Source organism: Lepus europaeus, chromosome 4, assembly GCF_033115175.1.
Source record: "Lepus europaeus isolate LE1 chromosome 4, mLepTim1.pri, whole genome shotgun sequence".
NCBI classification, from domain to species: Eukaryota; Metazoa; Chordata; class Mammalia; order Lagomorpha; family Leporidae; genus Lepus; species Lepus europaeus.
Window position 1 is genome coordinate 68673415 of NC_084830.1, and position 72089 is coordinate 68745503.

The following is a 72089-nucleotide window of genomic DNA, read 5'->3' on the forward strand; positions in this document are numbered from 1 at the left end:
AATATAACCTCCATGACACAAAATGCCTTTTATAGAATCCCCTCAGAAGGACTAGACTGCCATGTCTTAATCCCAATTGTTTTGTTCCTTTTTCTAGTCTGTTTGAAACAAATGATTGTGAGTTATGTAATCAGTTTGCATCACCAATCATAACAAACAAAAGATTGGATATTTCCCCAAGAGTTTTCAAGATATTTCTCCCTGATCTTTCTCTGTATTATGCACTGATGTTGATGTTCTTTGTTATTGATAGGATAATTATTCAAAAGAAGAAAAAGATTATTTTATTTAATAATATAATAAAGAGCCAAATCTTAGTTTTAGCCTCCAGAGTAATGAGCCAGACTGAACCATGGCCTAGATACAATTGGTCCAAAATAAGCCAAGGGGGTGAACAACTCATTAGAAAAGGACTCAAAATAAGTGTTTGCTCGGAGAGCAGCAATACCAAGGAAGAAAGAGATATAAAGGCAGAAATGTATTTAACTGATTCAGGTGAATAATGCTAATCACTCAGTGAAAAGATCAAATATCTATAATGAGACATGGACTTCACCAGAAAAGGCTGACACAGTCAAATGTGGATTTTAAGACTAGAATATCATAAAGAGTACATTATCTATATACCAATTATATAGTATTATAGTTCACACTGCAACTTTTCCAAATGCCACCCAGAAGGAAAATAGGACTCACCTGGCTTAGCCCTTCGCAAAAAGCATTGTGCTAAGAAAAGAATACAATCATTTCTGCTGGGCATTTTTTGGTTTTTGTTTTGTTTTGCTGCACTTCCAATGCTCTAGGTGGCAGAGCTCATATCCAAACCCAGGCATCCAGATGCTGACACTCCATAGCTTGGTACCCTTTGTCTGTTTCTTCGATTGTTCCATGAAAATGATGATATCAGCCCCAGTAGGTATTATTATAAGGATTAACTTACTGGAAATACATAAAGCACTTAGAATGGTGTCAGATATACCATCAGTACTCAACATTAGCTGCTACCCTCTTGCCAGAATGAGGAGATGAAGAATGCTTTATTGTACTTGGGGCACTCTGTTTTACATTCCCATGATCTATACCAGTTCCAGGATGAATTCTGTTACCTGAATGGCTAAAACAAATATAGAATAAAAAGTCTTCTCTACTAACTTCCACCCCCAATGCCCAAATCTACCACTCCAATATAAGGAATGACCAGCGGCGCCATCAAAACAAAGATCAAAAGACAGTGTGTAATCACTAGGATGGGATTTGATTTTACACATCTCATTAGGGGCTGGCCTTAGACATGTAACTTTATAAATGATTTCAAATTTGACTGACCCATAGATATATTATTCTCCCTAGTGATGGAAGAGAATGATGCATGGGTAGGATTACCATTCACACATCATCTGAGCAAGAAATCAGATAATGAAAGCTTCAGGTCCTCACTTCCATTCCCACGTGCAACTAATAGTATTTCTCTGTCCACACTGCTACTATTGTAGTTCAAGCCTTTAGTAATGAACTTCTCACTGTTCTCCCTGAAAGCAATCCCTATATTCTACAATCCAGCTACCAAAGTCAAGGCACAGTTAATGTGTTTGATTGCAAAAAAAAAAAAAAAAAAAAGTGACAATACTTTCCAGTTCCATCTATCAAGAGACAGAGTCCATTTCCTCTGGAATACAGCCACGGTAATCTGAAACAGCTTAGTGAATTGCTATGATTGACAAAGAGCAATAGAAGTGACACTGTGTGAGTTCTAGGCCTGGGTCTTAGGAAGCCTGGCAACCTCTGCTCTTGCTGCTCTCAGCACACTGGGCCTGCCACTAGCCTGCTACATGATGAAGGATGCATGGCCTGGCAGCCCTGACACCCTGAGTTCCAGTTCTCTTAGATGCTTCAGTTTCCAACTCAACCTATAAGTTGGCTATAGACATGGGAGAGTACCAGACAAGAAGAACTGGCCAACTGACCTATAGAATGGGAAACAAAATTAATAATGTTTAAGTCACCAATTTTGAATTCATTTGCTACACAGCAAAAATGATTCCATGTTATACAGATCCCATTTAATACTTTAAACATTACATGTGAGAGGGTAAACATTTGGCCTAGCAGTTAAGACCCAATTAAAATGCCCACATGCCACGTTGGAGTACCTGGGTGGGAGACCTAGACTGAGTGCCTGATTATCTGTTTCAGGTCAGTCCAGTCACTGCTGTTGCAGGCATTTGGGAAGTGAACCAAACAATGTGAGCTCTGTATTCTCTCTCTCTCTCTCTCTCTCTCTCTCTCTGCCTCTCAAATAATATTTTTTTTAAAATTTCAGGTAATAATGTCAATTAACATAGAAACAATAATCATGAAGAAGAAAATATAGGAGGTGCAAAGATAAATAGAAATACAAACAAACACAAACAAGATATTTTAATTTCTTAATTCATGAAAGCTAAGTGGAAAAAAATAAGGACTTGAAATATCTACATGCATAATTGTAAGGTAAACGATTAATATTATTGAACTATCCATCATAAGAAAAGAAAGTATGCCTTTTTCAAATGTAATAATTTTGGAAATTAAATACAAAATAAAGTAGGAGGCTCCTCTGTCTAGAAAGTTAAAACTCATAAGCAGAATTTCCAGAAACCAATAGTAACGTAAGCACTGTATATCAAGTCTCTAAAATTCTGTTAAAACATTTAGAGAACATGTTTGGAATTAAAAACATGTCAGATCAACGCTGTGGCACAGTAGGCTAGGCCTCTGCCTATGACACCAGCATCCCATATGGGCACTGGTTTTAGTCCTGGCTGCTCCTCTTCCAATCCAATTCCCTGCTTACGGCCTGGTAAAGCACTGGAGGATGCCCCAAGTTCTTGGGCTCCTGAACCCATGTGGGAGACCCAGAAGAAGCTCCTGGCTCCTGGCTTCGGATCAGCCCAGCTCTGGCTGTTGCAGTCATTTGCGTAGTGAACCACAGATGGAAGACCTTTCTTTCTGTCTCTCCCTCTCTCTGTTTGTAGCTCTCTCAAATAAATAAATCAAATCTTTCTAAAACCATATCAATAAAAATAATTAAAAATAAATTGAAAATCTGATCCCAAAATTTAGAAAAATATCATGAAAATAAACTAAAAAGGAAGCTATTAGTAAAGACATTTTATTCTTAGAAAATAGAAAAACAAAAATAAATAAATAAAATATCTCTTAAATATAAATAAAATAAATCACAAGCAAAGCTAATTAGGAAAGATGAACAGAAAATATTTGTAAATGAAATTGTAAGGGCTGCCTCCCGCGATGCCAGCATCCCATATAGGCTCCAGTTTGTGTCCTAGCTGTTCTAATCCTCCCTACTAATGTGCCTGGAAAAGCAGCCGGAGATGGCCAAGATCCTTGGGCCCCTATCACCCATGTGGAAGACCCAGAGGAAGCTCCAGGCTCCTGGCTTTGGCCTTGACTTCTGTGGCCATTTGGAGAGTGAAACAGTAGATGGAAGATTTTGCTCGCTCTCTTTCTCTCTCCCCTTCTCTCTGTAACACTGCTTTCAAATAAATAAATGAAATCTTTAAAAAACAAAATTATAAAGAGTAAATACTCATAAAACAGAGGAAATTAAAAATCATAAGAAATTAATAACTACCAGTCAAAAATACTTGAAAACTAGATGCAATGACTACTTTTCTAAAAAAACGTAATTTCTCAAAACTGAAAAAAAACTAAAAGTAATATCAATGGAAAGAAAAAAAGATAACAGCTAACTCCTCTACTGCCACCAAAAAAGCTCCAGGCTGAAATGGTTTCACAGAGTAACAAGTCTTTAAAAATCAAGTAATTATAATGGCATATGTATTGTTTCAGAGCACTAAAAAGAGAGAAAATTCCTATGTTATGAAGTGAATATAACATTGATTCTAAAATCTGGAAGACATTTTAGAACTACAGGCAAATCTTCCTTGTGTATACAATAAAAATGCCTATGTATTATAATAGCAATATATTAAAAGAATGATCCACCAAAAATAAGTGGCGTTTAACCCACAGTTCAGTATAGAGAATCTGTTGAAATAAATCATCTAATAATATGCTTTATCATTTTAATATATCTGTGAATAAAAATATATATAATAGTAATCTGCTTATAAGCTAAAGACAAATTTAGAACCATTCTTGATTTTTAGTGGTTGATAATATGTATAGATGAGAAAAGACTTTTTATCTGAAACCAATATTATGCATAACTGAGGAATTCCCACAAAGACAAGAGCAAAAGAAAGATGATCAGTATCTCCACTATGATTTAGCATTGTGTTGGAATTAGCAGACAAATGCAATTGAGCATAAGAACAAAATTCTAGAACAACAACAACAAATACTAAAAAGGATAAAGTATTACATTATACATCTAGAGTCAGGACAAGAGCTGATCAGGTCATTGTTTCTTATAGTGTCCATTTCACTTCAACAGGTTTCCCCTTTGGTGCTCAGTTGTCACCGATCAGGGAAAACAAATGATATTTGTCTCTTTGGGACTGGCTTTTTTCACTCAGCATGATGTTTTCCAGATTCCTCCATCTCGTTGCAAATGACCAGGTTTCATTGTTTCTTACTGCTGTATAGTATTCTATGGAGTTCATGTCCCATAATTTCTTTATCCAGTCTACTGTTGATGGGCATTTGGGTTGGTTCCAGGTCTTAGCTATTGTGAATTGAGCTGCAATAAACATTAATGTGCAGATGGCTTTTTTATTTGCCAAATTAATTTCCTTTGGGTAAATTCCAAGGAGTGGGATGGCTGGGTTGTATGGTAGGGTTATGTTCAGGTTTCTGAGGAATCTCCAGACTGGCTTCCACAGTGGCTTCACCAGTTTGCATTCCCACCAACAGTGGGTTAGTGTCCCTTTTTCCCCACATCCTCTCCAGCATCTGTTGTTGGTAGATTTCTGAATGTGAGCCATTCTAACCAGGGTGAGGTGAAACCTCATTGCGGTTTTGATTTGCATTTCTCTGATTGCAAATGATCTTGAACATTTTTTCATGTATCTGTTGGCCATTTGGATTTCCTCTTTCGAAAAATGTCTGTTGAGGTCCTTGGCCCATCTCATAAGTGGGTTGTTTGTTTTGTTGTTGTGGATTTTCTTGATTTCTTTTCGTTGTTGTTGTTGTTATTGTTGTTGTTCTAGTACTAGTGGTTGAACTCTATAATTAACACACAATTATTCTTAGGTGTTTAAATTTTAACTGAAAAGTGATCCCTGTTAAATATAAAAGTGGAAAAAGAGAGGGAGGAGATGCACAATTTGGGACATGCTCAATCGGACTTGCCCCAAATGGTGGAGTTAGAAATGTGACAGGGGATTCCAATACAATCCCATCAAGATTGCATGTACCAATGCCATTTCACTAGTCCAAGTGATCAATTTCAGTTCACAATTGATCGCTCTGATAGGTCTAAGGATCAAAGGGATCACACAAACAAGACAAGTGTCTGCTAATATTAACTAATAGAATCAAAAAGGGAAAAAACGATCCAACATGGGAAGTGGGAGACACAGCAGACTCATAGAATGGCAGATGTCCTAAACAGCACTCTGGCCTCAGAATCAGCCCTTAAGGCATTCGGGTCTGGCTGAAGTGCCCATGAGAGCATTGTAGGCATGGAAAGCCAAGATACCATGGAAAAGAAAAAAAAAGAAGAAGACCTAAATGAAAGATCTCTGTGAGTGAGATTCCAGTAGAAAGAATGGGCCATCAAAGAAGGAGGTACCTTTCTCTGAAGGGAGGAGAGAACTTCCACTTTGACTATGACCCTATCAGAATAAGATCAAAGTCAGCGAACTCTAAAGGCTTCCTTAGCATTGGCAACTCATGACTAGAGCCTAGGGAGATTACTGACACCATGAACAAGAGTGTCAAATTGTTAAGTCAGCAACAGGAGTCACTGTGTACTTACACCCCATGTGGGATCTGTCCTTAATGTGTTGTCTAATGTGCAGTGATGCTATAACTAGTACTGAAACAGTATTTTTACACTTTGTGTTTCTGTGTGGGTACAAACTGATGAGATCTTTACTAATTATATACTGAATTGATCTTCTGTATATAAAGATAATTGGAAATGAAAAAAAAAAAAAACCTGGTGTTAAATTGGAAATGGCATAGAAAATTAATTAATTTAAAAAAAAATCATGTAGGATCTCTGTCCTTAATGTGCTGTACAATGTGATTTAATGCCATAACTAGTACTCCAACAATATTTTTTTCACTTTGTTTTGCTATATGGGGGCAAACTGTTGAAATCTTTACTTAATATATACTAAACTGATTTCTGTATATAAAGAGAATTGAAAATGAATCTTGATGTGAATGGAAAGGGAGAGGGAGCAGGAAAGCAGAGGGTTGCGGGTGAGAGGGATGTTATGGTGGGGGGAAGCCATTGTAACCCATAAGCTATACTTTGGAAATTTATATTCATTAAATAAAAGTTTAATAAATGAAAAAAAAGAACAAAATTCTGAGATATGAAATTTGTTTAAATGTGGCCAACTTTTACTTTTTGTAGATGATATGACTGTATACCTTGAACAACAAAGAATCAATTATAAAACTAATACAAAGGAGAAAATTTATTAGGGCATCAATATATAAGTTATTCTACAGGAAATGATCATTTTCCAATGTACAAAATCAGCTAAAATATAGGGGATAAAATACTCCACTCACATTAGCAAGTATGTTTACACACACACACACACACACACTACTTCTGGGGAGAAAAAATGAACAGATAGCTCTTAGCTCTTGAAAGGGAAGACTTGAATTCACAACGATGCTAATTTTGCTAATGATGCTTAATTTCTATATATTACACAAATATAATTAAAAGCACTAATAGTAATAAGTAGACAAAAAATAGTTCAAACATGGATCCAAATGCAAGCACTCATGCATATGTAATTTTAATATATGATAAAGATCCTATGTCAAATAAGTAGTGCTAGACTGTTCAATAAATAATCTTAAGACAATAAAGTAGGCATCTAGAAAAAATAAGGGTATGGGATTACATTGTAGCAGAGAGGTTAAGCCACCATTTGCAACACTGGCATCCCATATTAGAGCAATGGATGCTGAGTCCTGACAATGTCTGGGCCAGTTTAATGATCACCCCAATTCCCTGGTTTTACATTTTCTTGCCCTCCCTTCCCCTAACTACCGTGTTTAAAACCGTGATTCAGTCATTCACTCCATGGATATCCCCACCTGGCCGTTTCTCATAATCAAAGTCTCTCCATAATCTGTTTCCAGAACATGATAGTCCCTTTAGTGCCCTTACTCCAACCATCCTATTTGGTCATTTGATCAACTTGTATAAATATGCACTTTATTATTAATATCTTTTTTGTATATGTGAATAAAATATAAAAAGTTTTGATGAGTATAAGAATTATCAAGTTGGTTTACTATAATTGTGATGATAACCATTTTAATGTTGATGCTCTGATTTACTTGTTTGTTTAGCTACATATTTCTTATCCTTATTTCTATTAAATTAAATAATGTGTTGGCAAAAGAGAACTTAGCTTCATTAAAACTTTCCAGGGCCGGCACCATGGCTTACTAGGCTAATCCTCTGCCTGGGGCGCCAGCACCCCAGGGGTTCTAGTTTGGGGCACTGGATTCTGTCCTAGTTGCTCCTCTTCCAGTCCAGCTCTCTGCTGTGGCCCAGGAAGGCAGTGGAGGATGGCCCAAGTGTTTGGGCCCTGAACCCGCTTGGGAGACCAGGAAGAAGCACCTGGCTCCTGGATTCAGATCGGCGCAACGCCATAGCAGCCACTTTGGGGGTGAACCAACGGAAAAAAGGAAGAACTTTCTCTCTGTTTCTCCCTCTCTCACTGTCTAACTCTGCCTGTCAAAAAAAAAAAAAAAAAACTTTTCATAGTAGAATGTTTTTCCTTGAAGCAAAGATACTTTGGTCTGCTATGAGTACATCATGTAGCAGTTCTCTTCTAAAATACTCTTGGAGTCATGCTTACTGTATTATGTTGATTTTCAACCCACAATTGAGGATCAATCTTAAGAATGTTACTTATTCATTTGCCACAATCGCTTGACTTTGTTATATAGCTCTTGTGATTACTAGCTATCTACCCTAAAGCTTTCACATATTGTTCTGTGTTTCCTTTTGTCAGTTTCTCAGAACACATCAGTAGTTATTGATTTTTCTCTTTGCACTTGATCTTTGATTCATTCAGAAGAGTTCAAATGCTTAAATCTATAACATTCTGTAATTTGTCTTGATTTGCACGTATGATAGTATTGGCATTGTATCACTGAAATACTTGCTAATTTACAAGAATTCATGAAGGCTTGTTTTAGTGCTTATTGGCATATACTTTGAAATCATTCAAGTATAGAAGAAACTCTATAGTACTCATTCCCAGCTTTGTTTTGCTATCATTTTTCCTTAATAATTCTGTGTCAAATAGAAGAAGGATTATGTTTCCATAAGTGATTCCTGATTTCTATTCCTTTCCTAAAGAATATGTTTGTAATTCCTTTATCTCTCAACATCTTAAAATATTGGTCATTGGGGCCAAGTGTGTGGCACAGTGGCTAGGTTGCTGCTTGACATGTACACATCCTATTTTCGAGTGCCAGGTTCAAGTACAAGTTCCTCTGATTCCAATGCAGATTCCTGCTAATACATATCTTGAGGGGCCGAAGATTATGACCCATTTACTTGAGTGCCTGTCACCCACATGGGTGACCCATATTGAATTCCTAGGCACGGCTATTTCAGGCATTGGGGAATGAACCAGCAAGCAGATGGAGGATCTTAGTATCTCTCATTCTCAAGCTCATTCTTGTTCTCACTCTCTGCCTTTCTAACAAAATGGAAATAATTTGTAATTGATTAATTTATATTTGGAAAATACCATTTCTTCCTATGGTGTATTCTTATAAAATTATTTGTTTCTGCCCAATATTCTGAGTTAGAGTGAACTACAATGAATGATTTTTACATTCTTCAACTCTACTTATCCCAAGACATGAAAGCAAGTTCTCTTCAGATGGAAACAACTCAGTCAATATTTATTGAATTAAGTCACTAGTCATATTAAAGGAAATTATTACAGGTGCAAGTCTCTTTCTTTCATAACTTTGCCCCTAAATTGATATTTCCCCAGTTTTCTGTTATAGCTCCATGAAGAACACATAATCAATTTAAAATGAATAGCCCAGCCCACCGGGAAATACTTGATGCTAGGCCAACAGAAAACTTAAGGAGTCAGAAAACATTGCTGAAATTGCCCAGCCTTTCTCTTAACTCTTCTAAATCACTGCATGTTAAAGTAATAAAGTACAATAAGATACTAACTGAAAGTTTTTCTTTTTCAATCTCATCTTCATTTTGCCTTAAAAGAAAACAATCAAGTTTTTATGTTTATTCTCAAACTTAGTGGTAATACGATTTCATATATTTTTATTGTTAATTTACTGGAATAAAGAGAGGAAAATTTTATTCTTTGAAATGGAATGATTTCTACTGGAACTGAATTATTTTTCTCATTCAAATCTTTTAGTGCTTTGTGAGATTTAAAAGCAATAAAATCTCCGCACCTGCATTTTTGTGGGACTGAAAAACACAATGAAACTGAACTGTATCCATGGAGGCCAAAGGGGCAAATCCATTTGTCAGCATTATCTTTGGGTCCCAAATGAGTACATAAAACACATCATGCTTCCCTATCTGAAAGTATAATCGGAAACTATCCATACAATTCCAAACACGTGGCATATGAATAGCCCAATCAATTTGTCACCTAACATTTTGTCTACATGATGCCAAACATCTGGATACTTGGAAATATCCAAATGAATGAGTGAATTTTTCACTTTTCTTCCCAAATTTTTTGGCAGCAAAAGGATATAGCAAAATGTGGGCATTTCTGATTGTGTTGTTACTTTTAGAGAGCAAGTTCCAAAATTGAAAGATCTAGTCCCACAAGAGCCAAAGAAATCCTACTTAGAGTACAGTCTTTTGTGATTCACCTTGACAAAGCATTTATATTAACAGTTATAATGGGGAAAAATCAGTTTCATTAAAGGAATTTCTGGGTTTGTTTAATAGATTTTATAGAGTAAAACACTAATGTTCTGCTTTCTCAGGAAAATATCTATGTTGATATCTCTGTTTCAAGCTTCCTACATGCCTAATTTTTACCCTGAATGTTACTGTGCCTTTCCTCCTGACTCCTTTGCAGGCCAGCTTCCATTCCTGTTATTTAGTTTTAGAGCTTACATTAAGCTAATGAAGTTTAAGCTCCAGGGCCCCTTCCTCAAAAGAACCCACTGGCCAAGGCCTTAGGAGTGTCCCAGGCAATGTGTTCACAAAGATGTAAATTTTGGTAAAATTTGCTGCATGATATGAAGACACATGGCCAGAGGTTGTATTGCGACATGGGGACCCAATGGAAATCAGATATGGAGGAGAATCAAGATTTGGCAAGTACAGAGTCAGAAATAGTCTGTAGAAATTTATAGATTGGCAGATGTCCTAAACAGCACTCTGGCCTCAGAATTAGCCCTTAAGGCATTCGGATCCAGCTGAAAAGCCCATGAGAGTATTTCAGGTATGGAAAGCCAAGACACTCTGGAGTATTTCAGGTATGGAAAGCCAAGACACTCTGGCAAAAAAAAAAAAAAAAAAAAACAAAACCTAAATGAAAGATCTCCCCAAGTGAGATCCCAGTGGAAAGAACGGGCAATCAAAGAAGGAGGTACCTTTCTCTGAAGGGAGGAGAGAACTTCCACTTTGACTATGACCTTGTCTAAATATGATCAGAGTCAGTGAACTCAAAAGGCTTCCATAGCATTGGCAACTCATGACAAGAGCCTAGGGTGATTACTGACACCATAAACAAGAGTGGCAATTTGTTAAGTCAACAACAGGAGTCACTGTGCACTTGCTCCTCATGTAGGATCTCTGTCCTTAATGTGCTGTACAATGTGAATTAATGCTATAACTAGTACTCAAGCAGTACTTTACAGTTTGTGTTTCGATGTGGGTGCAAACTGATGAAATTTTACTTAATATATACTAAACTGATCTTCTGTATATAAAGAGAATTGAAAATGAATCTTGATGTGAATGGAAGGAGAGAGGGAGCGGGAGAGGGGAGGGTTGCAGGTGGGAGGGAAGTTATGGTGGGGGGAAGCCATTGTCATCCATAAGCTGTACTTTGGAAATTTATATTCATTAAATGAAAGTTTAAAAAAAATTATAAATAGGAAATTCCATTTTCATTGGTACTCAGTCACAATCAGGGTTCTCTCTTAACAAAGAGTACTGGATTAATTTGATACATACAACTAAAAATGTACTTTTTTCCCTTGTTAATGGAGATCATAATGAAAATAATCAGAATTCTCCTTTGTTGGGCAGGCATCCATGGCACTGCTACAAATACTGATATATCTGTGTTTAAGTTACCATAGTTTATGCCTTCTAAATTATTAGATGATATCTTAGCCTGACATATCTTGTTCCTACAAGATACTAGATGTTCCACTCAAAACTGCCCACAGGGAAATTACCTGAAGAAATAAGTACTCCCATGACAAAACTATGATACCAATTCATCAGAAGTCATCCATGGCAGCAAAAGAATAACTATTCACAATTATGTGGCAATTTTAAGCATATTTGAATAGCTCCTGAGCATGCTTTAATTTCAGATTAATTTTGTTTGTTTCAAAATTATTGATACTACATAGATTTATATAAAATCTATGTTCTCAAGAAAAACCCAAGAAGCTAAACATTTAAAAGAAAAGTGGCAGAATCATCAAATGTCTTTAAATTTTGAGATAATAAGACAGTTTATCATGTATTTCTTTTCTCACTATAAATACATTTTCTAAATTTTTTTAGACTTATTTATTTATTTGAAAGTCAAAGTTACACAGAGAGAGTAGGAGAGGCAGACAGAGAGAGGTTTTCCCCAGTTGGCCACAACGGCCAGAGCTAAGAGGATCCAAAGTGAGAAGCCAGGAGCTTCTTCCGGGTCTCCCATGCAAGTGCAGGATCCCAAGGACTTAGGCCATCTTCTGCTTTCCCAGGCCATAGCAGAGAGCTGGGCTAGAAGTGGAGCAACCGGGACTTGAACCAGTGCCCATATAGGGTGCCAACACTGCAGGCGGCAGCTTTACCCACTATGCCACAGCACCAGCCCCTTTTTCTAATTTTATATTCCTAATTTGTATTATTTTTCTTAGACAAAGATGCTCAAATAGCTTTAGTTTCAGATGCCACAGACTCTGGATACACTCTTGACATTACCATTATAGCAACATTTCACAAGTTGAAGTCCAAGACACTTCTGCCTCAGAATCAGCCAGAATACTGGTCACAATGTATATTCCCAGACCCAACCTCGGCTCTACAGAACCATCCCCTACAGAGGTAGCAATGGGACTTGTTTTTTAAACAGTGTCTGTGTATGGTTCTTACACATCCTCAAGACTAAGAAATATTGCTCCTTCAGAAATGTGCTCTTGAAAGTGCCTCAAGTCTCAGATGCTGCCTGTCCCATTTCTCTAGTTCTTAACCTTCTCATTACATTTAACAGTGATGGAGTTCCCTTTTCTTGAAAAATAGAGATTATTTTCATTGTTTTTTGTACTTCCCTGGTTTTTTTTCCCCCTCTTACCTCTTTTCCACTCACCAAGTATTGGCACAGAACATAAGATTCTGATCTTAGCCCTTTATTGTTATCAATATTTGATTGCCCCATTTATGAATCAATTCATTATCAGACACAATTATCACTGAATGTTTTCCTAGCACTGCCACAATGAATTTCCACCAACTACACGCCTTTAAGCAATCAAAGTTTCTTCTTTCTTTTTTTTTAAGATTTTTATTTATTTATTTGACAGGTAGAATTACAGACAATGAGAGATAGAAACGGAGAGAAAAATCTTCCTTCCGTTGGTTCACTCCCAGAATGGCTGCTACAGCCAGCGCCATGCAGATCTGAAGCCAGGAGCCAGGTGCTTCTTCCTGGTCTCCCATGTAGGTGCAGGGGCCCACGCACTTGGACCATCCTCCACTGCCTTCCCGGGCCACAGCAGAGAGCTGGACTGGAAGAGGAGCAACTGGGACTAGAACCCAGCACCCATATGGGATACTGGCACCGCAGACGGAGGATTAACCCAGTGCGCCATGGCGCCAGCCCCAAAGTTTCTTCTTTCACATGTGAAATATCATTAGGGTGTCTGGATGCTCTGATGAAAAAGTTGCTACAAGTCTCTCTCCTAGCTTCTATGGTATCCAGCAATCGTTGGTGTTCCTCAGCTTGTGGAAGAACCCCCTCAAATCTCCACTTCTGTCTTCCCCTGTGAGTATATAAATTTCCCTCTTATAAGGACAGCAGTCTTGTTAGATTTATGACCACCCTAACCCAGTATGATCTCAGCTATACTTGATTACATCTGCAAAGACCCTATTTCCAAATCTGGAATTATGTAAAGTCCTATGGCTGAATTTTAGTTCAAAATTCAAAACAACCGATTTTGTGATGGAACTTCTCAAAGCACTCTATATCTAAGCAGTGATGTTCAAGGAGTTGCATGCCTTCATTGCTCACAGGATTAGAGGTGGAATATTTGTTTCAATAATTAAAATAAGTTGTTGGTTTGTCAAAGGATATCTTGAAATGGTCTCCAAAAAGGGCAGTTTTCTGTCACTCACTCAGTAGTTATTTCCTCAACTACCTCAGACACTAGGCAGTTGGTTTCTTTTTTTTTTTCATTTATTAAACTTTTATTTAATGAATATAAATTTCCAAAGTACAGCTTATGGATTACAATGGCTTCCCCCCTCCCATAACTTCCCTCCCACCCGCAACCCTCCCCTTTCCCGCTCCCTCTCCCCTTCCATTCACATCAAGATTCATTTTCAATTCTCTTTATATACAGAAGATCAGTTTAGTATATATTAGGTAAAGATTTCAACAGTTTGCCCCATATAGCAACACAAAGTTTGCAACAAGCAACACTTGGTTTCATTTTTAAGGAAGTTCAAGAGCCAGAAAGGGGTCTTGAATATAATTTTAAGATATAAAGAAGAATTACAGCAGAATTTTACAATGAACAAATTGTGGTTGGCTTCCAAATTGTGCTATTTGTAGTTTGAACACAGAAGCAGGGGGTAGCCATATGGCATGGGCTGCCCTTCTCCAATACAAAAAGTTATTAAATCTCCTGGAGTTGGCTAAAGGAAACTGTAATTATTTTCAAATGGAAAAAAGCCACAAATTTCCTTTCCCTCTCCTTACAGATCATTTTCTTATCCAAAGTTACATACTTTCAACTTCATCACACATCAGAATGTGAGTTCAAACCCCATCCTCAGCATATTAAAATTCTTTCCTACCCCTGAACCTGTGGCACAAACAAGATTGCTATTTCAGTATCATGATGGTTTTATAATTGCCTCGTGGCTTTCCTATCAGTTGTTTATCGAAGCTAACATGTATAATTGAAAGCATGTTTACTCCTTATTAGAACTGTCTTTAAGAGCAGCTAAGCCATGTCTCCTGTTTATTAACATTTCCACAAAGCATCATTGGTATTTCTCTGCTATTTCTAATGAAGTGTCAACATCATCAAAAGGAGATATTTAGCAGTGAAGGGGCCAAAGGGAGTTTTTTTTAGTAAGGGGACATGACCCAGTTTTTGTTTTTTTTTTCAACCTGGTTATTCACTTTTTACCCTGAACCTTATTGCTATTATCGATAGTAGGCAGTTGGAGAACACATAAATTAATAAAAAGTTGTTTTATGTTACTAGTAGAGAAATTGTCCTAATTTAATGAAACTTCTATATAATTATTTACTAGAGGATGGGCTTTTTGGATACAAGAGAAACTGGTTTTCACAACAAAATTCCTACATTTGCCTCTTTATAGACTAGCCCAACTCACTCAGTGACACAGCTACTTGGTTTCTTTGTTGTTTACAATGTCAAAAACTGAAATTATGCTAACCAGGGGATTTGAACATCAACTTAAGACCCACAAAAAGTCTGCCACTGGGATACTAATGACATAGTAAGAGAGATGTTTAAGACTTGGTGCTGAAGAAGAGGCTGAATTGTTTTCTAAATAATGTGTAAGTAATTTCAGCAATTCTCTTTGGGAAAGTCTTGAGATATTTAGTATGAGCAGAAACTTAAATTCATCATTCTTACTTTTGATCCCTAGAGCCCTTCTCACCCTTTATCTTTCAAAAAACCCTAACCTTAGGATTGTGTCTGACACCAAATAAGATACCCCACATCTTAAAAACTCAAAGCTATGTCTTAAGGTGCTTGTCCAGTCTGTTACGCATCCACGGAGCTATGACTGTCTGCGGCTGTAGAATAGTTTAAGTAGCTATAGCACTTGGCACAGCCAAACATAAGGTTATCAAGAGGGAAATGTCTAGAAATCACTTGGAAAACTTCAAAATCTGGGAGAAATACTGCACTGGGAAAAGAATGAAGAAGACAGGACATGATCTAATGTATCACTCAGAAACTTCAATGTCAGAACTCAAATACATTGTGGTGGTTATGGTAAGTATGTTAGAGGAATGAATATTCTTTAGTGAATCATATACCATATTTCATGGAGTCTTATGGTACATCTTTTCCCGTATTAACAGTTCTGACATCAGGATGCATCTTACTCTTGATGGCTTGGATAATTAATTGGTGATTCCTTTCTTAGATACACCTAAAATAATGGATTATCTTGCAATCAGTATAGACTTAGGTTTGAGGCATATTCCCATTTTGTTTTAAATATACCTCAGGCTGTTCTGAAGAAGTTGTACCTTACATTTGAATGCCATAGCTTTATTTTTTTAGTGGAGATATTTAAATAGGGCTGTTTATTAGCTTTCATTTTGCCCATAAGATGATTAAAAAATACATGTACCAATATTGTCTTTCCTTAAAAAAAGATTATTTTAAAAATTAAATATAGGAAGAAACTAAAGTCAGAAGTAGGGTTAATTTTTAAATAAAATTAGCTCTATGGAAAACTCATAATGTCCTTCTTTTTCTTCCATGTGGATCTGTATGAATCTACAGATCAAGGGCCAGTGCTGTGGCACAGTGAGCTAAGCTGCTGCCTGCAATAACAGCATCCAATGTCTGAATGCTGATTTCAGTCCTAGCTGCTCTTCTTTTGATACAGCTCCCACTAATGCACGTGGGAAGGCAGAGAAGGATAGATCAGTACTTGGGCCACTACCACTGAAGTAGGAGACATGAATGGGTCTTGGGCCCTTGGCTTCATCCTACACCAACCCCAGCCATTGTAGCCATGTGGGGAATGAGCCAGCAAAAATAAAACATCCATCCATTCTCTCTCTCTCTCTCTCTCTTTCTCTGTCTCTCTCTCTCTCAAATAAATAAGTCTTTCCAATTTTAGTATATAGGCTGCCGAAGCGAGCACATAAATCTTTCAAAACATCTGTAGACTGACATTATAGAACCACTATTGTGAGATATTGTGGCAAAAATATCTAATATTATCCACAACCCCAATCTTGTACACGACAAATACTAAGACCAAAATATAGCAACCATACTATCTAAAGAATGTAAAAACATTTCTTAGCTCCTCTAATAATGACTCTGTCCTTTGTTCTAGACCCTGTCTAGCGCACTTGGGCCTCATTCCTTCGAATCATAACCTCTACTCTACCACAATGGCTCTACTCCCAACCTGTGTGTACTGATGGTCCTCTTCCCCACTTAATGCTGTATAATTGTTCAAACCTGGTTAATGCCACTCTTAGGATCATTGGTTACTATCCTCTCTCTGTCTTTTATGACCTTGTCTAAATATGATCAGAGTCGGCGAACTTGGAAGGCTTCCATAGCCTTGGCAACTCATGACGACAGCCTAGGGTGGTTACTGGCGCCATAAACTAGAGTGTCAATTTGTTGGGTCAACAACAGGAGCCACTGTGCACTTGCTCCTCATGTGGGAACTCTGTCCTTAATGTGCTGTACATTGTGATTTAATGCTATAACTAGTACTCAAACAGTATGTTTCACTTTGTGTTTCTATGTGGGTGCAAACTGTTGAAATCTTTATACTAAATTGATCTTCTGTATATAAAGAGAATTGAAAATGAATCTTGATGGAAATGGAAGGGGAGAGGGAGCGGGAGAGGCGAGGGTTGCGGGTGGGAGGGAAGTTATGGGAGGGGGAAGCCATTGTAATCCATAAGCTGTACACTGGAAATTTATATTCATTAAATAAAAGTTAAAAAAAAAAACATTTCAAAAATATTTTCCTCTTGATTTCAAATATTAATATTCCAGCTTCTTTTAAAGAGGCAGAAGTATTTGAATTGATCCAAGTAGTATTCAGTTGAATTAATTTTTATTCAAAATGTTTTTTTAGAGCCCAGAGCAATAGCTGGGTAGAAACTTAGATTTATCTTTCTTGTTTGATCCCTCCATATATCCCTGTTACCCTTTAGCTCATCAGAAAGAACAGTACGCTTGTATATTCACTTAGCAGCACACAGCAAACCCACAACAACAACCTTCGGCTGGGGTCAGTTTTACATCTTATTTAATATTCTCTCTGATCAAATGCATCCTGAACTGGCAGGAGAATGAGTGTGGTAATAGAATCCTGTGGGTCTTTTCTGTCTCCAATATCTATCATCTAAAATTAGCTTGTTTCTGGCTCTCAGTACTCACAATTGGCACCTTCCCTTTAACCTGGCCCTTCTCTTGCATGGCCAATGGAAGCCAAACCCAAGTTATGCATGCTTCTGACCCACAAAGTACACTTCCATTTCTGAGCCACTTACCCCTTATTTCCTTTCACACTACTCTGAACTCCCAGGTGAGCATACTTGGAAAGCATTCTGACGCATCTCTATGGTTTCTAGTTCAGCAAACTTTTTCCCTGGCCCAACCCATCTAAAAACTTTCAAATATGGAACAAATACCCAGTAGATATTTAATTAACATGATAAACAGAATCATCTGATTAGCTCCAGTAATTCTTACTTACATCCTGTACTGAATAAATCATCTGGGTTCCCAAGTTTGCCTCTAGAAAGAATTTTCCTTTGGGTCTTTAGAATTCATGATGTGATTGGAAGGGAAGAAGGAGCAGGAAAGGGGAGGGTTGTGGGTGGGAGGGAAGTTTTGGGAGGGGGAAGCCATTGTAACCCATAAGCTGTACTTTGGAAATTTATATTCATTAAATAAAAGTTTAATTTAAAAAAATTAAATAAATAAATAAATAAAAGAATACGTGTGTTTTCATGTATTTTCTTCAGATTTCTACATAAGATGGCAGAGATTGTGTACAAGATACTGTATCATTTCTCCTTTCTATTGAACTTCTCAACATCTTCCTAAAGCCATGGGGGTTAAAATTGTTGCTTGACATTGGACTTCTTAAAATTTTATTTTAAAATTAGGCTCTAGGCCGGCGCCATGGCTTAACAGGCTAATCCTCCACCTTGCGGCGCCGGCACACCGGGTTCTAGTCCCGGTTGGGGCGCCAGATTCTATCCCGGTTGCCCCTCTTCCAGGCCAGCTCTCTGCTGTGGCCCAGGAAGGCAGTGGAGGATGGCCCAGGTCCTTGGGCCCTGCACCCGCATGGGAGACCAGGAGAAGCACCTGGCTCCTGGCTTCGGATCAGCACGATGTGCCGGCCGCAGCGGCCATTGGAGGATGAACCAACGGCAAAAAAGGAAGACCTTTCTCTCTGTCTGTCTCTCTCACTATCCACTCTGCCTGTCAAAAAAAAAAAAAATAGGCTCTAAGGATCTAGTGAATACTCTTATTTTACAGATAAATAAGAACTAGAAAGAGGAAGTGACTTTCCCAAATCGCATGAGGAAGGAGTAGCAAATCTGGAACCAAATATCTCTTGATTTCAATGTAGCTTGCAAAGGAAGAGCAAATACCAAATCTTCCCTAGTCATCTGGAAAAGTTAATAAAAATGTCCAAAATTTTTAAGACAAAGGCTGTTACCCTTAACAAGTCAAGTCTCTGCCTCCCTAGTAACTGCATAGCTCCTGAAACAAGATCACTAATTAATAAAACCTCAGCATTTAAATGAATGGGATAGATGACACTTTACAGTTAGTGAGTTCTTCCAATATGCTAGAGTCTGTGATAAGTGCTTTATAAGTATCCTATTTTAACTTTACATTAGCCTGAATGTCCTCATTTACTGATAATGATCAATATTTACAAAAGCTATTTTTTGAGGCTGCCCAATAAAATATCTAGTAAAGCTATGTTTTTATTTACACTGGTAGACCATTAATTTTTCAAACTTTTCATTCACCTCTCCCCACCCCCACCCACCAAGACTAATACTATTTTACAGTTGATTCTCACTACACAGAAGACAAAGTTTGAAGGAGGAGGGATTAAAAACACCTTGAACTTTCCACTAAAATTCCACTCCAGAGCCAGTCTTCATGAGTAAAGGCCATAACCCAGAATGAAGTGACTTACTGTATGACTAATAAAAGAAGCCAAAGCAGATATGTCATAAAAGTATAAACCAAATGATTCACTAACCCAACATGTTCAATCAATAATCCAAAAGCCTAGCAGAAAAAATTAAACATTCTTCCAAGGAAGATAACAGAATACAAGGCCTCCATAAAATATAAATAATGCCCAGATTACAATAAAACATCATAAAAATGTGAAGAAGCAACAAAATGGAACTTAACAAAAGAAAAGTAGTCAATAGAAAAAATTCTAAGCTGATTCAGATCACAGAATTAACAGATAAAACTATTATAAATACATAGATAATATAGATAAAAAGATTAATCTGATGAATGCAATGAATAAAATATGAGAAATATCAGAACATGCATTAAAAACTACAAGAGGGAGCCAAATAAAAACTCTAGAAGTGAAAAAATATGTGAGGAAAGTTTACTGCATGGACGTAACATTGAAGACTGAAGGTAGAATGATATGAACATTGTGACACAGTAGGTTATGCTGCAACTTGGATGATCACTGCCACATCAGAGTGCCTGGAATTAAGTCCCATCTCTGCTTGCAATCCTTCTTCCTAATCCACCTGAGAAGCAGTAGATATAATTAAAAGTAGGAGATATTCTATAACATAGATAATAGATATATCTATAAAACAAACATAATAGATATAATTAAAATATGAAATGGGAAGCAAAGCAATGGGGGGAAATACTTGCAATACATAAAGAATTCTTACAAATTATAGACAGCCTAACTATTACAATGATCATGGAACTGAAATGCTACTTCATATATGACACCTAAGTGGCCAGTAAGTGTATTAAGACTCTCAAAATCACTAACCATTGAGGAGATGCTAAGTAAAACCAGAACTAGGTACTGTTTCCATCCACAAGTTAGACTGGCTGAAATGAACAAAGCAAAATTTTAGGAAGGAGCCATAACTAGACTACTCTTTTACCTCTGGGGAGAGTGTAAATTGGTATAACACTTTGGAAAAATCATTTTTGTAAATAGTGAGAAAAACAAAAATATGTGTCCATAAAAGACTATACTAGAACGTGCTTGTCAGTTTTTTTTTTTTTCAAAATTACCAATACTAGTATAAAAATGTCCATCAACATGAGACCAGATAAGCACATTGTGGTATATTCGTGTAATAAAATACTCTTTAGCAATAAAAAAAGAATGAACTACTGATACACATCTGTAAACCTCGAAAATATGTGAAGCACAAGAAGTGATATAAAAAGATAACACACTGCAGAACCACTAATGTGGGATTCACAAATAGGCAAAATAAATTTCTGGTGATAAAAATCATAATAGTGGTTGCCCAGGAAGGTAAGGATTGTGAAATTTGTGAGGTGAGAAAATGGTTCTATAACCTAGAGGAGTGAATATATTTATCAACAGAAAAAGAAATTGTCATTGACCTGTACTATCAGGATCTGTATATTTCACTGATGCAAATTTTACACCCATTATAAAAATGAAAAAGAGAAAACAGAAATGCTCAACTTTTTAACTTTTATTTAATAAATATGTTTCCAAGGATAGCTTTCGGATTACTGTGGCATTTCCCCCCCTTAACTTCCCTCCCACCAGCAACCCTCCCATCTCCCACTCCTTCTCCCCTTCCATTCACATCAAGATTCATTTTCAATTCTCTTTATATACAGAAGATCAGTTTAGTATATATTAAGTAAAATTTCATCAGTTTGCACCCACATCGAAACACAAACTGTAAAGTACTGCTTGAGTACTAGTTATAGCATTAATTCACATTGTACAACACATTAAGGACAGAGATCCTTCATGGGGAGTAAGTGCACAGTGACTCATGTTGTTGATTTAACAAATTGTCACTCTTGTTTATGGTGTCAGTAATCACCCTAGGCTCTTGTCATGAGTTGCGCCGAGGCTATGGAAGCCTTTTGAGTTCGCCAACTCTGATCTTATTTAGACAAGGTCATAGTCAAAGTGGAAGTTCTCTCCTCCCTTCAGAGAAAGGTACCTCCTTCTTTGATGGCCCATTCTTTCCACTGGGATCTCACAGAGATCTTTCATTTAGTTTTTTTGTTGGTTGGTTTGTTTGTTTTTTGTTTTTTGTGTTTTTTTTTTGCCAGAGTTTCTTGGCTTTCCATGCCTAAAATACTCTCATGAGCTCATCAGCCAGAAACACATGCCTTAAGGGCTGATTCTGAGGCCAGCTTGCTATGCAGGACATCTGCCATTCTATGAGCCTGCTGTGTATCCCGCTTCCCATGTTGGATCGTTCTCTTTTTTTAATTCTACCAGTTAGTATTAGCAGACACTAGTCTTGTTTGTGTGATCCCTTTGACTCTTAATCCTATCATCATGATCAATTGTGAACTGAAACTGATCACTTGGACTAGTGGGATGACATTGATACATGCCACCTTGATGGGATTGAATTGGAATACCCTGGCACATTTCTAACTCCACCATTTGGGGCAAGTCCGATTGAGCATGTCCCAAATTGTGCATCTCCTCCCCCTCTTATTCCCACTCTTATATTTAACAGAAATCACTTTTTAGTTAAATTTAAACACTTAAGAATAATTGTGTATTAATTACTGAGTTCAACCAATAACATTAAGTAGAACAAAAAAATACTAAAAGGGATAAAGTATTAAGTTGTTCATCAACAGTCAGGACAAGGGCTGATCAAGTCATTGTTTCTCATAGTGTCCATTTCACTTCAACAGGTTTCCTTTTTGGTGCTCAGTTAGTTGTCACCGATCAGGGACAACATATGATATTTGTCCCTTTGGGACTGGCTTATTTCACTCAGCATGATGTTTTCCAGATTCCTCCATCTTGTTGCAAATGACCAGATTTCATTGTTTGTTTGTTTGTTTGTTACTGCTGCATAGCATTCTATAGAGTACATGTCCCATAATTTCTTTATCCTGTCTTCTGCTGATAGGCGTTTAGGTTGATTCCAGTTCTTAGCTATTGTGAACTGAGCTGCAATAAACATTGAGGTGCAGACAGCTTTTGTGTTTGCCAATTTAATTTCCTTTGGGTAAATTCCAAGGAGTGGGATGGCTGGGTTGTATGGTAGGGTTATATTCAGGTTTCTGAGGAATCTCCAGACTGACTTCCATAGTGGCTTTACCAGTTTGCATTCCCACCAACAGTGGGTTAGTGTCCCTTTTCCCCACATTCTCGCCAGCATCTGTTGTTGGCAGATTTCTGTATGAAAGCCATTCTCACTGGGGTGAGGTGAAACCTCATTGTGGTTTTGATTTGCATTTCTCTGATTGCTAGTGATCCTGAATATTTTTTCATGTGTCTGTTGGCCATTTGGATTTCCTCTTTTGAAAAATGTCTATTGAGGTCTTTGGACCATCTCTTTTTAAGTGGGTTGTTTGTTTTCTTGTTGTGGAGTTTCTTGATCTCTTTGTAGATTCTGGTTATCAACCATTTATCTGTTGCGTAGTTTGCAAATATTTTTTCCCATTCTGTTGGTTGCCTCTTCACTTTCCTGACTGTTTGTTTCTTTTGCAGTATAGAAACTTCTCAATTTCATGTAATTGCAATTGTTAATTTTGACTTCGACTGCCTGTGCTTCCGGGGTCTTTTCCAAGAAATCTTTGCCGGTGCCTATATCTTGCAAGGCTTCTCCAATGTCCTCTAATAATTTGATGGTGTCGGGTCGTAGATTTAGATCTTTAATTCATGTTGAGTGGATTTTTGTGTAAGGTGTAAGGTAGGGGTGTTGCTTCATGCTTCTGCATGTGGAAATTCAGTTTTCCTGGCACCATTTATTGAATAGACTGTCCTTACTCCAGGAATTGGTTTTCAATCCTTGATCAAATATAAGTTGAAGTAGATGTTTGTATTGATTTCTGGTGTTTCTATTCTGTTCCATTGGTCTATCCATCTGTTTCTGTAGCAGTACCATGTTGTTTTGATAACAACTGCCCTGTAGTATGCCCTGAAATCTGGTATTGTGATGCCTCCAGCTTTGTTTTTGTTGTACAAGATTGCTTTAGCTATTCGAGGTCTCTTGTGCCTCCATTTCAGCATCATTTTTTCCAGATCTGAGAAGAATGTCTTTGGTATTTTGATTGGTAACACATAGAATAGATTCTTCCAATCTATTTATAAAAAGAAAAAAACTGTCATTGACCTGTACTCTCAGGATCTGTGCATTTCACTGATGCAAATTTTACCCCCATTATAAAAATGAAAAATGGAAAACAGAAATGCTCAACTTTTTTAGGAAAATAATCTTTCCTCAACCTGCCAATATCTTTCATACACTACTATGGAAATTCTCACTGAGGCATAAAAATTAGAACAATAGAATGATGAATCCCATTTATCTGCTTCTCACCTTCAGTAAGTAATTACCATAATCCAGCACCGAGGCTCAGTAGGCTAATCCTCCGCCTGCAGCGCCATCACCCTGGGGTCTAGACCCGGTTGGGGCACCAGATTCTGTCCCAGTTGCTCTTCTTGCAGTCCAGCTCTCTGCTGTGGCCCGGGAAGGCAGTGGGGGATGACCCAAGTGCTTGAGCCCTGCACCTGCATGGGAGACCAGGAGGAAGCACCTGGCTCCTGGTTTCAGATCAGCACTGTGCGCCTGCCACAGCGCCGGCCTTAGCGGCTATTTGGGGGGTGAACCAACAGAAGGAAGACCTTTCATTCTGTCTCTCTCTCTCTCTCTCTCTCTCTCTCACTGTTTAACTCTGCCTGTCCAAAAAAAAAAAAAAGAAAAGTAATTACCGTGTGCCAATTTCATGCAATGGATTTGTTAATGAGAAAGACCTACTAGCATTTGGAAGAAAATTATAATTTAATTAAAGTCATTAGTTGGAAGATACAAGACAAAATGGGCTTTTATGGAATTCCGGTTTATTTCACCCTCATGATAATTATCTCTTTTGACCTTATATTTAAGGTATTAATTTATATTGCAACTCATCTATTAAGGTTTTTTTTTCTTTCATTTTGGCTTATCTTTTATTTAGTAAGTTAAAAAAAGGCCAATGTTGTAAAGTTATATTTTTTATAATGTAGAGTTTAGGGGCAGATATTTGGCTTATCCATTAAGACATGGGTTTGGTCCTGTCTTTGCTTGCTAATGGACACTATGGGAGGCAGTAGATGATGGCTTAAATAGGTCCCTGCCACTATATGCTCCTACAAGGATGGAATTCTTGGCTCCTACCTTTGGCCCACCCCAGCTGTTGGAGGCATTTGGGCAATGAACCAGTAAGTGGAAAATCTGTCTCTTCCCTCCACTGCCCTTCCAAATAAATAAATAAAATTTAAGTGTACAACTCAATGGATTCTAGTATGTTCATAGGGTTGTGTTACCATCAGCACTACCATCCTCCCTGACCACAAAGAAATTTAAAAAAAAAACAATACTCTCAATTCTTGCCCCACCCCATCTCCAGCCCCATAGCAATCACTAACATACTTCCTGGCTTGCCTTTTTCTAGACATTTTATATAAATGGAAATTGTAATCCATGGTCTTTTGTGTCTGAACATCTTTCACTTAGAAAAATGCCTTCAAGGATCATCCATGTTATAGTATATATCATTAACTCTATTCCTTGTTATGATTAAAAAACATTCCCTTGTACAGATATACCACATTCCAAATGTGTAAACCTCATACATTGTAATTGCTCAGTAACCATGAGCTTTCATCTTCATTTTTTAACTAGCAGTGAATTTTGAGAGCTTTTCCAGTATTATGTCTTCAAAAATGCTGAATTTCACTTTGATCTGTAGAGAACAGGTGCTCCAATGTGAATTTCATTGAGTTTTTGTATTACAAAATAAATCGTTTCTAAGAGAATATTCATCTTAATTATTTCTCTCAATAAATTTTTTTGTGGTATGAACAGAAAGAATCTTCACGCTTTCTGGCCTGCTCACAGCACCCATCGCAGATGGTTCAGCGTTTCTAGCTTACAAATTGCAGAAACTCGGGACTTCCTGAGCAGCCAAAACATACATCAGCATAGAAAAAAAGAACAGATTATTTTCCATTTATTAGTTCTCCACTGATCACATTACTCCAGAATATTATGATGAGAGCTTTTTCCATGCTATTTACATGGTAAAGTATAAAGGGAAAAGAAATTACTTTCTTGAAAAACTCCAGGATATTGGTGTTGCAATCATCTCCCTTAATCCACCACTTGGAACCCAGTTCTAGGGTAGTAACTGAGCTCTCCACAGTGGAAAAGGAAAAAGGTTTTTATTTCAATCAGCTGAGTCAAGAGGATGTTTGCCATTTTATTGGACAGATTTGTTTGAAATAAGACGTTTTCTTGGACCTAAAGACCAACATCTTACCTCTGAAGGGTAATTGGTTGCAAAATCCTTCCTAATACATTTGCTCCACTTACACCTCTGCTACAAATAGTGAGATGCCACCTTGAGAGTAACCTGATGGTTTAAAACCATGTCTGATTTGTGTTGCTGCCTTATTTGAAGTCTTCTCAAACTATAATCTGCAGTGATATAAAAATACTTGTCTATTCGAAGAACAGGTTCTTAGGGATCATATCAAATGGTATCTTCTACAAGGACCATTTTTTCCCTCTCTGTTGACTAGAGAGATTGGGACATTATTGTTAGCATTTCACTGCTAAGTGGTGTACAAAGTACAGGACCAGTATCTGATACAAATTAGAAGTTAACTAGAGGAAATCAAGTTTTATATAGGGAAGAATGTGGACTCTTCAACCACAGCAGTAATAATATATTTCTTCAGGATGCAGGTATTGCCTTAGGATATCATAGCTTTTGCATGTTATGAAATTAACTGCTAAAAAATGCCCAGGCTAAATATGTTATTTCTAAAATAAAATATTAGTTTTGAAAAGAGGTGAAACAAACATCCTCACCTATTGTTGTTGATAGATGTTGATCCAGTAAAGAATAAAATCTACAAAAGCAAAATAAACAAGCTTACCTATATTTACCTATAATCTCAATGCCATTAACAAAGTTATGAGAAACAATTTCAATCATTAACCTTTCAAGAGTTAACCTTATAAGTACATAGTTCATGTATTCCAGATTATTCAATTTCCTTCTTTCCGATTTTACAGAGTAAAGCATGATTCTGATACCCTTGTCTGAAAGCAGATAATTAAATTACTTTTTGCTAGTCTTCTAACTCCATGATTCTATGATTCATTGCACCTGAATGTAGATCTCCAAGACTTCCTTGTTCACTAAGATGTTGAAGTTGACATCCCAAAATACACAAAGGAAAACTGCTATGACACCAAAGCGAAATCAGCACAAGTATCTAAGTTCTCGGGAAAATCTTGGAGCCCCAGAGTCAGACTAGTATTTATTTTTCTTTACTATAAATAGCAAATTACGTTTTAAGGTAAGTGGGGGCCATAGAAGGCTCTTAAAAACAGAAACAGGGCAAGATGGCGGAATAGGAAGGGAGCACACTATTAGTCCGGGCGAGAGACAGGTTAATAAAAGTGGAGATACTGAAGGGTCAAGGAAGAGTAGGGGAAGAAACAGCAGAGGAAACTCTTCTGGAACTAGTGATTCACTGTGGACCTGCGTGGAGAGCGTGGGAGCCCAAGTTCGGGACACCAGCGGAAGACTCAACGCACCAGCGCTAGAACGCAAGGTGAGCCGAACCTTATAGCCCGAAACACAGGCGGGCAAGCGGAAAGAGGAGACTAGAGGGAATGAGGCTTGAAATTCCATGGGAAAAGTTCACCAGGCTAACTAGAAGAGAGAGAGGAAAAAAAAAAAGTGACCGATACGGACACGAGTTTCTCTCTCCCCACTCACCCCTCAGAGGCAAGCAAGACAAAGAGCAGGTGCCATTTTGGACATACATCATAAGCAAGGCGACCTCAGGTCTGCACCGGCCCTGAGCATAGCAGAAAAACCTGACTCTGAGGGGAGGGGTGAAATAACAGCAGATTAGCATCTAACTTGACAACCCAGTGGGAGACTGCAGGAGAATTGGAGCCCACACTGAGGGCAGCACAGATTCCCTGTGTGGTCCTTGGGAAAGAGCTTCCAATCTCTGGCTCCTGTGGGTATATCATTTTCCTGCTAACTACCTCCAATTACGTTCAGCTTTACTTCCCTTTTGAATCAAAAAAAGAAAGAAAGAGACAGATTTACCACACCTAACCTGGGAGTGTCATCTTTGACACACCCTCAACCCTGAGGATCCAAACAGAGCTCTCAGGCCACACTCATCTCAAGCCTCTAAGGCTCCACCAAAAGCAGACAGTCCGGCCAGCGCCGTGGCTCACTAGGCTAATCCTCCGCCTTGCGGCGCCGGCACACCGGGTTCTATTCCCGGTCGGGGCACCGATCCTGTCCCGGTTGCCCCTCTTCCAGGCCAGCTCTCTGCTGTGGCCAGGGAGTGCAGTGGAGGATGGCCCAAGTGCTTGGGTCCTGCACACCATGGGAGACCAGGAGAAGCACCTGGCTCCTGCCATCGGAACAGCGCGGTGCGCCAGCCGCAGCATGCCTACCGCGGCGGCCATTGGAGGGTGAACCAACGGCAAAAGGAAGACCTTTCTCTCTGTCTCTCTCTCTCTCACTGTCCACTCTGCCTGTCAAAAATAAAGAAAAAAAAAAGCAGACAGTCCACTTAATATAGAGCCATAGTGTAACAAGAAAAAACACCACAGTGAAGAAACCAAATATCTCCAACATGCCAAACAACAAACGCAAAAACCGAGGTAACAAGAACAAAGAAGATACTATGATGCCCCCAAATGAAAAAGACACCCCAATTCAAGATTATGAAGATGATGAGATAGAAGAAATGCAAGAAGCGGATCTCAAAAAATTGATAAGAACATTAAGAAGTTCTCAAAAACAAATTCTTGAACTACAGAAATCCTTAATGGACAAGATAGAAAATCTCTCTCGTGAAAATGAAATATTAAGGAGGAATCAAAATGAAATTAAACAACTAGTAGAACAGGAAACTGAGATAGTGACCAAAAACCACAATGAAATGAAGAACTCAATAGATCAAATGACAAACACATTAGAGAGCCTTAAAAACAGAATGGGCGAAGCAGAAGACAGAATATCGGAATTAGAAGACAGAGAACAGGAAAGGAAACAGTCAAAGAAAAGAAGAAGAAATCAGAAATCTAAAAAATACTGTCAGGAACCTACAGGATACTATTAAAAAACCCAACATTCGGGTTCTAGGAGTTCCTGAAGGCATGGAAAGGGAGAAAGGATTAGAAGGCCTTCTTAGTGAGATACTAGCAGAAAATTTCCCAGGTTTGGAGAAGGACAGAGACATCCTAGTACAGGAAGCTCATAGAACCCCTAATAAACATGACCAAAAGAGATCCTAACCACGACACGTCGTAATCAAACTCACCACAGTGAAACATAAAGAAAAGATCCTAAAATGTGCAAGAGAGAACGCCAGATTACTCTCAGAGGATCTCCAATTAGACTTACAGCTGACTTCTCATCAGAAACCCTACAAGCCAGGAGAGAATGGCGAGATATAGCCCAGGTACTAAGAGAGAAAAACTGCCAGCCCAGAATATTATATCCTGCAAAGCTCTCATTTGTGAATGAAGGTGAAATAAAGACCTTTCACAGCAAACAGACATTGAAAGAATTTGTCGCCACTCGTCCAGCCCTGCAAAAGATGCTTAAAAATGTATTACATACAGAAACACAGAAACACGGTCACCAATATGAAAGAAGGTAAAGGAAGGAAACCCCACAGCAAAAGATCACAAGAATCTCAAACCAGATATTAGAAAATATCTTTGGCAAATGGCAGGGCAAAGTTACTCCTTCTCAATAGTCACACTGAATGTTAATGGCTTGAACTGTCCAGTTAAAAGACACCGATTGGCTGATTGGGTTAAGGAACAAAACCCATCTTTTTGCTGCTTACAAGAAACTCATCTTTCCAACAATGATCCATACAGGCTGAAAGTGAAAGGCTGGAAAAAGATATACCATGCCAACAGAAATGAAAAAAGAGTGGGTGTATCCATCTTAATATCAGACAACATAAACTTTACCACAAAAACTGTCAGGAGAGACAAAGAGGGGCACTATTTAATGATTAAGGGATCCATTCAACAGGAAGATATAACGATTATAAATGTATATGCACCTAATCACAGGGCACCAGCTTATTTAAAAGACTTGTTAAGGGACTTAAAGGGAGACTTAGACCCCAATACAATAGTACTGGGGGACTTTAATACTCCACTCTCAGAGATAGACAGATCAACAGGACAGAAGATCAACAAGGAGACAGCAGATTTAAATGACACTATAGCCCAAATGGATCTAACAGATATCTACAGAACATTTCATCCTACATCTAAGGACTTTACATTCTTCTCAGCAGTACATGGAACCTTCTCTAGGATTGACCACATACTAGGCCATAAAGCAAGTCTCAGCAAATTCAAGAGAATTAGAATCATACCATGCAACTTCTCAGACCACAAAGGAATGAAATTGGAAATTAGCAACTCGGGAATCCCCAGAGCATGCTCAAACACATGGAGATTGAACAACATGCTCCTGAATGAACAATGGGTCATAGAAGAAATTAAAAGAGAAATCAAAAATTTTCTGGAAGTAAATGAGGATAACAGCACAACATACCAAAACCTATGGGATACAACAAAAGCAGTGTTAAGAGGAAAGTTTATATCAATAGGTGCCTACATCAAGAAATTGGAGAGGCACCAAATAGATGAGCTTTCAAGTCATCTCAAGGATCTAGAAAATCTGCAGCAAACCAAACCCAAACCCAGTAGAAGAAGGGAAATAATTAAAATCAAAGAAGAAATCAACAGGATTGAATCCAAAAAAACATTACAGAAAATCACCCAAACAAGGAGCTGATTTTTTGAAAAAATAAACAAAATTGACACCCCATTGGCCCAACTAACTAAAAAAAGAAGAGAAAAGACCCAAATCAATAGGATCAGAGATGAAAAAGGAAACATAACAACAGACACCACAGAAATAAAAAGAATCCTCAGAAATTACTACAAGGACTTGTATGCCAGCAAACAGGGAAATCTATCAGAAATGGACAGATTCTTGGACACACACAACCTCCCTAAACTGAGCCAGGAAGACATAGAAAACCTAAACAGACCCATAACTGACACAGAAATTGAAACAGTAATAAAGGCCCTCCCAACAAAGAAAAGCCCAGGACCAGATGGATTCACTGCTGAGTTCTACCAGACATTTAGAGAAGAACTAACTCCAATTCTTCTCAAACTATTCGGAACAATCAAAAAAGAGGGAATCCTCCCAAATTCTTTCTATGAAGCCAGCATCACCTTAATTCCTAAGCCGGAGAAAGATGCAGCATTGAAAGAGAATTACAGACCAATATCCCTGATGAACATAGACGCAAAAATCCTCAATAAAATTCTGGCCAATAGAATGCAACAACACATCAGAAAGATCATCCACCCAGACCAAGTGGGATTTATCCCTGGTATGCAAGGATACTTCAACGTCCGCAAAACAATCAACGTAATACACTACATTAACAGACTGCAGAAGAAAAACCATATGATTCTCTCAATAGATGCAGAGAAAGCATTTGATAAAATACAACACCCTTTCATGATGAAAACTCTAAGCAAACTGGGTATGGAAGGAACATTCCTCAATACAATCAAAGCAATTTATGAAAAAACCACGGCCAACATCCTATTGAATGGGGAAAAGTTGGAAGCATTTCCGCTGAGATCTGGTACCAGACAGGGATGCCCACTCTCACCACTGCTATTCAATATAGTTCTGGAAGTTTTAGCCAGAGCTATTAGGCAAGAAAAAGAAATTAAAGGGATACAAATCGGGAAGGAAGAACTCAAACTATCCCTCTATGCAGATGATATGATTCTTTATTTAGGGGACCCAAAGAACTCTACTAAGAGACTACTGGAACTCATCGAAGAGTTTGGCAAAGTAGCAGGATATAAAATCAATCCACAAAAATCAAGAGCCTTTGTATACACAGGCAATGCCACGGCTGAGGAAGAACTTCTAAGATCTATCCCATTCACAATAGCTACAAAAACAATCAAATACCTTGGAATAAACTTAACCAAGGACGTTAAAGATCTCTACGATGAAAACTACAAAACCTTAAAGAAAGAAATAGAAGAGGATACCAAAAAATGGAGAAATCTTCCATGCTCATGGATTGGAAGAATCAATATCATCAAAATGTCTATTCTCCCAAGAGCAATTTATACATTCAATGCAATACCAATCAAGATACCGAAGACATTCTTCTCAGATCTGGAAAAAATAATGCTGAAATTCATATGGAGACACAGAAGACCTCGAATAGCCAAAGCAATCTTGTACAACAAAAACAAAGCTGGAGGCATCACAATACCAGATTTCAGGGCATACTACAGGGCAGTTGTTATCAAAACAGCATGGTACTGGTACAGAAACAGATGGATAGACCAATGGAACAGAATAGAAACACCAGAAATCAATCCAAACATCTACAGCCAACTTATATTTGATCAAAGATCCAAAACTAATCCCTGGAATAAGGACAGTCTATTCAATAAATGGTGCTGGGAAAATTGGATTTCCATGTGCAGAAGCTTGAAGCAAGACCCATACCTTTCACCTTACACAAAAATTAACTCAACGTGGATTAAAGACTTAAATCTATGAACCAAAACCATCAAATTATTAAAGAGCATTGGAGAAACCCTGCAAGATATAGGTACAGGCAAAGAATTCTTGGAAAAGACCCCAGGAGCACAGGCATTCAAAACCAAAATTAACATTTGGGATTGCATCAAATTGAGAAGTTTCTGTACTTCAAAAGAAACAGTCAGGAAAGTGAAGAGGCAACCGACAGAATGGGAAAAAATATTTGCAAACTATACTACAGATAAAGGGTTGATAACCAGAATCTACAAAGAAATCAAGAAAATCCACAACAACAGAACAAACAACCCACTGAAGAGATGGGCCAAGGACCTCAATAGACATTTTTCAAAAGAGGAAATCCAAATGGCCAACAGACACATGAAAAAATGTTCAAGATCACTAGCAATCAGAGAAATGCAAATCAAAACCACAATGAGGTTTCACCTCAGCCCAGTGAGAATGGCTCACATTCAGAAATCTACCAACAATAGATGCTGGAGAGGATGTGGGGAAAAAGGGACACTAACCCACTGTTGGTGGGAATGCAAACTGGTTAGGCCACTATGGAAGTCAGTCTGGAGATTCCTCAGAAACCTGAACATAACCCTACCATACAACCCAGCCATCCCACTCCTTGGAATTTACGCAAAGGAAATTAATTTGGCTAATAAAAAAGCCATCTGCACATTAATGTTTATTGCAGCTCAATTCACAATAGCTAAGACCTGGAACCAACCCAAATGCCCATCAACAGTAGACTGGATAAAGAAATTATGGGACATGTACTCCATAGAATACTATACAGCAGTAAGGAACAATGAAACCCAGGCATTTGCAACAAGATGGAGGGATCTGGAAAGCATCATGCTGAGTGAATTAAGCCAGTCCCAAAGAGACAAATATCATTTGTTTTCCCTGAGCAGCGACAATTGAGCACCAAAGGGGAAACCTGTTGAAGTGAAATGGACACTATAAGAAACAATGACCTGATCAGCTTTTGTCCTGACTCTAGATGTACAATGTAATACTTTATCCTTTTTAGTATTTGCTGTTGTTGTTGTTGTTGTTCAAGTACTAGTGGTTGAACTCTGTAATTAACACACAATTATTCTTAGGTGTTTAAATTTTAACTGAAAAGTGATCCCTGTTAAATTTCAGAGTGGGAAAAGAGAGGGAGGAGATGCACAGTTTGGGACATGCACAATCAGTCTTGCCCCAAATGATGGAGTTAGTAATGTGCCAGGGGATTCCAATACAATCCCATCAAGGAGGCATGTACCAATGCCATCTCACTAGTCCAAGTGATCAATTTCAGTTCACATTCGATGGCTTGGATAGGTCTAAGAAACAAAGGGATCACACAAACAAAACTACTGTCTGCTAATACTAACTGATAGAATCAAGGAGGGAGAGAAGGATCCAGCATGGGAAATGGGATACACAGCAGAATCATAGAATGGCAGATGTCCTAGACGACACTCTGGCCTCAGAATCAGCCCTTAAGGCTTTCGGATCTGGCTGAAGAGCCCATGAGAGCATTGTAGGCATGGAAAACCAAGATACCATGGAAAAGAATAAAAGAAGAAGACCTAAATGAAAGATCTCTGTGAGTGAGATCTCAGTGGAAAGAACGGGGCCATCAAAGAAGGAGGTACCTTTCTCTGAAGGGAGGAGAGAACTTCCACTTTGACTGTGACCCTATCGGAATAAGATCAAAGTCAGCGAACCCTAAAGGCTTCCATAGCCCTGGCAACTCATGACTAGAGCCTAGGGAGATTACTGACGCCATGAACAAGAGTGTCAAATTGTTAAGTCAGCAACAGGAGTCACTGTGTACTTACATCTCATGTGGGATCTGTCCTTAATGTGTTGTCTAATGTGCAGTGATGCTATAACTAGAACTGAAACAGTATTTTTACACTTTGTGTTTCTGCGTGGGTACAAACTGATGAGATCTTCACTAATTATATACTGAATCGCTCTCCTGTATATAAAGATAATTGGAAATGAAAAAAAAAAAAAAAACCTGGTGTTAAATTGGAAATGGCATAGAAAATTAATTAATTTTTTAAAAAATAATATATAGGATCTCTGCCTTTAATGTGCTGTACACTGTTATTTAATGCTATAACTAGTACTCCAACAGTATTTTTTTTCACTTTGAGTTACTATATGGGGGCAAACTGTCGAAATCGTTACCTAATTAATACTAAACTGATCTTTTGCAAATAAAGAGAATTGAAAATGAATCATGATGTGATTGGAAGGGGAGAGGGAGCGGGAAAGGGGAGGGTTGTGGGTGGGAGGGAAGTTTTGGGAGGGGGAAGCCATTGTAACCCATGAGCTGTACTTTGGAAATTTATATTCATTAAATAAAAGTTAAAAAAAAAAATATTGTCGGGAATCTACAGGATACTATGAAAAAACCCAACATTCGGGTTCTAGGATTTCCTGAAGGCATGGAGAGGGAGAAAGGATTAGAAGGCATTTTCAGTGAGATACTAGCAGAAAATTTCCCAGGTTTCGAGAAGGACAGAGGCACCTCAGTACAGGAAGCTTATAGAACCCCTAATAAACATGACCAAAAGAGATCCTCACCACGACACGTCGTAATCAAACTCACCACAGTGAAACATAAAGAAAAGATCCTAAAATGTGCAAGAGAGAAACGTCAGATTACTCTCAGAGGATCTCCAATTAGACTCACAGCAGACTTCTCATCAGAAACCCTATAAGCTAGAAGGGAATGGCTAGACATAGCCCAGGTACTAAGAGAGAAAAACTGCCAGCCCAGAATATTATATCCTTCAAAGCTCTCATTTGTGAATGAAGGTGAAATTAAGACTTTTCATAGCAAACAGAAACTGAAAGAATTTGTCGCCACTCGTCCTGCCCTGCAAAAGATGCTTAAAGATGTGTTATACACAGAAACACAGAAACATGGTCATCAATATGAAAGAAGGTAAAGGAAGGAAACCTCACAGCAAAAGATCACAGGAAGCTCAATTTCTCTTTGACATAGAATTAAACTCTGATTCTCTGTTAAAGCAATGTGTGAAAGTAATCTATTATGTTCTCTTGATGTCTGTTAAATTCTAATTGTTCAAAAACAGCTGAATTTTTATTAAGAGCTATGGGTTATTTAAATATGTGCTTATTTTCAAAGATTTGAATAATCACCTGTAACAATGATCAAATTTGGTCTATGTTATGTCATGATTTTAAGGAATCTTATTTCAACCAGATATTTTGAATTTTGAGCCTTCTTGGCATTCTTGACAGGCATTCAAAAAATCAAAGTTTCAAACAATCTGTCTCTAAAATTTCCAGTAAATCCTGGACTTTGGTTTTTCCAGTTTGGGCCCAACTGAAAAAATCGAAGGACCTATGTCTCTCATCTTATAGAGACACCAACTAATCAGGCTATTTGGATTATATTAGAAGTACTATCAAGATGTGACGTGGTACTAAATTTTAAGTTTCTATAAGGGAAAATGCTATTAATACAAATGTTTGAGAATTAAAAAGTCTAATGATCTTGTGTTACTAGGCATGATAGTTATCTTAATGAGAAAGCCCCAGAGGCCTAAAGGGTTAAATAATTGTAAAATCCTACAGGTGCTTTCAAAAATACTGTGAAGTAAGCAAGTGCCTCTTGTTGGTTGAGGAGTTTATAAATTTAAACATGGCGACTTAAAGTCTTTTGTCATCCACAGTTATATATGATTTACTGCTCATAAAACTAAAGCGTTGTTGGTTCTGTGTTTAGCTGTCCTCCTATAGGTTCCTAGGGACTTTTTCCAGCCACTTCTATTGTATTCAGTACTTTGGGATGGCTCTGTAAACAGATGAAGCCAATAATGTATTAACAGTACCCACTGAGAGAAAGTATGGTTAACTGAGGTTACTAAAAACAAAAAGCAATTCAAATCAATTGGCAATCTACAAAAGAGTTAAAGATTTTAAAAGCTATTATTAAAATTGCTATATTGGTCTACTATGCTGTGTTATATGTGTGTACATATTGTATGTCCACATGGAAAAATTTTATTAAGAGTTTTATCTTAAATGGCTTATGGATAAAATTGTCCATAAATTTAAGCTGCTAAAATCAATCAAAAATACATTTTAATTTGTGTGACCTGAATCTGTGTATCATATGTTTTAAACTTGTTGGTAGAAAGAAACTAAAAACATTTTATATGGTTGTGCTTAAGTTTACTGGCTAAACAAACTACACCATGTTAGATATTTAAGAGGTGTTTTCAAATACATGATTCTTAAAATTTATAGAAGGCATTGGACCTTCTGGTAAATGTTTTCTTAAGTTGTTATCTAATGGTTGAAACTATTTTCTAAGTATTCATGTGATACTGCTATTGTCAGCAAGCGATCTAGGACTTGCTCCCTCATTTCTCTATTCTAAGCCCAACTTGTTCTTTCATTTCTCTATTCTCTTCAAGGTAGGAAACTAATTCTATTATGAAGGAATCTGTAGGACGCACAATTTAATCTTTAGACCTTATAAAAGAGATGGCTAACATTGTTCTGTAATAGCATAGCCAAAATAAGAACTTAAATAATAATTTCATAGATAGATTCACTTCGCCAAAAGCGAAGTAAACAGTAAGTAGAAAAAACCTCCCTTTCAGACCAAAGGGAAAGAAAGTTTTTAAATGAGAATATAATTTTCCTCATGGGCATTGTTTACCTTAGAAAAACTACTACAGAACATGCCTGTGACTATAGACTTGTAGTTCAGGCCACCGAAGTTTAGAGATGGGACATGGGCACTCCCTTGACTTGCATTCTCTGGTCTGCTTTGACACAAACCAGGAGGAAAAGAAAGCTAGGCATCAGAAGCAATGGGTGGCAGGCCTATTAATGGCTGATCTGTACAGTGATCTGCCCTCAAGGAGACCCAACAGGCCAGTCCACTGCAGTGGCTTTCAATGTGGTAAGCCTGGGCTTCAGCAGAAGTCAGCTTGTGAAGAGCCCTGGCAGCTCTGCCAAGAGTTGGATCACTGGAAATGGACCTGCCCTGGAGTCGAAGGATGCCCAGGTCAGACCCACAGATCTTATTGGCTCCAAGCTGAAAAGCCCTTCACTCAGCCCAACTTCCAAAGTGACACTGCAGCTGAGGGGATGGTCAAGTAGGGTCAGCAACTGCAGGCAGAACTGTAAATTTCTTGTTAGAGATGCCACCTGCCTTTACCTGGCCAGCTCTCCTCCTAGGCCAGCCAAGTAACGAAAGTCAACAGAGTGCCTTCCCCTAGGAAGTTCACACCTCCCTTAGGATGTACCCCACGTGAAGAGATAGATGGGTCTGGGCCTCTTAACTTACAAGGCCTAAAGCCCAACAGATTATCAAGCCCCTTCTGTCAGGTTCTATTTGCCTCTCAATCAGAAAAATTACTTGTAGCTTAGACAGCACCTTTCTTAGCTCCTCTAATAATGACTCTGTCCTTTGTTCTAGACCCTGTCTAGCATACTTGGGCCTCATTCCTTTGTAATCATAACCTCTACTCTACCACCAATGGCTCTACTCCCAACCTGTGTGTACTGATGGTCCTCTTCCCCACTTAATGCTGTATAATTGTTCAAACCTGGTAAATGCCACTCTTAGGATCATTGGTTACTATCCTCACTCTGTCTTTTATGACCTTGTCTAAATATGATCAGAGTCGGCGAACTTGGAAGGCTTCCATTGCCTTGGCAACTCATGACGACAGCCTAGGATGGTTACTGGCGCCATAAACTAGAGTGTCAATTTGTTGGGTCAACAACAGGAGTCACTGTGCACTTGCTCCTCATGTGGGATCTCTGTCCTTAATGTGCTGTACATTTTGATTTAATGCTATAACTAGTACTCAAACAGTATGTTTCACTTTGTGTTTCTATGTGGGTGCAAACTGTTGAAATCTTTATACTAAATTGATCTTCTTGTAATCCATAAGCTGTACACTGGAAATTTATATTCATTAAATAAAATTTTTAAAAAAAGATAAGCAGATAAGCACAACAAAAAAAAAGAAAGAAAGAAATGTGACAGGGGATTCCAATACAATCCCATCAAGGTGGCATGTACCAATGCCACTTCACTAGTCCAAGTGATCAATTTCAGGTCACATTAGACCATAATGATAGGTCTAAGAGTCAAAGGGATCACACAAACAAGACTAGTATCTGATAATACTGATAGAATTAAAAAGGGAGAGAACGATCCAACATGGGAAGCAGGATACACAGCAGACTCATAGAATGGCAGTTGTCCTAAACAGCACTCTGACCTCAGAATTGGCCCTTGAGGCATTCAGATCTGGCTGAAGAGCCCATGAGAGTATTTTAGGCGTGGAAAGCCAAGACACTCTGGCAAAAAAAAAAAAAAAATCCTAAGTGAAAGATCGCTGCAAGTGAGATCCCAGTGGAAAGAACAGGCCATCAAAGAAGGAGGTACCTTTCTCTGAAGGGAGGAGGGAACTTCCACTTTGACTATGGCCTTGTCGAAATAAGATCAAAGTCAGCGAGCTCAGGGGGCTTCTATGGCCTTGGCAACTCATGACTAAAGCCTGGGGAGATTGCTGATGCCTTAAAAAGAGTGTCAATTTGTTAAGTCAACAACAGGAGTCACTGTGCACTTGCTCCCCATGTAGGAGCTCTGTCCTTAATGTGTAGTTCAATGTGAATTAATGATATGACTAGTGCTCAAACAGTATTTGGCACTTTGTGTTCTGTGTGGGGGCAAACTGATGAAATCTTTACTTAATACATACTAAATTGATCTTCTGTATATAAAGATAATAGAAAATGCATCTTGATGTGAATGGAATGGGAGAGGGAGCGGGAGATGGGAGGGTTGTGGGTGGATGGGAAGTTATGGGGGGAAGCCATTGTAATCCATAAACTGTACTTTGGAAATTTATATCTACTAAATAAAAGTTTAAAAAAAAACAGAAACAATAATTTACACTCTTATCCTTTAAGGATATTCTCAAAGACATCCAATCCTTAACACTAATGAAATTTGTAGTTTTATTTAAGTACTTTCCTATTGGGTCACAAAGAAATCCAATTCATTAAACTTATATGTTTAGCACTTTTAATTTTGGAACATCTAGGGTAAAACCATAACCCAACATATGTTTTATTTCACTTTGATCCATTCAATTTTGTCTGAGTTTTTCCTCACTTTATGTAGAGCTGGAAATTTTACAAATCTTTGACTGAAATAAATGTGAAAAAAATCCAAATCTGAAGTTATTGAGTTGTATAATCATCATTTTCTATTTCTTCTATTTAATTCTTACTCCATTAACTGACCACAGCTGTTAGTATTGGCTCACTAATAACTTCTGGACTTATAACACCCGAAAACTAAAAGGGGAGTTCATTTAATACTGACAATGCAGAGTTTTTGTGTAGACATCATCTCTGATCTTGAGAAATGTCCTGGCAGTGCAGACTGAACTATGCTGAATGTCATCACATAATCTCTAGGCTTAAGATATCTTCAATTCTGGGTGTAAATAGCAATGTGTCAGCAGCAGGGAGAGGATGTGTCTGCATGTGCAAAAAATCATCTTTGGCTATAAACCCAAGAATGCAAGAATTATAAATTTCATTTTTATTTTTCTGTTCTTAATTTTATTTCTATTTTAAAATCCATTTTCCCAAAAACATGAAACTAAACCTTGATAAATTCAAAGTCTAAACTACTATCAAACCCCTACTGTATTTGGGCTGAGAGAGCCCATTTGCTGGTTCACTCCCCAAATGACTGCAAAGGCCAGAGCTGAGCCAGGCGGAAGCCAGGAGCTTCATCTGGGCCTCCCACATGGGTGCAGGAGCCCAACCACTAGGACCATCTTCCCCTGCTTTCCCAGGTGCATTAGCAGGGAGCTGTATCAGAAATACAGCAGCTGGGATGCCAAGTGGTGCCCATATGGAAAGCAGCAGCTTTACCTGCCACACCACAGTGCCAGTCCCAAGTCCATTCACTTTTAACCATCATTGAAACTGACAACATTTACCTCTGATATTCAATAGATTCTAAATGCAAAGACTTAAAGGAAAACATAAAAGCGAGGTGAATATATTACTTCATTTAGTTACACTGAGGATTTTTTCTAGGTTTATTAGAACAATAATTGAACAATTGTAGAGAGAAGTTTGGCCTCATAGATGCTGGTAAAGATGCCACGTCCCATACCAGAATACCAGAGTTCCATATGCAGCACTATTCCTGACTCTGACTTCCAACTAATGCAGGAAGTCAGGAGCTTCATCCGGTCTCCAACATGGATGGCAGGGACCCAAAACTAGGGTTATCTTGCATTGCTTTCCTAAAGACATTAGCATGGAGCTAAAAGGGAAGTGGAGCAGCCATGACTCAAACCCATGTTCATAAGGGATGCTAGAATTGCTTAACCCATTGCTCTACAACATCAATCCCTATTTTTAGTTTTTTGAGGAGCTTCCATATTCTCAAGTAGATATACTAATTCACATGCCTACCAACAGCATGTAAGTGTTCACTTTTCTTATCATCCTTGCCAGAATTTTTTTTTAATTTTTGTACTTTATGATAACCATTTTGGGAACCATTTGAAATGAATTGGTATTAGTTCTTTCTCAAAAACTAGAGAGAACTCAGCAGTGAAATCTAAATTCTGGACATTTCCTTTTTGGAAGACTTTATTACTGATTCAATCTTATTACTGATTATTGATCTGTTCAGATTTTCTGTGTCTTCATACTTCCAATTTGGTAAGTTATTATGTATTCAGAAATGTACCTACTTCTAAGTTTTCCAATTTGCTAGTGTATAGTTATTCATAATGACCCTCAATGATCCTTTGTGTTGTATCAGTTATAATAGCTCCTTTTTTTATTTTTTTTAAACTTTCATTTAATGAATATAAAATTCCAAAGTACAGCTTATGGATTACAATGGCTTCCCCCCCACCAATAACTTCCCTCCCACACACAACCCTCCCCTTTGCTGCTCCTTCTCCCCTTCCATTCACATCAAGATTCATTTTCAATTCTCTTTATATACAGAAGATCAGTTTAGTATATATTAAGTAAAGATTTCAACAGTTTGCACCCACATAGAAACACAAAGTGAAAAATACTGTTGGAGTACTAGTTATAGCATTAAATCACAATGTACAGCACATTAAGGACAGAGATCCTACATGATATTTTTAAAAAATTGATTAATTTTCTATGCAATTTCCAATTTAAAACCAAAGGTTTTTTTTCATTTTCAATTATCTTTATATACAGAACATCAATTTAGTATATATTAAGTAAAGATTTCATCAGTTTGCACCCACACAGAAACAAAAAGTATAAAAATACTGTTTCAGTACTAGTTATAGCATTACTTCACATTAGACAACACATTAAGGACAGATCCCACATGAAGAGTAAGTACACAGTGACTCCTGTTGTTGACTTAACAATTTAACACTCTTGTTTACGGCGTCAGTAATCTCCCTAGGCTCTAGTCATGAGTTGCTAAGGCTATGGAAGCCTTTTGGGTTCACCGACTTCGATCTTATTTAGAGAAGGTCATAATCGAAGTGGAAGTTCTCTCCTCCCTTCAGAGAAAGGTACCTCCTTCTTTGATGGCCCGTTCTTTCCACTGGGATCTCACTCGTGGAGATCTTTCATTTAGGGTTTTTTTTTTTTTTCCAGAGTGTCTTGGCTTTCCATGCCTAAAATACTCTCATGAGCTCTTGAGCCAGATCCTAATGCCTCAAAGCCAATTCTGAGGCCAGAGTGCTATTTAGGACAACTGCCATCTATGAGTCTGCTGTGTATCCTGCTTTCCATGTTGGATTGTTTTTTCCCTTTTTTATTCTATCAGTTAGTATCAGCAGACACTAGTCTTGTTTGTGTGATCCCTTTGACTCTTAGGCCTATCAGTGTGATCAATTGTGAACTGAAGATGATCACTTGGACTAGTGAGATGGCATTGGTACATGCCACCTTGATGGGATTGTATTGGAATCCCCTGGCATGTTTCTAACTCCACCATTTGGGGCAAGTCCGATTGAGCATGTCCCGAATTGTACATCTCCTCCCTCTCTTATTCCCACTCTTATATTTAACAGAAATCACCTTTCAGTTAAATTGCAACACCTAAGAATAATTGTGTGTTAATTACAGAGTTCAACCAATAGTACTAGAACAAAAAAAATACTAAAATGGATAAAGTATTACATTGTACATCAACAGTCAGGACAAGAGCTGATTCTTTTTTATCTCTAGTTTTACTTGAGACTTCTTACTTTTTTTCTTAATCTGACTGAAAGTTTATCAGTTTTGTTCATCTTTCCAAAAACCAACACTCCATTTCACTAATTTTTGTATTTTTAAATTGCATTTATTTCTTCACTAATTTTTAATGTTTTTTTCTACTAACTTTGTGTTTGGTTTGTTCTTGTCTGACTCCTTAAAATGCACTATTAGTTTGTTTATTTGATTTTCTCTATCTCTCTCTTTCACATGTAGTGCTTATTTTTATAAACTTTGCTCTTAGTGATGCTTTTGCTATATCCCAAAGTTTAGGTACTTTTTTTATTTTCACTGTTTCAAGAAACTTTTTAATTTCCTTTTTCATTTCTTCAGTGATCTGTTATACATTCAGAAGCATGATGTTGAGTCTCCATGTACTTGTATAATTTCTAGAGTTTCTTTTGTTTTTGATTTCTACTTTTATTCCATTGTGATCAGAAAAGATATATGATGAGTTCAGTCTTTAGGAATATGTTGAGATTTGTTTTGTGTTCAAGTATTTCATCTTTCCTATAGAATATTCCATATGCTGATGAAAAGAACATGTATTCTGCAGCTGTTGAGTGGAAGATAATATAAATGTCTATTAAGTTCCTTTGGTCTATAGTGTAGTTTAAGTCTGTTTTTACTTGTTTATTGTTTGTATGATCTCTTCATTGATAAAAGTTAAGTGTTAAAGTCTGCCAATATCATAGTATTAGAGTTTATCTCTCCCTTTAGATCTAATAATGTTTGTTTTCTAAAATTGGTTGCTCCAGCATTAAGTACACATATATTTATAATGGCCATATTTTCTTATTGAATTGATCCATTAATCATAATAAAGTAACCCTCTTTGCCTCTTGCTATACTTTTTGCCTGAAAGCCTATTTCTGATACAAGTTTTGGTACTAATGCTCAATTTTACTTTCCATTTGCAGGGAATATCTCACACTTTCTCCATGCTTATTTTTACTGGATTTTTGTAGGCAGCATATTGTTGGGTCTTGCTTTTTTACCTTTGTATTTTATTTATTATTTTTAGATGATGTATATTTAATTTACATGATGGTCAAAGGTTTAATGTTCCACTAAATAATTAGTTCAATAAATAAAAATTAATGACCATAGTTCAGCCAGAATATAGGCAAGAGCTATAAATAATAATCAAATGAAAAGATGTTTAACTCCACTTATATACAGTAAATTTTAAAAGTCTCAGATCATTAAAAGTATATAATTCTTAACAATTTACTTAATAAATATTTAAAACAAAGTTTGACAAAACACTATACTTGCTACAAAACTGGTACACACTGGCATTTCTTTTTTTAAATCCATTCTGCCACTTGTATCTTTTACTGGAACATAATACATCCTTTTTCATATTTCTCTGTGCTTTCATTGATATTTGCACATCTGGTGGGTGATTTGTCTCTATCGCTTTTGAATGATGGGTTTCCTGGATTCAGTCTTTTTTCTTGTAGACCTGTGATAAAATATTAGTTTGGTAGCCATTTTTGGCTTTAGTTCCAGTTGGACCCTGTAGTCTAGCTATAACTTCATTTGTTGCAGTCAAACAGCAGTGGCAGCGATCTGGCGTACTTCTAAGACCAGCAGAATTGCTCAGATCCCTCTTGCAGACTTCTAGCCTCCACTCAAGTGAGGAACTGAAGGCACAGCACTGGTGTGAGGTGCAGGGCAGCCACAAGAGCCCCCAGTTACCACCAGTGAGAGAGAAAAGAAGCCCAGGAGTAACACTAAAAACATATGGGATATGTGGAACACTAGTCACCACCTGAGGGAGGGGCTAGAGTCAGAGGAGGTACACTGACACCAGAATGGATTCCGCATGCAAAGCCCCTGCTACCACCTCGTGTATATCTACCAAGCATAGGCAGAGTCCTGAGCATATACACAGTTCTGGCTAGCAGTAGACAGACCTGGCCAGAGCCATGGGAACCCTAACCAAGAGTCCCAGTTTGCGCAGGTCCCAGTGGTGAGTGGGCAGGTTCCAAATCTAAGGAGTCTGGTACCCCTACTTCTATGATCCTGACAGCAGGAACACTCTGATGTTCTGCACCCTTGTGCCTTGCCGTACAAAGTTCTGGGTAGAATAGGGCTCTAGGTTCATAATTGCTCTAAAAGTGGTGGGGAACATACAATCTATAGGCCCCATAAGGCCCATGAAATTATATGGTCTGATCTTGCCAAGGCAACCACAGGCAGGATTTAAAATTCAATAAATCTATAGCACACTAATTTTTAAGTTGACAACTTTTCATGGCCCATGAATGACATTATAAATATCTGCTGTGGTGGATTCATCCTGAGATGAGGAGTGTGGTGGGGGCAAGAGGTGCAGAGTCACCACACAGACCCCGGGAGTCGGGTGAAAGTGGGCCAGAGGCAAGCAGTCTGCAGACTCCTTTATTTTGGTTGGTACAACAGCTTATATAGCCAAGGCAGCCAATCCGGTCAAGGGGCAGTCTATGCCCCAACCAATCACATCCTGTTGCCAGGCAGTATCCGAAGCCATCCAATCACAGCCTGTTGCCAGGCAGTATCCGAAGCCACCCAATCACAGCCTGTTGCCAGGCAGGCTCTGTTTGCCAGGTGGTTTCTCAGGGGGTTTCCCAAGGGGTTTCCAAAGCCACTCCTGAGTAACTGATGCTCGCTTGCCAGCAGCCATCTTGACATGGCCTTATCATTCCACCACATTTCTCATTCCACCACAAATATCAAAATAAAAAAAAATAAATATCAAAATAGCCCTTGGCAGAAAAAAGGCTCCCTACACCTATGAGTTTACCAGGTCTAGTTGGATTTCTGGAGTTCCAGGCTTTTTGCTAGCATGTAGAAAGTCAGTGGGTCCCCAGGGTTGAAGGAGCACCTGTACCCTAAAGCTGAACAGACTCTGACAGTGATTCCGTTTGCAACATAGTGCTACACTGCCACAATCTGTGATCTGTAGGATATAATGTTAGCTCCTTCTCTGAATCAAAGCAACTTTGAGTTACCCATCAGCTGTGTTTACTGGGCTCCTAGTCCTCCCATAGCTACAATAGCCCACCCAAAGCAGTCATGCAGATGAGCTCTGCTGAGGCTCTCCATTTACCCTATCCCCTGCAATGAAGCTTCTCCCCCAACTATGGACCCAAGATCTCAGTTTCCAGTTGGCTTTGTTCCTGTGTCTCTGTTGCTATTACTTGTTTTCAAGTCCTACCAGGTTCCCACTATTTCCTTACCAAGTTCCCACGTTCTTTGTCAGGAACTAACCTCAAAATGCAGCTGTTTATTTTTTGTTTGGTTCTTCTTTGTGGAGGAGGAGGCAAATGCTGGCCACCTCTATCTGGCCATCTTGGGGAAAACCTTAAATACTTGTGTGTGTGTGGTTATAAAGCTTAGATCTATTCTCTTTGTAAATTTCAAATATGTAATACATTATTATGAAGTGTAGTCACCATGCTGTATACTAGTTCCCCAGAATTTGCTCCTCTGAAAGTGTGTGTCCTTTGACTCTTTGCCCCCACCCTTCAGCTCCTGGCAACCACTCATCTATGCTGTTTCATGAGGTCAACTCTTTTAGAATTCCACATAAGTGATATCATGCAATTTTTCTTTCTCTGTCTGGCTTATTTCACTTAACATAATGTCCTCCAAATAGCTTGAACAGATTTTTTAGAAAGCATGTAATTAAAATTTTAGGAAGAACATGATGCAGTATGTATAATGGGAGGAAGAAGGACTTTTCTTTTTCATGACTTTTTCCACATGTATTCAGGCATTGGTGTAGAAGTAGCAAATGAAAGAAACCCAGTAAAGTGTAGAATCAGAGAAATCAAAGGAGGAAAAACAGTTCACATAGAAAAAGTACAGTTACCTATTGCATTTGGACTTTAGAGTTGAATAAGATGGAACCAGACAAGTGCCCATGTGAGTGCGTCTGTTGAGTGTGATAATAATGGCTAGAAGCAAATACAAGGCTGAAGTGGGTAAAGAAAACTTGTGAATAGACTTGAATGCAATGAGCCTGAGAAAGAAAAACAGCTGGAGGGAAACTATGGGTGCCAAAATTTGGTCATATTTAAATGAGAAGAGGCAGAGCAGAGAGATTGCAAGAACAAGCACAAGTGACAGAACAATGAAGAACCCAAAACCTCAAGGTGAGAGTAACTGAGGCAGTTCTTGGGCTCCGGGCACAATTGCGTGTGGCTGGCATACTGGATCAGCAGGTACTGGATTGTGCTAATACATCTTATATGATTGGATTATGTCGACCTACCAGATTAAAACAGATATAGATAATCCAGGTAGAGGGCCAACTTTTAAAACTTGTTACAGACTGTGTGTTAAACTGTCTAGCACCATCATGTTTTCAAAGAAAATGAGAATGACCTTATCTCCAGAAATGATAATTCCTTAAATTTGGCAAAGTTCACTTTATGAAACTCTTTGGACTGAGCTAACAAAACAGCTCATTATTGTGTGCATTGGCCTAAAAACATCATTCAGGAACCAAGCTCAAGATCAGATATCTCATGACTTCCCAAAACACCACTCATCCTGAAGGGCTGGCTGTTTACTTTGTAGAACAGGATTCAAACTCCCTAGGCTCTTGCCTGCTCTTCTAGTCCACATAGAGAGTAACAGAGATTCACTTGTAAGTTCATCAACTATTGCTTCCCAATTTTTTTAAAGATTGATTTATTTATTTATTTGAAAGCCAGAGTTACACAGAGAGAGGAGAGGCAAAGAGAGAGGTCTTCCATCCGCTGGTTCACTCCCCGATTGGCAGCAACGACCAGAGCTGCACTGATCCGAAGTCAGGAGCCAGGAGCTTCCTGTGGGTCTCCTATGTGCAGGGGGCCACGGACTTGGGCCATCTTCCACTGCTCCACTGTTTTCCCAGGCCATAGAAGAGAGCTGGATCAGAAGAGGAGCAGCCAGGACTAGAACCAGCACCCACATGGGATGCCTGCGCTTCAAGCCAGGGCATTAGCCCACTGCGCCACAGCGCCTGCCCCTTGCTTCCCAATTTTTAAACTCCCTTTGCCTAGCAGGTCTGAAAGCTCTTTGAGATGAGGGGTTGCCATTCATTTCAGAGTCTAGCAGTGTCTAACCCAGAGGTGCTGCCCTGTTTCTCTCAGTCCCTGAATGGGTAAAGAATGGATGAATGAAAGGAATCTAGGGATTCTGATGGCCACCTCCTTCTTGGAACCATCTACAATATTTGTCCCGTCTGTCCTCAGACAATCTGGAAAATGCACTCACTCTGAATCTTTAGCATTTGCTAACTGCCTTCCCAATACCTTTAATTCTTCTCTTTATATATTTTAGCTCTCATGCGCTAATGGATGTTCTTTTGCCAGACATTAAAACTTTAATTATAATCACTAGAGAGCACACTGTTTCAAGCAAATCTCTCTCCATTTTTGGCCGGCGCCGTGGCTCAGTAGGCTAATCCTCCGCCTTGCGGCGCCGGCACACCAGGTTCTAGTCCCGGTTGGGGCACCAATCCTGTCCCGGTTGCCCTTCTTCCAGGCCAGCTCTCTGCTGTGGCCTGGGAGTGCAGTGGAGGATGGCCCAAGTGCTTGGGCCCTGCACCCCATGGGAGACCAGGAGAAGCACCTGGCTCCTGCCATCGGAACAGCACGGTGCGCCAGCCGCAGCGTGCCTACCGCGGCGGCCATTGGAGGGTGAACCAACGGCAAAAGGAAGACCTTTCTCTATGTCTCTCTCTCACTGTCCACTCTGCCTGTCAAAAAATAAAATAAAAATTAAAAATAAAATAAAATTAAAAATTTTAAAAAAAAACTTTCTTTCCCTTTGGTCTGAAAGGGAGGTTTTTTCTACTTACTGTTTACTTCGCTGATGGCGAAGTAAATCTAGCATTGAGATTATTATTTAAGCTCTTATTTTGGCTATGCTATTACAGAAAAATGTTAGCCATCTCTTTTATAAGGTCTAAAGATTAAATTGTGTGTCCTACAGATTCCTTCATAATAGAATTAGTTTCCTACCTTGAAGAGAATAGAGAAATGAAAGAACAAGTTGGGCTTAGAATAGAGAAATGGGGGAGCAAGTCCTAGAGCGCTTGCTGACAATAGCAATATCACATGAATACTTAGAAAATAGTTTCAACCATTAGATAACAACTTAAGAAAACATTTACCAGAAGGTCCAATGCCTTCTATAAATTTTAAGAATCATGTATTTGGAAACACCTCTTAAATATCTAACATGGTGTAGTTTGTTTAACCAGTAAACTTAAGCACAACCATATAAAATGTTTTTAGTTTCTTTCTACCAACAAGTATAAAACATATGATGCAGAGATTCAGGTCACATGAATTAAAATGTATCTTTGATTAAATTTAGCAGCTGAAATTTATGGACAATCTTATCTATAAGCCAATTAAAATAAAACTCTTCATAAAATTTTCCTATGTGGACATACAATATGTACACACATATAACACAGCATAGTAGACCAATATAGCAATTTTAATAATAGCTTTTAAAATCTTTAACTCTTTTTTAGATTGGCAATTGATTTGAATTGCTTTTTGATTTTAGTAACCTCAGTTAACCATACTTTCTCTCAGTTGGTACTGTTAATACATTATTGGCTTCATCTGTTTACAGAGCCAATCCAAAGTACTGAATACAATAGAAGTGGCTGGAAAAAGTCCCTAGGAACCTATAGGAGGACAGCTAAACACAGAACCAACAACACTTTAGTTTTATGAGCAGTAAATCATATATAACTATGGATGACAAAAGACTTTAAGTTGCCATGTTTAAAATTATAAACTCCTCAACCAACAAGAGGCACTTGCTTACTTCACAGTATTTTTGAAAGCACCTGTAGGATTTTACAAGTATTTAACCCTTTGGGCCTCTGGGGCTTTCTCATTAAGATAACTATCATGTCTAGTAACACAAGATCATTAGACTTTTTAATTCTCAAACATTTGTATTAATAGCATTTTCCCTTATAGAAACTTAAAATTTAGTACCACGTCACATCTTGATAGTACTTCTAATATAATCCAAATAGCCTGATTAGTTGGTGTCTCTATAAGATGAGAGACATAGGTCCTTCGAATTTTTCAGTTGGGCCCAAACTCGAAAAACCAAAGTCCAAGATTTACTGGAAATTTTAGAGTCCAGATTGTCTGAAACTTTGATTTTTTTGAATGCCTGTCAAGAATGCCAAGAAGGCTCAAAATCCAAGATATCTGGTTGAAATAAGATTCCTTAAAATCATGACATAACATAGACCAAATTTGACCATTGTTACAAGGTGATGATTCAAATCCTGGAAAATAAGCACATATTTAAATAACCCATAGCTCTTAATAAAAATTCAGTTGTTTTTGAACAATTAGAATTTAACAGATATCAAGAGAACATAATAGATATTTTTTAACTTTTATTTAATGAATATAAATTTCCAGTGTACAGCTTATGGATTACAATGGCTTCCCCCTCCCATAACTTCCCTCCCACCCGCAACCCTCCCCTCTCCCGCTCCCTCTCGCCTTCCATTCACATCAAGATTCATTTTCAATTCTCTTTATATACAGAAGATCAATTTAGTATAAAGATTTCAACAGTTTGCACCCACATAGAAACACAAAGTCAAACATACTGTTTGAGTACTAGTTATAGCATTAAATCAAAATGTATAGCACATTAAGGACAGAGAGCCCACATGAGGAGCAAGTGCACAGTGGCTCCTGTTGTTGACCCAACAAATTGACACTCTAGTTTATGGCGCCAGATTAACACATTGCTTTAACAGAGCATCAGAGTTTAATTCTATGTCAAAGAGAAATTAAGCTTCCTGTGATCTTTTGCTATGAGGTTTCCTTCCTTTACCTTCTTTCATATTGGTGACCGTGTTTCTGTGTTTCTGTGTGTAACACATCTTTAAGCATCTTTTGCAGGGCAGGACGAGTGGCGACAAATTCTTTCAGTTTCTGTTTGCTATGAAAAGTCTTAATTTCACCTTCATTCACAAATGAGAGCTTTGCAGGATATAATATTCTGGGCTGGCAGTTTTTCTCTCTTAGTACCTGGGCTATATCTCACCATTCCCTTCTAGCTTGTAGGGTTTCTGATGAGAAGTCTGCTGTGAGTCTAGTTGGAGATCCTCTGAGAGTAATCTGACGTTTCTCTCTTGCACCTTTTAGAATCTTTTCTTTCTGTTCACTGTGGTGAGTTTGATTACGACGTGTCGTGGTGAGGATCTCTTTTGGTCATGTTTATTAGGGGTTCTATAAGCTTCCTGTACTAAGATGCCTCTGTCCTTCTCGAAACCTGGGAAATTTTCTGCTAGTATCTCACTGAAAATGCCTTCTAATCCTTTCTCCCTCTCCATGCCTTCAGGAACTCCCAGAACCCGAATGTTAAGTTGTTAAATAATATCCTGTAGATTCCCAACAATATTTTTTAGATTTCTAATTTCCTCTTCTTTTCTTTGGTTTGCCTGTTTCCTTTCCTGTTCTCTGTCTTCTAAGTCTGATATTCTGTCTTCTGCTTCGCCCATTCTGTTTTTAAGGCTCTCTAATGTGTTTGTCATTTGATCTATTGAATTCTTCATTTCATTATGATTTCTCGTCACTATCACAGTTTCTTGTTCTACTAGTTGTTTCATTTCATTTTGATTCCTCCTTAATATTTCATTTTCACGAGAGAGATTTTCTATCTTGTCCATTAAGGATTTCTGTAGTTCAAGAATTTGTTTTTGAGAAATTCTTAGTGTTCTTATCAATTTTTTGAGATCTGCTTCTTGCATTTCTTTTATCTCATCATCTTCATAATCTTGAATTGGGGTGTCTTTTTCATTTGGGGGCGTCATAGTGTCTTCCTTGTTCTTGTTACCTCGGTTTTTGCGTTTGTTGTATGGCATGTTGGAGATATTTGGTTTCTTCACTGTGGTGTTTTTTCTGTTACACTATGGCTCTATATTAAGTGGACTGTCTGCTTTTGGTGGAGCCTTAGAGTCTTGAGATGAGTGTGGCCTGAGAGCTCTGTTTGGTTCCTCAGGGTTGAGGGTGTGTCAAAGGTGACACTCCCAGGTTAGGCGTGGTAAATCTCTCTTTCATTCTTTATTTTTTTTTTTTGATTCAAAAGGGAAGTAATTCCGCACAGCTGAACACACAGCTGAACGTAATTGGAGGTAGTTAGCAGGCGAATGATATACCCACAGGAGCCAGAGATTGAAAGCTCTTTCCCAAGGACCACACAGGGAATCTCTGTTGCCCTCAGTGTGGGCTCCAATTCTCCTGCAGTCTCCCGCTGGGTTGCCAAGTTAAATCCTAATCTCCTGTTATTTCACCCCCCCAGAGTCAGGTTTTTCTGCTAGGCTCAGGGCCGGTGCAGACCTGAGGTCGCCTTCTTTAATGACATATGTCCAAAATGGCGCCTGCTCTTTGTTTTGCTAGCCTTTGAGGGGTGAGCGCAGAGAGAGAAACTCGTGTCTGTATCAGTCACTTTTTTTTTTCCTCTATCTCTTCTAGTTAGCCTGGTGAACTTTTCCCCATGGAGTTTCAAGCCTCGTTCCCTCTAGTGTCCTCTTTCCGCTTTCCCGCTGGTATCTCGGGCTATTGAGATTCGGCTCACCTTGCGTTCCAGTGCTGGTTTGTTGAGTCTGCCGCTGGTGTCCCGAACTTGGGCTCCCATGCTCTCCACACAGGTCCACTGTGAATCACTAGTTCCAGAAGAGTTTCCTCTGCTGTTTCTTCCCCTACTCTTCCCTGAACCTGCAGTATCTCCACTTTTATTAAAATGTCTCTTCCCAGACTATCCGTGTGCTCCCTTCCAATTCTGCCATCTTGCCCTTCAGCCCTCAAAAATTAAAAAAGGAAGGAACTAAGGAGGGAGGCAGAGAGGATGCGAAGTATAATTTATTCTTAGAATTTTTTTCTAGTAACCACACTGAGCCTGTTCTCTTTGTATTAACACCACATTAATGTTGGCCGGCGCCGCGGCTCACTTGGCTAATCCTCCGCCTGTGGTGCCGGCACCCATGGGGTTCTAGTCTTGGTTGAGGCGCTGGACTCTACCCCGGTTGCTCCTCTTCCAGTCCAGCTCTCTGCTGTGGCCCAGGAGTGCAGTGGAGGATGGCCCAAGTGCTTGGGCCCTGCACCCACATGGGAGACCAGGAGGAAGCACCTGGCTCCTGGCTTTGGATCGGCGCAGCACTCTGGCTGTAGTGCACCGGCCGTAGCGGCCATTTTGGGGGTGAACCAAAGGAAGGAAGACCTTTCTCTCTGTCTCTCTCTCTTTCTCACTGTCTAACTCTGCCTGTAAAAAAAAAAATACCACATTAATGTGAGAAATGGAAGAATAATAATGTTTTTCATGGACACCATAATTTAGTTTTATCTGTTGTTAAAACTTATACACAAGGAAATTTGTGTGTGTGTATAATGGGGGGAACCAATATTAATGAAGAGTCACCAGGCATTTTATTTATATATATATAAAATGCTCAAATATATATACACATAAATACACATGTATGTGTACATATACATACATATATATACATACACGCATATATATATATATATATATATATATATATATAAAATTCTCCAGTGGGAGCAAACATTTAGTGCAGCAGTTAAGACGATGCATGGGGGCCAGCGCCATGGCTCAATAGGCTAATCCTCCGCCTGCAGATCCAGCACACCGGGTTCTAGTCCCGGTCAGGGTGCCAGATTCTGTCCTGGTTGCCCCTCTTCCAGGCCAGCTCTCTGCTATGGCCCGGGAAGGCAGTGGAAGATGGCCCAAGTGCTTGGGCCCTGCACCCACATGGGAGACCAGGAGAAGCACCTGGCTCCTGGCTTCCGATCAGCGTGGTGCGCCGGCCACAGCACGCCAGCCACAGCAGCCATTGGAGGGTGAACCAACGGTAAAGGAAGACCTTTCTCTCTGTTTCTCTCTCTCACTGTCCACTCTGCCTGTCAAAAAAAAAAAAAAATTATGCATGGGAAACCCACCTCCCATATCAGAGTGCCTGAGTTTGAGTCCTGGCTCTGGCTCACAATTTTATCTTTCTTCAAGTGTGTACTCTGGGAGGTAGCAGGTGATGGGTCAAGCATTTGGGTCCCTACCACCCACATGGGTGACCCAAGCTGAGTTCCCAGCTCAATCTAGTCCAGCCCCAGCTGTGGCAGGTATCTGCAGAGTGAATCAACGAATGAGTGCTCCTTCTCTCTCTCTCTCTCTCTCTCTCTCTCTCTCTCTCTCTCTCTCTGCTTTTCAAATAAATTCAATAAATAAATAAATAAAATTTAAATGAAATTTTTCAATGAAGTCAAATCCTAGAACCAGTGAATATTTTAAAATCTATTTTAACTTAAAAATAAAAGATGAAAGTTTATAAAATTACCAGAGAACTTTTTTTTTAAGGAGATTTCACCATTTTTTTTTCTGAAAGGCAGAGTGTCAGAAAGGAAAAAGGAAGAGACAGAGGGAGAGATCTTCCATCTGCTGGTTCATTTCCCAAATGGTCTCAATGGGCTGTGCCAGGCTGAAGCCAGGAGCTAGGAGCTTCCTCCGTGTCTTCATGTGAGTACAGGGGTCCAAGCACATGGGCCATCTTCCAGCAGTTTTCCAGCCCATTAGCAGAGAGCTGGATTGGAAATGGAACAGCCAGGGCTCAAAATGGCCCCCTTAGGGGATGCCTGCACTGCAGGCCGTTGTTTTAACCCACTGTGCCACAGAGCTGTCTTCCAGAGAACTTTTGAAATAACCAAAGAGAATTTCTAGACTTTAAGCCATTATGATAATTATTATTATCCAAATTCCATTTATGGCTGAAAGAGAGCAATAATAGAAAAATGTAGGAAAGGATCAGTTTGAAAATGTAGCTATTACAGTTTTTTATACTTAATGAGAAATAAAAAGGGAGATGAAAAAATGAGGTCACACTAATGAAGGCAAAATAAGGAATGAATAAAATGAACTTAATGGGCCAGGATCCAAGACAAGTTGAAAGAAACACAATGTTGCAAGGATTTTGCCCACCAGATATAAAAACCTATTGGAAAACTGTGCAATGATGTCTTTATGGTATTGACTGAAAGATGAACTAATGATACAATAGAAAGCCCACACCTAGGCACATAGGAAAAATTGACACATGACAGATACCACTGAAAACCAGTGGGAGGAAATGAATTATTAAATGATGGAAAAATAATTGATCTTTCACAGGTGAAAAGAAATTATTTTATATCCTTCTTAACCTGTTCTGATAAACAAACAAAAAAAGGAAGTTACAGAGAGATGAAAGACCTATGTGTAAAAAACATTTTGGAAAAAAATCTTTTCTTACATTTTAGTAGAGAAAATCATCTTAAATCACACAAAAGCAAAACACAAAAAGATTGGTAGATGTAACTACATTGAAATGTAAGACTCTGGACAAATATGATATATATTCAAAAGGGGAAAAGTTACATGTTAAAAGAACATACTTAGGGCCGGTGTTGTGGTGCCAGTGGGTTAAGCCTCTGCCTCAATGCCAGCATTCTATGTGGGTACTGGTTCAAGTCCTGATTGTTTTACTTTTTTTTTTTTTTTCATTTGACAGGTAGAGTTATAGACAGTGTGAGAGAGAGAGAGAAAGGTCTTCCTTCCGTTGGTTCACTCCACAAATGGCCACTACGGCCGACGCTGTGCTTATCTGAAGCCAGGAGCCAGGTGTTTCTTCCTGGTCTCCCATGCGAGTGCAGGAGCCCAAACACTTGGGCCATCCTCCACTGCCTTCCTGGGCCAAGCAGAGAGCTGGACTGGAAGAGAAGCAACCGAGACTAGAACCCGTCGCACATATGGGATGCCAGAGCCGCAGGCGGAAGATTAACCAAGTGAGCCATGGTGCCGGCCCCCTGACTGCTTTACTTCTGATTCATCTCCTTGCTAATATGCCTGGGAAAGCAGCAGAAGATGGCCCAAGTAACTTGTGTCCCTGTATCCGTGTAGGAAACCTGGATGGAGTTCTAGACTCATGGCTTTTGCCTGGCCCAGTCCCAGCTGTTACAGCCATTTGGGCCATTTTAGAGGGATGTCTGCCTTTCAAATAAATAAATAAACATTTTTAAAAGAACATATGTACTATCCAGATTATGTACAATGAATACTTACAAATTAATAAAAGTGAAAATAATAATTCAATATAAAAATGGGCAACAAGGCCGGCGCCACGGCTCACTAGGCTAATCCTCCACCTTGTGGCGCCGGCACGCTGTGTTCTAGTCCCGGTCGGGGCACCGGATTCTGTCCCGGTTGCCCCTCTTCCAGGCCAGCTCTCTGCTGTGGCCAGGGAGTGCAGTGGAGGATGGCCCAAGTACTTGGGCCCTGCACCCCATGGGAGACCAGGAGAAGCACCTGGCTCCTGCCATCGGATCAGCGCGGTGTGCCGGCCGCAGCGCGCCAGCCACGGCAGCCATTGGAGGGTGAACCAACGGCAAAGGAAGACCTTTCTCTCTGTCTCTCTCTCTCACTGTCCACTCTGCCTGTCAAAAAATAAAAAAAAAAAAAAAAGGGCAACAAATTTGCACAATTTGTGTGCAGATCAGGAAAGTCTTACATATAATATACATAAAAGAAGATGTTGAACCTCATTAGTATCTGGATAAATACTAACTAAAACCACAATGAAATAACATTTCTTTTTTTAATAGAAAAATTTTATTTAATAAATATAAATTTCAAAAGTACAACTTTCAGATTATAGCGGTTCTTCTCCCCATAGTCACCCTCCCACTCACCAACCATCCCATCTCCTACTCTCTCTCCCATCCCATTCTTCATTAAGATTCATTTTTAATTATCTTTATATACAGAATATCAACTCTACACTAAGTAAAGACTTATACAGTTTGCACCCACACAAAGTATAAAGTACTGTTTGAAAACTAATTTTACCGTTAATACTCATGGTACAACACATTAAGGAGAGAGGCCCTACATCGGGAGCAAGTGCACAGTGACTCCCGTTGTTGATTTAACAATTGACACTCTTATTTATGACGTCAGTAATCACCCGAGGCTCTTGTCATGAGCTGCCAAAGCTATGGAAGCCTCTTGAGTTCACAAACTCTGACATGAAATAATAGCCTGGCAAATGTTTTAAAGTCTCTTAAGTCTAAGTTGGACAAGGTAAATTCTCACACACAGCTGGTGGAAACATAATTTAGTACAACTACTTTGACATTTAATTAGGTGGGAAGTGCTCATACGAGTATGTGTGAGCAAAAGAGCATGTGCAAGAATGATTATTGACATACTGTATCACTAGTGAAAACTTATAGACAACCTAAATATCTATCAGCAGAGGATTAGAAATTTTGTAGTATATTAACACAATGAAAATGAATGAATGGCAGTTACAAGTATGATGTGGTTGAATCTCTAAAATAGAATGTTGAGTTATGGTTTAATTTATGTACATTTTGAAACACACAAAATGATATTATATATTTATTGGCATATAGTATACAGATATATATGTGGCCAAAAAGGTAAAAAAGTTGAGAAGGAGCATCTCTAGTTTATCTGTAATGATTTGTTTCTCTTTAGACATTTTAAGAGTATAAAACACATAATATATTTTATGAATTTAAAACAAAGGACAATGTGAATGAATCGTAGTTAAAACATAAATTAGGTAATGAGATAAATACATACAGTGATTCATAGCTAAAGTACCGAACTCCAACTTTACTACAATTTATTATATCTATAGATATTTTTCTTTAAGATTTATTTATTTATTTATTTGAAAGTCAGAGTTACATAAAGAGAGATCTTCCACCTGCTGTTTCACTCCCCAGATGGCCGCAACAGCCGGGGCTGGGCCAGGCTGAAGCCAGGAGGAAGGAACTTCTTCCAGTTCTCCCATATGGATAGCAGGGGCTCAAGCACCTGGTCATCTTCAGCTGCTTTCCCAGGTGCATTAGCAAGGAACTGAATGGGAAAAAGAGCAGCTGAGACATGAACCAGTGCCTACGTGGGATGCTGGCACTGCAGGTGCAGCTTTACCAGCTATGCCACAATGCCAGCCCCATATCTATAGATCTTTAACAAACAAATAACTTAACTACTTTGAACCTTACTTGCCCTGTTGATATAATGAGGATGTAACCCAGATAATCTCCAAGATCCCTTATAAAATTCAACCCGCATCACTTTATGGGATTTGCAACAATGGAAGCATGAATGCTAACTTGAATTTTAAACCTAATTTGAAGCTCACAACATGAACTTACACTTGGATATTTTCCCATGGCTTTTTATACCATTCAATTATTCATCACAATGTTTATAGTCATTTTATGTCATGTACCCTATCACTTATTCTTTCCAGCCATATTCACCTGTGTTTGACCTTGTTGATGGCAGAAAATTATCCATAGCACCAGTTGTTCAAAGCCTGGACAGGTTCACCTTCTGCTGTATTATGAGGGACATTTGTGTATCTGTTATATTCCATAAAAAAAATTTAGTCCAAATTTAATCACTAGAGTTTTTGTTGTCTCTTTTTTAGTGCAAGAAACAGAAATTGATTCTGTTTGGTTGATGGGGTATAAGGGCCAGAGGAAAGAAAGACTTTGGAAGGGTTCTGAGTATCTCTTGGAATCAAATGAAGAGAGAGTTTAGGAAAGGGAAATTTCAATATTTTCTGCACCAAAAGTTTATTGGCCTTCTCTCAAAAGCTCTATCATTTTCAAAACTGAGGCTGAAAAATATTCTCCATCTTCTGGTCATTGATTTCCAATTTTAAAATTCCTAGGGCACAGCCGTGGCCCAGCTCGGGCTCAATTGGCTGTATGTACAGAGTCATGTATTATACACAAAGTCATGAGGGGTCTACTCTTGCATCTTAAGTCCAAGTTCCAGAAAGTAATAATTAGAATCAAGAAGGCAATCCCAAAGTATTCTCCAGTGAGCAATCTATGCCATGACATAGGTCAGATGAGGAGAACGTGTTTGTCTGCTTTTTATTAACAGTTTAAAGTGTTTCACCCTGGAATCAGCACAATCGGATGCATTGTGAAAATATTTCCAAACATTTCTCTTATTCTTGACATCCTGGGGATGATTTGATCTCATTAATATTTATGTGCCAATACTAAGCCACAAGTTGGAGTGTTTTCTCCTATTAGTCTCGTAATTGACTGGTACCCTTCAATGTCTAGAAACATTTGCTGACTACCTTTAAAGATATAATCAACTTTTTTATATCCCAGCATAACAAGTTGAAGAAAAAGTACAGAGTAATCAGAGTTGATAGGTATTTGCTGGAAGCATAGTGGAACTGTTCCTCAACATCTTTTATTGAGAATCAGCATGAAAATCATGACAACCAAATTCAAAGTTTGCATACTATAGAAGATGCTTACTATTTGAGTTGAAAGCTGATGAATTTGCTGGATTTTCTGGGGACCTAGAATCCTTCTGCTTCGATACAACCTTCTTTAGTTGAATGATTTAAAATACAGATCTGTTCCAGGAATTTTACAACTGTGAAAATTATCTTCTTTATGATTCAAGCTTCTCATTTGAATTGACTGGAATAAGGAATAAAGACAGGCACAGATGCTTGTTGAAATGATTTCAACTTTTTCTTCATTCTGTAATTGATTCTGAATGACCAATGAATATATACTCCTGTGTTTTCCAGTGGAATGTTTCTCCAGCTCTTTGAAAATAGTAGTCACATCATGACAGTCAGTCTCCCCATATCTTGATTCATATTCATAATATTTTTAATTTTTATTAATATAAAGAGAACAGATTTCATATATTTCATAGGTACAATTCCAAGAAGACAATCATACTTCCCTTCCTCACCCTATCCCTCCCTCAGTCCCCATCCCTCCTTCCTTTTTGTTCTTTAATTTTTGCAGACATAGTTTCAACCCACTCTATAATCACAAACTTAATAAATAATATTTTATATCACTCTTTCTCCTGCTCTAAATTGTAAGCTTCTTGGATTACAGAAGAATATATTTTTTCACTATTTAATATATTAAATATATATTTTTTCATTATTTAATATCTCTCAGTATCTTGGGTTCTATGTTATACTATAATGTTGAGGAAGAAATTTCTAAGAATTAATGTCCAGTAAGGGTTTGCCCATTTATTTTTTTAATTTTATTTAAGTTATACAAGTTTCATTCATATATACAGATTTAGGAACATAGTGACACTTCCCCCTACCCTTCCTCCCACACACACACTCCAGCCATTCTTCCTCCTCGCTCTCACATTCCCACTCTTAATTTTCACAAAGATTTATTTTCAGTTTACTTAGTGGACATATAGTTAACCCTACACTAATAAGATTTCAACCAATGGGATGAAGGAAAAAAAAAAAAACACTGTTCTTCAATGGAAGAAACAAGGGCTGTAAGCAATCATGGAATCTCAAAATGTCCATATCAATGTCCAATAAAATTTTTCCATTTATTTTATTTATAAGTAACATTGACTCAAATTATTACTTTCATGTCAGTAGAGTAGAAATTGTATCATGCAAAAAAAGTACTACCATTTAGTTGTAAAAGCATCTATTTTAATAGAGGTTACAAATAGTTGAGCTGAAATGTTAAAATTTTTAAAACTTTATTCTCTACCAAAAAACAGCCTAGAAGTTTGTGTTGTAGAAATGATAATAAGTTGGGGTATATTAGTCTAAACCCAAATCTATGGGAAGATGAGCATTTCACTTTGTGTGTATTCACCTATCACTTGCTAATTTAACTACATGAAGAACTATCATGAGATGAGTATAATTCCTTATGGAACTGGTGAGAAAAAGAGTAATTTGTGGTTTTATGGTTGTCATTGGAAAGTTTGAAGATAAGGACATGAAATGAGGTCTGTTCCATTCATGAAGAAACTTGGCTAAAACCCTTGAGGCATTTTACTCACATCCAATATAGACCAAGTGGATTGAGAACTCATGCCACACTTTATGAAAGCCCAGAGCCATTCCAAATCCCATCTCCTTTGATCTTGCTTGCACATTGTAAGAATAGGCCGCAGCACAGAATCTTCTATACAATGTATTTTAACACTTGATGGAATTCGCTTCAGTACTTCATTTTAAACACTAAAGATATGTTGACAGCTTAATTATGTCATGAAAAAAGATCTGTGTTCTGCTCCAAGAAGCATTTGTACGGACTAATGCAGGAAGAAAGTCCCTAGACTGACACTGGAGACACTGATGAACAATAAAATGATCACAGCCTCTATTCTTGAGGAAATAAGTATTTAAATGCGCAAAGAGTTAAGCAAACAGCCCAAGAAAAAAGTCATCACAGCACTACTTTCACTTCAGATACCAGCTGCAAACTCATGGGCCATCCTCACTTCAACCCAACTGACTACAAATGCAGGGGTTCCCACGATCACCCTCAGGTCTACTGTAGGTCTGATAGAACATAGTTCGATAAAGTGACTCACTGGAAGCTATTGGACTCACTGTCACATTCACTGTAGACACAAGTACAAATTAGAACAAGTCCAAGGAAGAAACGCAGAGAGCAAAATCTAAGTGGTTTCCAAACACAGAGTTTCTGGTCCTGCCATTCCTGAGGAGTTACAGTCCTCGTTTTTGATAGTTATCAATGAATGAGAATATACACAGAGCACTGCCAACCTAGCAGCCCCAGCAAGCCTTTGGGATCTGAAGCTTTTATTGGAGTTTGCTCACATACTGCCTATGGAACTGAGCTTCACTAGCTCTTTAGTCTCCAGTTCTTCTACAGTTTGGAATTTATAAAGCATGCCCCAAAGCCCTCAGACAGACAGTCCTATCAGTCAGGGTGTTCCAGCCACTAGAGATCACCTCCCAGGAACCAAAGACAAAGGCTGGAACTCTGTCACACTCTCACATGACATTGAAGGAAAGCAAACCTGTTTATTAAATGTAAGGGTGAGGTGCTGACGGGATATAAAACTATTGATGCATAGAATTTGTTTGGATCCTGAATACCAAAAATGGTTTAAAAGTGTGTGTGTGTGTGTGTGTGCTAAGAGTAGGCAAACTTTGAATTGAAACTATTTGGGAAACGTGCTGGGTGAAAGTATGCCAAGCTGACGTCACAGGATTCGTAGTGCCTGCTTCTTTATTTGTCCTGTTTTACAATTAAGCACACACAAAAAGAAAATTTACACAGCGCAAAAACCTGGTTTAGAAGAAACTATCTGCTATTCTACTCCCTTTAATTGTTTCTTCCTTCCCTTCTTAATGGAGGGAATTTTCTTTTATGTCATAGTTTCCTCTCCCATTGTTTACAGGGTAGAAATTCTGCAAAAGTGCTCCTTACCTTTCTCTGATAACTGATAAAATATGTGCTTTTCCCCATGTAGCTTTCTTCCACTTGACAAGTATATTTCTCATTCTTTTTTAAGAGCTACAAAGAACCATATTTCCTGTTTAAAATTTTTTAAAAGATGTAAAAAAGAAAAAAAAGAAACTTTATATTCTACAATCACATGGTGTAGATGCACCATAATTTATTCAACTACTTGTTTCCTGGGTGCTGTGCAGTTGTATATAGTCTTAAGCTACTCCAATAGTGCTCGAATGAAAGCCTTGTCCACATACATTATTGTGTTTTTGTCAATGACATAAATTCCTACAAACTAAGTTGCTTGGTCAAAGGATGAATGCAGACACAATCTTGCAACATTTTGCAGGCAAACCAGCAATGTATAAAAATCTCTCTCGGTTTCTCCAACTGAGTATGTTGTGCATCATTCACCCGTCTAATAATTGAGAAACAGCATTCTCTGCACTTTCAATTTCTTTTGCAAAAACTTTGTGCATCTTTTTCTATAACTATGTCATATGCCTTTGTTTTTCTCTGAACTATGTTCATTTTTGTAACATACCCTTTTTCTCTGAACTATGTTCATTTTTGTAACATACCCTTCCATGTGGTTGGTAGTCTTCTCCCTTTGGGAAACAGTGTTTTAGGGAGGGTAAACTTGCTACAAGATGGAAATAGGTTTTCCCAGTTTTTCATTTTTTTTAACTTTGCTTATCATGTTTTTGCCATGCAAAGGTATATTTTTTCTAAGTGAAATAAAGAACACTATACTCTTTTCCTTATTTATTACACATACCTTCTGCAGGTATCCCTTTGGAGCCCAAATACCTCAGAATATGGCTGTATTTGGGGATAGGCCCCTTAAGGTAGAAATGAAGTTAAAGTAAGGTCCCATGGAGGGGCCCTGATTCAACATGCCTGGTGTCCCAATAAGAAGAAGAGACTAGGATACAGATGCATGCAGAGGGAAGACCACGTGGAGGCACTGGATGATGACCATCACAAACCAGGGAGGGAAGTCCTGAGAAGAAATAAACCCTGCTAGCACCTTGACCTTGAACTTGCAGCCTCCAGAACTGTGAGGAAATAAGCATCTGTTGTCTAAGCCCCCAAACTGTGCTGTTCTGGCAAAAATACAACAAATATTGTTCTTTGTTTTTTTAATTTTTTTGACAGGCAGAGTGGACAGTGAGAGAGAGAGAGAGACAGAGAGAAAGGTCTTCCTTTTGCCGTTGGTTCACCCTCCAATGGCCGCTGCGGCAGGCGCATCGTGCCGATCCAAAGCCAGGAGCCAGGTGCTTCCCCTGGTCTCCCATGTGGGTGCAGGGTCCTAAGACTTGGGCCACCCTCCACTGCCTTCCTGGGCCACAGCAGAAAGCTGGCCTGGAAGAGGGGCAACTGGGACAGAATCCGGTGCCCCATCCGGGACTAGAACCCGGTGTGCCGGGGCCGCAGGCGGAGGATTAGCCTATTGAGCCACGGCGTCGGCCCACAAATATTGTTCTGATGGGTGGATTTTTCATGCTTTTTTATACAATAAGTTTCAATTTATTAATTATTAATATTTTTCATTAATTATTCTAATTTAATAATTGTTAATTTTATTAATAAGTTGTCATTGTTTCTGATATTGTTAATGAATCATTTTAATAATTAATAAGTTGCAACTTATGTCTTAGACTTTTAGCTGCTTTTGATTTTCTAAAAAAAACAGCTGTGGGGTCACGTTTCATATAGATCATGGATACCCTTTCCACCTAAGTATTTAGTTCTCAGGTTCTACCATGATGGTCACAAAAACCAACTCTGTATTTCACTGCTGTTTGGGGGCAACATCTCTTCAAATAGGATGATTTTTTCATGTTTTTCCTAAGGGATTCTTTAGGGAAATTTGAAAGACTGTACAATTGAAGCTGTGAAAACTCTCAGACTCAGCTTTCGGGAGTCTAGCCCCTCAAAGATTAGAAGGTATCTGGAGAGGACAGTGCTGTGACGCAGCGGGTTAAAGCCCCAGCCTGCAGTGCTGGCATCCCATATGGGTGCCGGTTCAAGTCCCAGCTGCTCCACTTCTGATCCAGCTCCATGGTATTTGTTCACATTCTGATTTAAAAAAAAAAAAAAGACTAGGGTAAATTATAAAAGCATTCTGGAGCAATTAAGAGAGGAATAAAAATATACAAGATATTACAAATAATAGTCAACTAATTCACAGAATCCCTCAGAAGCCTCAGCGACCAGAGACCAAGGCAAACAAAGTAAGAAAGTAAGCAACATCCCACACAGTTTGTTTTAGGGATTAATGTGGGGTCATTATCAAGGTCATCCAAAGCGTAGAATTCCTCTTGAGGACCCAAACCAAAATGTGTGGCTGCAGTGCTTGCTTGACCTGCTGATGAGTATACTACAGCTCTTCACGCACATTGCAGTTTGCCTCTCAAAAGAAGGATCCAAGAGCCAGACTGTGCTCTCTCTCACTACATAGTATCCTTTGAAGTATAAAACAGTATGAGACGGAAGTTTAAAGATTTCCATGGCAAATTAGTGAATGTGTGTTAATCCAAAATTTCAGTATGTGTTAGTGTAAGATACAGTCTTGGATGTATGTAAAAAGTGTTGACCAATTTAATCCACAAATATAATTTCTTATACTTAGAACTGGAGACTACAGACTTTAGCCATTTCTCTGCGATGGGTACCTTCTAGGAGTACAGTTATAAATACATAAAATATAACCATTCAATTCCAAGAGAAACTATTTATATTGAAATGCAGTTATCAAATTATTTAAAAAATGAAGCAAAACTGCCCCTAAATCTGAATATATGAAATACATGAAACTTGTATAACTTAAATAAAATTTTTAAAAAATAAATTAATAATTTTAAAACTACCTATATACATTTACAAGAAATTAAATAACAAGAAATAACAAGAACTAGATGCAAAGCAAATAATCATCCTAATATTTCTTTCTTTAGTGCTTTGTAATTTTTGTCATAGAGATCTTTGCCATCCTTGGTTAAATTTATTCCAAGGTAAATTTTTTGTAACTTTTGTGAATGGCACTGATCTTAGAAGTTCTTTCTCAGATGTAGCATTGTCTGTGTATACAAAAACTATTGATTTTTGTGTGTTAAGTTTATATTCTGCCACTTTAATAAGCTATTTTGTGAGTTCTAATAGTCTCTTAGCAGAATATTTTGGTTCCTCTATATATAGAATCATATCATCTGTCAATAGGGATAATCTGAATGCCTCTTTCACATTTGTATCCCTTTGATTTCTTCTTCTTACCTAATGGCTCTGGCTAAAACTTCTAGGACTATATTGAATAGCAATAGTGAGAGTGTCCATTCTTGTCTGGTTCTAGATCTTAATGGAAACGCTTCCAACTATTCCCCATTCAATAAGATGCTGGCTGTGGGTTTGTCATAAATTGCCTTGATTACCTTGAGGAATATTCTTTCAATTCCAAATTTGCTTAAGGTTTTCATTGTGAAATGATGTTTTATTTTGTTTAATGCTTTCTCTTCATCTCTTGAAACAATCATATGGTTTTTGTTCTATTTGTTAATGTGCTGTAACACATTTATTGATTTGCAAATATTGAACCATCCCTGCATATCAGAATAAATCCCACTTGATCTGGGTGAATGATATTCCTGATGTATTGTTGGATTTCATTAGCTTGAATTTTGTTAAGGATTTTTGAATCTATGGTCATCAATATATTGGTCTATAGTTCTCATTCTCTGTTCTGTCTTTTTCTGGTTTAGGAATTATAGTAATGCTGGCTTCACAGAAGGAGTTCGAGAGGATTCTCACTTTTTCAATTGTTTTAAAAAGCTTGAGAGGAATTGGAATTAGTTTTTTAAAAGTCCAGTGAAATTTAGCAGTGAAGCCATCCAGTTCTGGGCTTTCCATTGTTATGAGGGTCTTTACTGCTGATTCAATCTTAGTCTTGGTTATTGGTGTGTTTAAGTTTTCTATGTTTTCATGAGTAAATTTTGGTAGATTTAATGTGTTAGGAATCTATCCATTTCTTCTAGGTTTTCCAATTTTTTAGTATACAACTCCTTGTAGTAACTCTTTATTATTCTTTTTCTATTTCTGTGGTATCTGCTGTTACATTTTCTTTTCCATCACTGATTTTATTGTCTTGGGTCTTCTCCCTCATTTTGTGGTTAATTGGGCCAATGGTGTATCAATGTTATTTCTTCAAAAAAATCTGATCTTCATTTCTCTGATCTTTTGCATTATTTTTGTTTCAGTACTGATTATTTCTTCTCTAATTTTATTTATCTATTTCCTCCTCCTACTTTGGGGGTTGGTTCATCATTGCTTTTCTGGGTCCTTGAGATGAATTGATAGTTCATGTATTTGGTATATTTCCATTTTGTTGATGTAGACACCAATTCTATAAACTTTCCTCTTAACACCGCTTTTGCTGTACCCCATAAGTTTTTATATGATGTATTGTCATCTTAATTAATTTAAAGAAATTTTTTTGATTTATTCTATGACCTACTGTTCATTTAGGAGCATGTTGTTCTGTCTCCAAGTGTTTTCATATTTTCTAAAGATTCTTCAGTTGTTAATTTCAGCTTCATTCATTGTGGTCAGAGAAGATGCAAGGTATGATTTCAATTTGTTTAAATTTGCTGAGACTTGCTTTTTGGGCTAGCATATGATCTATCCTAGGGAAATTTCCACGCACTGTTGAAAAGAATGTGTATTCTACAACTGTGGGATGAAAAGTTCTGTAGATATCAGTTAGAATCATTTGGTTCATAGTGTTGATTACTTTGTTGTTTCTTTTTTTGATTTCCTGCCTAACTGATGTGTCCATTTATGAAAGTGCGGTATTGAAGTCTCCCATTATCATTGTATTGGAGTCTGTGACAGCCAGGTGCTCTGTAATTAGGTACGTATACATTTATTGTAGTCACATCTTCCTGTTGAACTGATCCCTCTAATCATTACTGCCCTTCTTTGTCTCCTTTAGAAGTTTTTGTGTTAAAATCTATTTTATCTGATATTAGGATGGCTAAACTTGCTCATTTTTCCTTTCCATTAGCATGAAATACCTTTTTCCATCCTTTCACTTTCAGTCTGCATGTATCTTTGTTGGTGTGGTGTGTTTCTTGTAGGTAAGAAATAGATGGGTCTTGTTTTTAATCCATTTTGCTAGTCTATATATTTAATTGGAGCATTCAGGCCACTTACAGTCAGGGTTACTATTGATAAGTAATGATTTGGTCCTGTCATTTTTCTGTAAATATTCCTATTGCTTACTTTAGATTTCCTTTGTACTTTTAATGGGGAAATCTGCCTTTACCTTCTTTCATAATGATGACTGCCTTTCTCTGATCCTTTGTGTAGCACATCCTCAAGCATCTTTTATAAGGATGGATGAATGGTGACAAATTCAATCTGTTTGTTATGGAAGGTCTTTATTTTACCTTCATTCATAAATGAGAGCTTTTCAGGGTACAGTATTCTGGACTAACAGCTTTCTTCTAATAAAATTCTGACTGTATCTCTTCATTTTCTGCTAGCATGTGTAGTTTCTGGTGATAAGTAAGCTGTGAGTCTAATTTGGGATCCTCTGCAGGTAATCTGGCATTTCTCTCATGTATATTTTAGAATCTTTTCTTTGTTTTACTGTTGAAAATTTGACCTCAGTATATCATGGGAAAGATCTTCTGGTCATGTCTATAAGGAATTTTATATTCCTAATGTACTTGGACACCCCTTTCTCCAAATTATGGATGTTTCTGTAATTATTTCACTAAATAGGCCTAAATAGGCCTTCTAATCCATTCTTTCTTTCCACACCTTCATGAACTCCTAAAACTCATACGTTGAGTTGTTTCATAGTATCCCATAAATCTCCAACACAGTTTTTAATTTTTTTTTAATTTCTTCTTTTTTTGTTCTGACTGAAAATTTTCCAAAGATTTGTCTTCTAACTCAGATATTCTTTCTTTTGCCTCAACAAGTCTGTTAAGACTTTCCACTGTACTTTTATTTGACATATTGAAGTCTTCTTTTCAGTTTGATTTCTCTTCAAAAATCTCAAATTCAACTTTTCATTCATGTCATGTATGGATTTCTTTAATTTGTGAATTTGCTTCTCATTGCTTCTGAGTAAACTTGCAGTTCATCTTTTGAATTCCATTTCAGGCATTTCATCAATCTCTTCATCTTCACATTCTAGTATTAAAGTGTTGTGTTCCTTGTGGGGGTTATGTTATCCTCCTTATTCTTGCTTATTGAATTACTCCTTTTTTTTTTTTTTTGGCATTTGTGGAGATACTTGTTGGTTTTTTCCTCTGATGGCTTTTATCTTTGAACTATACCTCTGTGGCTAGTGGAGTGTCTGCTGTTTCAGTGAATACCCAAAGGTGTGGGCTGGGTGTGGCCAAGGAACTCTGGTCAGTGCTCCAGGGTGGGGCTGGTAGATCTCCTCTTGTTAACAGAAAGGGGGGGGGGGGGGCATGATCACTTCTGTTAGTGTAATCACACCCTCACCTCCTCTCTTCCTAGGTGATCGATGCCCATGTGTCAGCCCTCAGTGGATACAATACTCATCTGCACTTCCATGTGCATTGTGCAAAGGATCTGTGAAGTCCTCAGTGTGACCATGAATCCCACTGCCATGACCCATCACAGGCAATCAGAGCGCTCTGTGTAGAACCACAAACAGTGATTTCCTGCAGACCCAGTTAGACCCTGTGCCCTCTCATGCAGTCAGAGTTCCCACAGCCTCAGCACACAGGGGTCCCCAGTCATAGGGTACAGAGGATCCATTTTGCCCCACTAGCCTGTCTAGTCCACAGAGAGGCTGAGATGTTCCCAGAGCCAGCTTCCTGCCTTTGCTCTGCCTAGGCAGTTTGAGCCCCAGAGCCTGTGATATGTTAGAGGCTAGGGGCATCTCACAGCCCTCCATGGGTGCCCAGCTGCCTGTCAATCTTCCCAGCCATGTTCCAAGTCAGTGGGGAATGTGGATTTTTTTCCTCTGGTAAAATCTCTTGATCACATGTATGCACAAGAGCTGGCAGCCATAGCCCTACTACTTCTACAACTGCACCTTCTCCCCATCATCTGTTTTGTTCAGATGCTCCCCTCCTGGCATACTCCAGCTTTGGATTTTCCTCTCACTTGTTTGCCTAATGCTTCCGAGGTTTGCAGTCATGTTCCTCTTGCAGTTGAGCTCTGAGGATGAAGAGGAAACTGAAGCGGAGGATGGGCAATCATCAGGAAAGAAATCTGCAAAAGGAGCACAGGCTCTGGCCCGGGAGCCTCCCGCTGCTGCTGGACATCCCAGCCCCTTGGATGCAGGTGAGGTGGGGTCCTGCTGTAGTGGGAGGTCCAAAAATGGCTCTTGGGACTACTGGCCTTAGAGGCAGCTGGTTTCCATCCCATCCATGGTGGCAATATGGCTAACCATTTCCCCAGGGTCCCGGGAGCCCTGTGGAGCCCCCGCCCCAGCCCCAGCTCTGGCCACAGACCACTGTGGGCTACTTCCAGGCATTGACTGAGTACCTGGGGTCTGGCTGCAGAGCTCATGCTGGGGGCCCAGGTTACCTGGGAGACAGACATGGCCCTTTATTATACACCAAGTACCTAGCATGGTGCTGTCTAGGACAAGACAGAGACTGGGCAATTAACATTTTACTGGAAAAATAAAATATGCTCATTATAGAAAAGTCAGAAAATATAAATGAACCCCAAAATTCTTCATTTTCTCTGCCCAGAGGCAGCTGTGACTGCCTTGCTAGACCTGAAGCTGTCAGTGTTGACACCACCAATGGCGCTAAGAGGTCGATGGCCTAGCAGGAGGGCACAAGAACGGCCCCTGCACAGCAGGCTGGAGACAGTCACTGAGGGACACAGCTCTCTAGCCATGTCTCTAAATCCTGCTTTCTTTTGGACTCTGATCTCCCCAGATTGCTGTAAGAAACCCTTTCCTATCCCTACCATCCAATACTGCCACCAGAACCTACTGACACTTCTACTCTTTTATTCCAACTTCTGGTATGACATCCAGCTGACCCTTATTCAGCCTTTAGATACCAAGTATCAATCACTCATACCAGAGGCCTATTTGGAAATCGGGGCACACAGATGCCCTGGCCTTTGAGGTGTCCTCCCTCTTGTATTGCCCTCTTCTCTGTTTTGTTCTAGGCTGGGCAAAAGTTTCCGTAGCTGGTACTGATACCAGGATGGCTCCTTCTCTCCAACCCGTTGCCGCATGTGTGCACTCAACTGTTGGAGCAGCTACTGCTGACAAGATGGCATCCTGTCCCCGCCAGTTGCTGGGTGTGCATACAAGAGCTGTGGCAGCTGCTGCCTACTTGTGTCCAAAATTGCGCCCACTCTCTCTTCACCAGTTGCCAGGCACCATTGTTGGGGAGAATGGGAAGAGAGAAATGTGCCCCTTGTTTTCGCTGAGTTAGCAAGCACCCTGTTCCCCTCAGGGCTCCAGGCCAGACTCAAAGAAATCATAGTCCACGAGGCTCCTTCTCCAGCTATATCACTAGCAGGCAGTCTGATCTCATCTTGCTCTCCAAAGGTGGCGCTTTCTTGGGCTCTGGGCTGCTGGGGTCATGTATTGTGTCTGAGCTTGTTGCTGCACATCTGTACCTTCCACACAGATCCATGGCATCTCTCCTTCCATGGATTCTCCACCACAGTATTCCCCACAACTCTCACCTGAAAATGCACTCTCTCCACTATTTTTTATTATTTTCCTCTAGCCTAGAGCAGTCCATCCCTTCCTTATTCCACCATCTTGGAATCGGTCAAATATTTTCAAATTTCTACATGGCTAGAGATTTCTGATTAAATTTAACTAGAACATGGGTTAAAAGAAAACTTTCATAAGGTAATGATGACCAAATAGATTGTGGGCAAATTCAGGAAAGTGGTTTATGTCCCTAGAGGTGTATATTTATATTTCAGAAGACAAAGCCTAGAACCAACAAATCATTCCAAAAGTCATTCCCAGAGGGGTTTATTTTACCTTGGAGAAAAGATATTAATATTCCAAAGAATAAGAACCCAGGAAACTTCCTCTTCTCTCCCAGGAGATTTTGCCTACATTTGGGAAATTAGATTTCTGTTGCTTTCTGAGGAGCAGAAAGGGTAGTGTATAACTCCCTATAATACAAGATTTTCTTTCCTGTGGCACAAGAAATCCTTTGTGTATGTACAGAGCTCATCTGAATTTTGTCACTTGACTGCAGAAGGGAACGAAGTGGACTATGGGAAACCAATGTGATTATTGTTGGGGGTAAGTTGGTCTTATAGTAAAAACTGCATGTTCGCCTCCAGGGTAATACAAATAAACATAGGCATTAAGTGCTTTAAGTTTACATTATACTTATGAAAACTGGGTGGGTTGAAAAAATGGAGAGTTAAATCTCTCACCACCAATGATAATATCATCAGTTCATTTATCAACTATTTGCTGAACATTTAATCAGGCACCAAGTATATATTCCCAAATAAAATAAATCGCATGCCTGTCTTTTGTGCTTCTAACAAGTTTAATGAACCCAGGATGTGAGAAGTGAGATGAAAATAGAAGAAAAAAAAAAACCTGTTTAAAAACATAGTAGCTACCTAAAAGAAAAATGAGGCCAGTTTATTTTAACATGAAATAAAAAGAATGGATTCAGAGTGAAAGCCTGGCTGGATAGGTAGTTGGGAAGACCTCTTTCCTTCAATAAAATGGAAGTGAATGAGTCAGTCATGCGAAGATCTCCTGGTAAGGTGCCTCAGCAAAATGGGGCAAGGATCCAAACACATAACTATTTTGCGCATATTTAAGTTAACAAGTGGAGTCATTTGTTCAACAGAAAGAAAGAAAAGGCTAATGACATTTTGGTCATCATATGCTCCTATTGCATACAATCTCGATCATGTCCATTTAACCTGTCTCCTTAATTAGACGCCAAGCTTTTCAACGTGTCTACTCTGTCCCTCTCAAAGGTTACACACAATGCAGGATGCAAGATCTTCACAAATATAAAAAAAAAACAGCTTAGCAATACTACTTTTAAAGTAATATGTTAATAATAACAAAAAAATCTATGGCCTGATGTCACGTGAGTCATAAGGTCTGCAACAGAGCCATGTTTAACAAAAATAAAAGAACGGTGTCTGGGT